Source organism: Podarcis filfolensis (assembly GCF_964270895.1).
Source record: "Podarcis filfolensis genome assembly, chromosome: 16".
Taxonomy (NCBI): Eukaryota; Metazoa; Chordata; class Lepidosauria; order Squamata; family Lacertidae; genus Podarcis; species Podarcis filfolensis.
Window position 1 is genome coordinate 32,579,785 of NC_139620.1, and position 72,089 is coordinate 32,651,873.

Genomic DNA, 72,089 nt, shown 5'->3' on the forward strand with positions numbered 1-72,089 from the left:
TTTGCCCTTCTGTAAACAAAAATGCAGCTATCTTGCATTTCACACTCAGATACTCCTCTCTGTCCTCCGTCCAGGCAAGCAAGAGGCATTATTGGAGTTCCAGCCATGCAAAAACATTCGAGGAGGGTGCAAAGCATCGCTGGGGAGGGGTGTGGCTTGGGTAGGGTCAGGGAAGCAGACCTGGAGGGCTGCATTTGGCCCCCAGACTAGAGGCATCCCCTGCTATAAATCTCAATTAACCCACCCAAAGCCCTTTCCACACCTCTGCTTCATTGAGCCTCAGATCATTAAAATCTACTATATATATATATATTGCTTTGTGTTTAAGGCATTCATGACAATTTGCCAATGTTTTCAATCTGAGTCAAGGAATGATGGCCTCTGTCGACATCATGTGGTAGGCAGGGCAACAAAGCCTCTTTCTTGGTTAGTTCCAACCTGGCACCCCATAAATTACTGCACAATCCAAAAACCCACAACAGCACACCATGATTAGCGTCTCATTCCCTTGCATGTTGAAGAGCCATCGTAGCTGGAAACTGAAGTAGGGGAAGGAAAGAACGACGCCACCTGCCAGGAACAATTAGTTTGTGATTTGTGATTTTTGAACTTGCAAAGGATCATGCTTTGCAGCCTGCCTCATAAAATAGAAGTGCAGGCTTCTGTGCTTCAGAACTTCACCTCCTACTTGGCAGATCAGGAGCCTGAAGCACACTGTGCATCAGTCCCTTTGATCCTTATGAAAGGCACCTCTGCTGATGCTACACACATTTACCTTTGCCTCCAAGACTCTTCTACCCACATCCCTCAACACCTAGATGTCTACACTCTCCACGGATGCCACACCTATCACAGTCATACCATCCCTTTCTTCCCCAGGACATCCAGATGGATAGGGAACCTGGGAGGGTAGAAGGTGGGGAGCCCAACATTAGGTGGTGACAGAGTCAATGACAGGCAGAGCCAAGTAATTCTAATGTCCTGATCCTTCTGCCTGCTAAGTTCTACAAGGGGCAACCCTGAGGTTAAGAAGTAGGATGCTGACAGCCAGGGCCACTCCTGAACTGGGGGATGTGGGTGGCATTGTGTCTAAACCACCGAGCCTTTTGGGCTTGCAGATCCTAAGGTCAACAGCTCGAATCTGCATGACGGGGTGAGCTCCCGTTGCTCTGTCCCAGCTCCTGCCAACCTAGCAGTTTGAAAGCATACCAGTGTAAGTAAATGAAGAGGTACCACTGCGGCAGGAAGGAAAATGGTGTTTCTGTGCACTCTGGTACTCATCACGGTCCTCTGTGTGCCAGAAGCAGTTTAGTCATGCTGGCCACATGACCCAGAAAAGCTGTTTGCGGACAAACGCTGGCTCCCTTGGCCTGAAAGTGGAGATGAGCACTGCACCCCATAGTCGAATTTGACTGGACTTAATTGTCCAGGGGTCCTTTACCTTTACCTTTTGCCTTTAATTGTGAAGTGTTTGTAAGTAAGAAGGTAGGCACATGGAGATTGGCTGAGGTTGGTGGTGCAGTGCCCTGTTCACCCTAGTGGACCAGCCCCTCACTGTTTACTACAAGGCTCATATGTGCATTGTCTGGGCCCTTGTGAGAAAACCAACAAAGAGATGTCTTCCTGCAACAAAAGGGCATCCAACCCACATTTACTGCAAACCACCAGGTTTGCAGAATGTCCTAGTTTGGATCTGAATAATTTACACATCACACACAAAGCTCCTAAATAAAATATTTTCTATTTCAGGACTCTGGCAAACCTGCAAAGGAGGGAGCGAAAGAGGATCAATCCTGCCACGGAAATCATTTAAGAAAAGTTGGCATTATCATTTTGCCAGGCGTGGGCTGTTCCCCTTTTGGTGGGGGGTTACCCCTCCTAGCTTTCATGCTTATTCATCTTTGTCAATAAAGAAGCCCATTGCAGAGGTGGACTGAGATTGCTACAATGAATAATCTTCCTCCTCAGTCCCACTCCTGTTTGGATGCAATGAATATCTCCTAGAGTGGGGCTGAGCAAAAACAATGTTTCCTCTTCTGTTTAATTGCTCTCCTGTGAGCTTTGGAAGGGCTGCAGACCTAAAGATGAACTAAAATGAGCAAGGCAAAGGCAAACAGTAACAGAACAGTTACGGGTAGGTAGCCGTGTTGGTCTGCCATAGTCGAAACAAAATTTAAAAATTCCTTCCAGTAGCACCTTAGAGACCAACTAAATTTGTTATTGGTATGAGCTTCCGTGTGCATGCACACTTCTTCAGATACCAGAATAACAGATAACAGAACAAGCACTATGCAGCTGAGCAATCCAAGATCAATATCAAACAATATCAAAACTCCACATGGGTAAGTGACAGAGGAAACACATGGATTAACTTTCATTTGCTCTAGGGACGGTGATTGTGGAAATCTCTTTTGCATCTGACCTCTGGCACATGGCCACCAAATGGTTGCCCAGAAAGTAACGTGGCCCAGGGGCTGGAAAAATAGTTCCCCATCCAGGAAAAATGAGAGACTGGGATAAACCAAAATGGACAGATTTCTCCACACCACCAGGCCTCTCTTATAAGATCGGAGGAACCCAGATTGACAGCAGTGCATGTGAAAATGAACTTGGGGTCTTAGTAGACCACAAGTCAAGAGTGTGAAGCAGCAGTAAGAGAAGCTAATGCAATTTTAGTCTGCATCAACAGAAGGATAGCATTCAGATAAAGAGAAATTGTAGCACGATTCTATTCTGCCTTGGTCAGACCCCACCTGGAGTACTCGTCACCACTGTTTAAGGATACTGAAAAGCTGGAATGTGTGCAGAGGTGGGCGACCAAGATGATATAGGGTCTGGAAACCAAGGCTTATGAGGAACGGTTGATGGGACTGAGTATGTATGTATGTATGTGTGCCTGGAAAGAGAAGACTGAGAGGGGATATGATAGACACCCTCAAATATCTGTCACTTAGGACATGGGGCAAGCTTCTTTTCTCCTGCTCCAGAGGGTAGGACTCAAACCAAGTTTCAAAATACAAGAAAGGAGATTCTGACTAAATATTAGGAGGAGCTTTATGATGGGAATAGCTGCTCAAGAGTGGAATGGACTTCCTCAGAAAATGGTAGACTGGAGATTTTTAAATCAGAGTTCCGATGGCCATCTGTCAGGGATTATTCAGCTGTGATCCCTGCATTGCAGAATTTTGGACTGGATTACCCTTAGGGACCCTTCCAGCTCTACGATTTTATGACTTGTTTCTTCTGAGAGTTTGTGTGCCACAAACAAAATGTGGGGAACCAGAGCTGTGCTTAGCTAGAAGATGAGACATGCCCTTACCCTCTGAAAGGACAAGGATGCTGGCATTTGCGATAGCTACTCCTGTGTTGAGCCTCACTGAACCTGCAGATTGAAGGAAGCCAGCTCATACTCAATGTGTGCTGAGTTTTGTGCTATGTTGAATGGGATTCCCGTTCATGGAAAGAATAGCAAAAATGAGTCAAAGTCCGAGAGATGTTTCTTGGATGGATTTTGCCCTTGCCATTGCATTCTGTTTGCCTAATGTCTGCATGCAGTTGGGAATAATGTGATAGAACAGCCCAAGGGCCACATTCCTTCTGAGGGTGACATGCCAGTGGTGATCAGAGGCACAAGTGGCTGGAGTAATGGATGTAAATTATACCTTTGTAGAGTAGGCTGATTTCCACACACTCACTTCCATACCACTTTCCCCCTGCCATCCTAGTAAGTTAAAGGCATTATCAGAATTCAAGTATGAATTCCAGCCACATCATCATCATCATCATCATCATCATCATCATCATCATCATCATACAGTGGTACCTTCTGGAGCCCCGTTTGCATCCTGAAGTGAATGAAACCTGCGTCTGCGTGGGTCACGATTTGCCGCTTCCACACATGCATGTGACGTCATTTTGAGCATCTGTGCATGCGCGAGCAGCGAAACCCAGAAGTATCGTGCTCTGTTACTTCCAGGTCGCCGCGGAGCACAACCCGAAAATGCTTAACCTGAAGCTACTTCAACCTGAGGTATGATTGTAATAGTAATAATAATACCACACCACCCATCTGGCTGGGTTTCCTCAGCCACTCTGGGCAGCTTCCAGTAAAATACAGAAACATAATAAAACATCAAACATTAAGAACTTCTCGATACAGGGCTGCCTTCAGATGTTTTCTAAAAGTTGTGTAGTTCTTGACATCTGATGGGAGGGCATTCCACTGGGAGGGCATCACTGCAGAGAAGTCCCTCTGCCTGGTTCCCTGTAACTTCACTTCTCTCAGTGAGCGAACTGCCAGAAGACCCTCAGAGGTGGACTTCAGCGCCTGGTCTGAACAATGTGGGTGGAGATGCTCCTTCAGGTATACAGGGTTGAGTACCAACACTTTGAATTGTGCTCGGAAACATACTGGGAGCCAGTGAAGATCCTCTAGGACCGGTGTTATATGGTCCTGGCGGCTGCTCCCAGTCATCCTTCTAGCTCCACATTCTGGATTAAATATTCAAGGGGGGTAAGAAGTATTGCTGGTGAGGGGTGTAGCCTAGAGAGAGTATCGAGAGCCAGAAAGAGAGGGCAAGAGGGCCACATTGGGCCCACAGGCATGAAGTTTTGTCCTATCACTGGTATGACAAATGGGATGTCATCACTTTCTGCTCATTAAAACTTTGTGTTTTTTAAAAAAAATAATGCTGCTCCTTGTTAGCTCCAACTGCATTTTTTTTTATAAAAATACCTTAGATCAGTAGAGAATCTTCTTGCTTCTTAATGTGATAGTTCTTGACTCCTATTGAGCTTTCGTTTTAATTATTAGTGTCAGCCAACTGCAATTGCAAAACAGATTGCTGCAAGCAATCTACAAGAAGGCAACTAATGCATGGGATCGTATAAAATTATAAAGGTAACTCAGTGGTCATTTAACCCAATCCTCCTCAGAGGAGGAGCTGCAATGCAGGTGCAGATGGCTGTCTAGAGATGCTGTAGTTGGAGAGTTCCTGTGTTGATGGGGAGGGGTCAGACTACATAATAATATAATAATAATTTATTATTTATACCCCGCCCATCTGCCTGGATTTCCCCAGCCACCCTGGGCGATTTCCAACTGAATATTAAAAACACAACACAGCATCAAACATTATAAACTTCCCTAAACAGGGCTGCCTTCAGATGTCTTCTAAAAGTAAGATAGTTGTTTATTTTCTGGACATCTGATGGTTCCCTGTAACTTGGTGCCCTGTAACCTCTCTTCTCGCAGTGAGGGAACCACCAGAAGGCCCTCAGTGCTGGACCTCAGTGTCCGGGCTGAACGATGGGGGTTGAGATGTTCCTTCGGGGGGGGGGGGCACTAGGTGGCGCATTGGAAGATGGCTGACAATAACATCTCTCCGACCCACACAAGGTAATTTGGAGGCTATGATGGGGGTAATTAGCCTCCTTAACCCCCCAGGATTGTGGGGGGACGGCCCTTGCCTGCTGTGCCCTATACCACCCCCGAATTTGTGGGGGTGGGGGCACTAGGCACAAAGCCCTCCTGTGGGATTCTGGCACTCCTGGACGCCGTCCCTGATTCGCGCCGCTAGTTGCAAGCATCTTCAAAAGAAACAATTTGGACGAGATAAATTGCACATGCTTCAAGGAAAAGGGGGAGTAAAGACTGCTGACAGAAGAGATCTCTGATAACAAGACAAGAATAAAATATGAGAAAATACGTCAAGATACGGTACTACAAATGACTGAGGGGGGAGGGGGCAAAAAACCTGCCTTCCTTTTTCTTATGTGATTTAACAAGAATCCCCTCCCCTAATGAGTCAGAAACTAAGGACTTAAGCTGTGGATTTAAGGCTGTGTGGAGATAAACTTTCGAACCAAAGCAATGTTTCAAGATGAAGCTGGAAAGCTAAGAGTTTTGGAATGACGCAGTTAAAAATGCCGTCGCCATTTTGGGAGGCATTGTTGGAGCTCTTGGGTCTGGGAGGAGAAAGAGAGAAATAGAGTTGTTTACATATCGTGGATCAACTTCTCGGTGGGACTTAAGAGCGACAAATGCCAAATTTATGATGGAAAGAGTGATGCTATCTACGAAGGAGATATATGGAAACCATCTGGACTTAGTGGAGGAACGGGAAATCCACACAGGATTATTATTTTGCTTATCGGCTTAAGGAGACTAACAGAAGAGATCGTAAAGGAAAAATAGAAATTATATGAACAAGATATGATGTGGAAACACCAAGATAAGACTGGATAGAATTATGAATTTTGTTTGGACTGATTGGGACTGATTTGGACATTAACGCAGTAATAAGAAGATGATCTGAATCCCCCTTTGGATCTTGAAGTATGGGTTCCCCCAACAAAATTTAAAAATTTGGCTTTGTAATTTGGAATTTATGTGATGTGATTTAATTTGATGTGATTGGCCAGTTTATAAAAATTATTTTTTTTTTTAAAAAAAAGAGATGTTCCTTCAGGGCACTCCTACATGACCCTTCCAACACTAAGACCCCATTTGCCCTTTAAAGCAGTACCAAGCCACTTTAGTTGTGGCTTCCTGAAAAGAATCCTGGAGAAAACTGTAGTTTGATAAGTGTGCCGAGAGTTGTCAGGAGATCCTTATTCCTCACGTAAAGCTCCAATTCTCAGAGCGGTTGAACAATCAATCCCTCTTGCCAGGCAACTCTGGAAATTGTAGCTCTGTGTGGGGAATAGGGGCCTCCTAACAATTCTCAGCACCCTTAACAAGCTACAATTCCCAAGATTCTTTCACCTTTGGTGGACGTGCCCAAGAATCAAGGCTTTCTGGGAGATGATCTATAATGAAATGAAAAAGGTATTTAAATATACCTTCCTGAAGAAACCAGAGGCCTTTCTTCTGGGCATCGTTGGCCAATTGGTGCCAAAGAAGGACAGAACTTTTTTTATGTAGGCTACAACAGCAGCAAGAATACTTATTGCAAAGTATTGGAAGACACAAGATTTACCCACTTTGGAAGAATGGCAGATGAAGGTGATGGACTATATGGGATTGGCAGAAATGACTGGCGGAATCCGAGACCAGGGAGAAGAGACGGTGGAAGAAGATTGGAAGAAATTTAAAGATTATCTACAGATATATTGTAAAATTAATGAATGTTAGAATGATGTTGGATAGAAATTAAGTGGTTTCCAGCTGTAATGCTTTAAGAGAATATGAAAAAAGGGTTATAAATAGGTAAAAACATAATGGTAAGGATTTGCTGAACCAACAATTTGAGGTGGAATACAAAAAAGGGAGGTATGAGGAGGTCTGGTAAACAGGCTAAAGGAAAATAAGCAATGGAAAATTTGTGTGTTTTTAATTATTTTTATTTTGTATTTTTGTTATTGTTATTTTTTTTCATTTTATTGTAATACTTTAAAAAATCTTAATAAATATCTTATAAAAAAAATACAATTCCCAAGATTCTTTGCAGAAGCCACAACTATTTAAATTGGTATGATACTGTTTTCAGTGTGTAGTGCAGATGGGAGCCTGAGGCTGAAATCCTATACCTGCTTATCTGGGAGTCTGTCCCATTGGAATGAGTGGGACTTAGTTCAGAGCAGGCTCGTATTCTAGGATTGCATTGCTATGATTCTATATGTGAATAAAATTGAAACGTATCTCATGGGGGAAGGAGCAATTGCACATTCATTAAATGCAGAAACACTGGAATGAGCTATCAGGAAAGGCTAATAAAGATGCACACAGCTGTATACTTAAATCACACTGTGTTACCTAAGGGCATGAATTGTTCGCCTCAATTTAATTGGCCATTCTCTCCCCCCTTTCACAAGGCTTCCATTGATCCTGTTATATTTTATTACTGTGTGAAAGGGAACCTTGAAAATGTGGTGTCACAAAATATTGGCCAGTTTTCTTTGGCCTTGCTACAGTTCAGTGGAAAATCTTTACCTGTTCCCCCTGGGGACAGCATACTTGTATCTCCAGATTATTACCTTTCTCTTTCTCTCTCTCTCTCTCTCTCTCTCTCTCTCTCTCTCTCTCTGACACACACACACACCTGCACCCCTGCTCACTAGCCCCCTGCCATTCCCTTCATATTAACCCCTTAAGAGCTTCCCCTCCCACTTCATGCAACTACTTAGCTTGGTACAACTCCATTTTTGAGGCCACTTCTCTTTTCTATTCTACATTTCTGCTTTGCACCCCTTTTTTCACCGTCACCCCCATGTCCATGTCTCTCCCCACTCCTATTCTGCAACCTATTTCCATACAAACCGACCTTACACATACCCTCCAACATTTCTTCGAAGAAAATGTTGTTGTTGTTGTTTAGTCGTTTAGTCGTGTCCAACTCTTCGTGACCCCATGGACCAGAGCACGCCAGGCACTCCTGTCTTCCACTGCCTCTTGCAGTTTGGTCAAACTCATGCTGGTAGTTTCAATAACACTGTCCAACCATCTTATCCTCTGTCGTCCCCTTCTTCTTGTGCACTCAATCTTTCCCAACATCAGGGTCTTTTCCAGGGAGTCTTCTCTTCTCATGAAGTGGCCAAAGTATTGGAGCCTCAGCTTCAGGATCTGTCCTTCCAGTGAGCACTCAGGGCTGATTTCCTTAAGAATGGATCGGTTTGACCTTCTTGCAATCCATGGGACTCTTAAGAGTCTCCTTCAGTACCATAATTCAAAAGCATCAATTCTTTGGCGATCAGCCTTCTTTATGGTCCAGCTCTCACTTCCATACATCACTACTGGGAAAACCATAGCTTTAACTATACGGACCTTTGTTGGCAAGGTGATGTCTCTGTCCTATTCCATCATCATCATAATTTTATTATTTATACCCTAACCATCTGGTTATCAAAGCCATGGGTGGTTTCCAGCATATCTAAAAACAAAATAAAACATTAAACTTTTTTTTTTAAAAAAAAAACAGCCTTTGCTATACACGGCTGCCTTCAGATGTATAAAGAATGTATAGTTACTTATCTCCTTGGCTCTGGGGTCACATAACTCCATACACTCCAATATTTCTTCAGTGAAAATACGGATGGTGCTGTGGGTTAAACTACAAAGCCTAAGGTCAGCGGTTCGAATCCCTGCGACAGACTGAGCTCCCATTGCTCGGTCCCTGTTCCTACCCACCTAGCAGTTCGAAAGCACGTCAAAGTGCAAGTAGATAAATAGGTACCGCTCTGGCTGGAAGGTAAACAGCGTTTCCGTGCACTGCTCTGGTTCACCAGAGCGACTTAGTCATGCTGGCCACATGACCCGGAAGCTGTACGCCGGCTCCCTCAGCCAGTAAAGCGAGATGAGCGCCACAACCCCAGAGTCGTCCGCAACTGGACCTAATGGTCAGGGGTCCATTTACCCTTTACCTTTAAGGCAGGCATAGGCAAACTTGGCCCACCAGATGTTTCGGGACTATAACTCCCATAATCCCTAGCTAACATGACCAGTGGTCAGGGATGATGGGAGTTGTAGTCCCAAAACATCTGGAGGGCCGAGTTTGCTTATGCCTGTCCTAAGGAAAAGCAGGACATTCCAGGATAAAATCAGAAACCAGGACAGCTTCTATAAATATGGGACTGTCCCTGGAAAAAAGAGACACTTGAAGGGTCTGCCTTACATTTTATGTCGATAATCTATCTATCTATCTATATCTATCTATCATCTATCTATATCTATATCTATCTATCTATCCATCTATCTATCTATCTATCTATCTATCTATCTATCTATATCTATCTATCTATCTATCTATATCTATCTATCTATCTATCTATCTATCTATCTATCTATCTATCTATCTATCTATCATCTATCTATCTATCTATCTATCTATCATCTATCTATCTATCTATCTTCTATCTATCTATCATCTATCTATCATCTCTCTCTCTCTCTGTGTGTATTGTATGCTGTTTTTGTCTGGTGTACATACAGATAGCCATCTTCGAAGGAAAGGTTTGTGTTTGAGTGCAATGACCATCTGAGCATAAAATAAGCAGCAATGGATTAGAATATTAGGGAGAAAGATTAAAACACGACATATGAGGATTAAAGTGTTACTACAGCTGCAGCTAATCAGGGAGCCGGTTATCAAAGTAAATTGCATGCAACCCACTGTCAGAAATATTGAAAAAGAGAGAAAGGAACGAAACGGCTCAAGGTGACAAACCATTACAGAAATATTTGACCTCTGTTTTATACCCATTGGCCATTTCTAGGGTTAAGTGGATTTCCCTATGTTCCAGCTTTGGATTTAGGGGGGCGTGGGTGGTCCCACCCCCACAGGGCACTAAGCCGAAGGAGTGTAAAACTGAAAAAAACACAAAAAACCATTATTGAGAAGATCTATTTGGGGGTGCCATTTTTTGGGGTGTTTGTAAGCTTGTCAATGGGTTTCGATTATAGACTTTTAGAAGACATCTGAAGGCAGCTCTGTTTAGAGAAGCTTTTAATGTTTGATGTATTACGGTATTTTAATATTTTGTTGGAAGCTGCCCAGAGTGGCTGGGAAAGCCCAGCCAGATGGGTGGGGTATAAATAATAAATTATTATTATTATTATTATTATTATTATTATTATTATTATTATTATACGTGATTTCACTGATGCACATGGCACCTTAGAACATAACCCTCACATAAATGTGGCAGTGCCTGTACTCCAATCAGCTAAGTCCACTGAACTGTGCTACATTTTCTATTCTAAGCTAATGTGGTATAGTAGAGATGCAGAAACTTTTTTTCTCTGTTGAGCATCACATTCCAGCCCTCCTCCCCTGGGGGCACATACAATCAGTGGCTTGTGCAAGAGACCCAATTATCTCTCTCATCCTGCCACCTTTCTCCGCCCCCCCTCTTTCTCTTTATGCAACACCTTCTCTTTTGACCGTACCCTTTCATCTCATTCTGTTACCCCCTCCTCTCATTTCACCTCTCCTTGCCACCTTCTTGAAATTAGGCTAAGGGCTGCATGTGACCTTCAAGCTGCAGGTTGACTACCCTTTATGCCTAGGAAGGGTCAAACTCCAGAAGGAGATAAGTGACTAATCTACACTGGTTGGTTATAATGTTAAAAATGCATTATAAAAATGTGACGCTGTAGAGCAGCTATGTGTCACCAATGGAATGGGAAATTGCATTGAGAGCTATATGGCCTTTTTTAAAAAAGCATTTTTGCAGACCAGTGTAGATCCAGAGCTGGTCTCAGACCATGCCTTTACTATAAACCAGGAGTGGCCAATTCTCAAAAGACTGCAATCTACTTTCAAGAATTAAAAACTAGCAGTGATCTACCCCTGGGTTTTTTTGGGGGGGGGTCAGCTCAAATGCCCTGTTTTTTGCGGGGAGTTACACTTTTGGGGGGCTAAAGGCAAGGGACAAAGGGGTAAAGTCACTCACAAAATGATTGCTATGGATCAAAACAGCAGCACAGAGATCATACAACAATGGAGGGTGGAGCAAGAGGGTGTGGCAGGAGTCAGTTTTAGCAACGCAAAGGAAAGGGGGCCAGAGATCGACCACAATCTACCAAAACCTCACAAGTATCTACCAGTAGATCGCGATCGACCTGTTGGACATCCCTGCAATAGACCACATGAAGGAGTGCTTTCTTTTGTGTAAGAAAGACCCTGATAGGTCAAGTCAATGGCCTATCTAGCCTAGCATCCTGCTCTCACAGTGGCTAAACAGAGGCCCATGGGAAACCCACGAGAATGGCCTTTGTATAACAGCACACTTTCCCCTTCTGACTCCCAGCAACTGACATTCGGGGCAGTGAAGGTAGTACATAGGCATGGCTGCTAGTAGTCATTGATGTCTCTCCTAAGTTTTCCAACATTGACTGGCCCCCAGTTCAAGTACTATGGCAGGGGGCACTTTTCTCCATCCATTTCCTCCACAAAACTCTTAGAAGAGCTCCAAAGTTTTTGTCAAGATTTACTTCAAGAGCTGTGATTGTTAGACACTGAAATTGAATGAGTTTGGAAGAATCATTTCCCCTGCCCTCCTGCCGTTTAGATACCACCGAGGTCCCCCATTGTATGTCCTCCCAGTGGCCTTCTTCTATTTATTACCAAATAAATGAATTCCCACCAGGGAGCTCCTTTGTCACTTGGCATCAGTAACGGAGACCATAATTGAAAAAGAAGATGAAAATGACGGGAACATAGAAACCTCCATTAGTTGCCCACTCGTTTACACACAGCGGATAATTTTTTTCTCCAGTAGTTGACCTTTGTACATAATAGGGAGGAGAGAGAAAATCTCTTTTGTTTTTGAGTCCTATCCCCTGGTGGGTTTATCTTCAAGATGAAGAAAAAACAAGTTCATTACTGGAGGGAAACCAAGTAGAGGTTGCCCGTGATAAGGTGAGGAAATGGGATTTTGTTGCATTCGGCCCTTTTATGTTGCCACTTTCATCCATGCAGCTGCTAAAGAGAACTCACCGGGAGCAAACACATCACAATGGCTTTCTCTGTTACTGGTCTGTTTTCTAGTTATGCTTGCCTATTTAACCGTTATCTGTTTTAGCCCATGTGGAGCTGTGACTATGCAGTTTCTCCCTTCCTTTCATCTCTCTCTCTCTCTCTCTCTCTCTCTCTCTCTCGTAACCAGAAATAAAATAAAACAACACAAATCATTTTTGTAAAAAAATAAATAAATCACATGATGCAGCTTGGCTGGTTCATTCCAGCTTTGTCTCTGATGTTTTGAAAGCCTTCTTAGCACCACGAGCCTTAATTTTTCATGTGACATGCGCTTGCCAGAAATTAGGGTTATTCAGCTAAGTGAATGTGCTGCTTGGAGGGTTACATTTCACTCCAGGCATACTGGAGCAGAAATCACAAGTTCAAGGCTCTGTGATTGCTTTTGATGAAGGCATAATTAAAGTGTGTGTGTGTCTGGAAGACAAGAGATTCCTTTAGAAACATGTCACACATAAAGGCTCCTAGCCTAGCTGGGTGCCTCGAATTAAACTTTGCATCGTGACAATTACATTTATTGGCAATCCTAGCATTTGAAATGCTGTTAAAGCCGACCCAGCAGGCTTTCTTCCCTCCTCCGTTTGCTAATTATTGAAGCTTATCTAGATTTCTTTCTTTCTTTCTTTCTTTCTTTCTTTCTTTCTTTCTTTCTTTCTTTCTCTTTTGCATTACTAAGGATATTTGAATGTATTTTGATGGGACAATAAAATTTAACAATTATAATCAAACCTCAGTACACTTAGCCTAAACAGGAGCCCAAGCATCTGGAGGAAAGGGTGCCTAGATTATAATCACGCCATGTCCCTGGTTTTAACAGTCAGGTGATTATTGGCAGCTGGATCTTATCCCTTCCTCCTGAGTTGGCCCTTCCTCCCAAAAAGACACCCATGGTGACAGAGGGGCAGGCCCACACTATACATTTAAAGCATATTCAACACACATAGAATCATAGAATCATAGAGTTGGAAGAGACCACAAGGGCCATCGAGTCCAACCCCCTGCCAAGCAGGAAACACCATCAGAGCACTCCTGACATATGGTTGTCAAGCCTCTGCTTAAAGACCTCCAAAGAAGGAGACTCCACCACACTCCTTGGCAGCAAATTCCACTGTCGAACAGCTCTTACTGTCAGGAAGTTCTTCCTAATGTTTAGGTGGAATCTTCTTTCTTGTAGTTTGGAACCATTGCTCTGTGTCCGCTTCTCTGGAGAAGCAGAAAACAACCTTTCTCCCTCCTCTATGTGACATCCTTTTATATATTTGAACATGGCCCAAAGAATCCTGGGAATGGTAGTTTTCCCTTCACAGAGCTACTGTTACCAGCAACTTTAATAAGTGATAGTTCCCAGGATTCTCTGGGAGAAGTTATGTGCTTTAAATGGGTGTTTAATATTCTTTAAATGTACAGTGGTACCTCGGGTTAAGAACTTAATTCGTTCTGGAGGTCCGTTCTTAACCTGAAACTGTTCTTAACCTGAGGTACCACTTTAGCTAATGGGGCCTCCCGCTACTGCCGCCGCGTGATTTCTGTTCTCATCCTGAAGCAAAGTTCTTAACCCGAGGTACTATTTATGGGTTAGCGGAGTCTGTAACCTGAAGCATCTGTAACATGAAGCGTCTGTAACCTGAGGTACCACTGTATAGTATAGATCTGCCCAGAGCCTACTGGAAGCCAAATGGGTTCTCCTTCCCCAGCTGTGGGTTGTCTTTGCTCTTGGGATGCAGAAGAAGAATCAGAGATCAAAGAGGGGCTTAGGATATGGTTGGAGAGGTTATGGGGAGGGGAGGGGAGGCATCAATGAGACAAGGCAGTTCAGGCTGTCTTGGGACTATTGGCCAGCCCAGTATGGCATAGTGGTTAGAATGTTGGACTAGGACCTGGGAGACCAGAGTTCAAATGCCCACTTGGCCATGAAGCTCTCTGGGTGACCTTGGGCCAGCCACCAACTTTCAAGCAAACGTATCTCACAGGGTTTCTGTAAAGATAAAATTGAGAGAGGAAAAACCATTTATGGCACCTTGAGCTCTTTGGAGGTAAGGTGAGCTATAAATATAATATCAGTCCTCACCTGTACAGGATTTTCCATGCCTCTTCCCCAGAGGGGGTCTGGGTGTGGTGGGATCTTAGCATTTCTTCTGGATGCAACCTTATGTGCTTTTTGTTTCTTTGTTTGGTGTGGATCAACAAGTCCTCCACAGGTTTTACTTAAAGTTAAAGGGACCCCTGACCATTAGGTCCAGTCGTGACCGACTCTGGGGTTGTGGCGCTCATCTCACTTTATAGGCCGAGGGAGCCGGCGTACAGCTTCCGGGTCATGTGGCCAGCATGACTAAGCCATTTCTGGCAAACCAGAGCAGCGCACAGAAACGCCGTTTACCTTCCCACCGGAGTGGTACCTATTTATCTACTTGCACTTTGACGTGCTTTTGAACTGCTAGGTTGGCAGGAGCAGAGACCGAGCAATGGGAGTTCATCCCATCGCGGGGATTCAAATCGCCGACCTTCTGATCGGCAAGTCCTAGGCTCTGTGGTTTAACCCACAGCGCCACCCTCTAATATGTTGTTCTGATGCTGAATGTTGTTCTACTGGGTTTGTAGCCCAAGCAAACATCTTGCTAAACTGGGATTTGGGAGGAGTGGAAGTCCAGGGACTTGTGAACCACCGCATTGGGATTCATACTTATTGCAGAATCAAAACTAACATAGAAGTTGAGGTCTGACTCACCCATTGCACCCACATTACTTCAAAGTCACTGATTTCTGTTCTCCTAAATGGGCCTGGAGGCAGTACAAAACACACTGAAAATGCAAATTCATGCATCATCATCGCCATCATCGTTATTAAGATATGCTCAACAAGTGTTTTGTGCTTCAATTATATTCCTAGGAAAATTCTAACGTAGAGCTCTGAAGGCAATTAACAATAATGAGTTTACCACTTACATTGCACTTGACCAACACAAAGCAATGATGTATTTGTCCTTGAGTCACTCTCTTGAGGTGACAGTGCGATTAATCATGGCAAGTCCCCATTTTGAAGGGTTAGTCATGGAGCCTCCCATAAATTCAGCTTGAGAAACTCCCCAGGAGGAGCAAAACCACAGCCACGTCTTTGCTTATTTTTCAAGCCAGATTCTTTTTGTGTGCATTTAAATTAATAGTGACAACAACTAAATGATCTTCTCATTCCCTATACACCCAACTGATTATTGTGTTCTGCGGCAGAGGACACCCTGCAGATACCATCCTATCCAGAAGACTGTTCCATGCAAAGTCAGAATCCGGTCTTTCGTGTGGTGGCCCTAACCCTTTGCATCTTCCTCTTATCAGACAAGTGCCATCTCTGTTACCATTTGTCACTTCTCAAAGACTTCCTCCTTTCAACAGACCTTCAAAGTAGAGATTGTTATGCCAGTAGGGATCTGTGGTGGATTTAAAACTAATTTTATACATGACATTGTTATTGTCTTTTAGCTGTTTATTATTTTTAAATTCCTTTTCTATGCAATTGTTGGGAGTAACCCAGAGTGGCTGGGCAACCCAGTCAGATGGGTGGCATATTAATAATAATAATAATAATAATAATAATAATAATAATAAAAGATGTAATTGTTTTAAATATGTTTTATTGTACTGTAAATCACTTTGAGGTGCCTCATGGTAAGTGATTAAGTAATAATAATAATAATAATAATAATAATAATAATAATAATAATATCATCTGTCCTGCCTTGGCCCAAAGCAGCAGCCAGTCATGGCCCCCTAGTCTCTCTCCCAGCCAGTGTGCATGAAGTTCTGCCCAATATTCTCCTCCTTGTTCCCAGAACACGTTGTCAATAAAACCCCTCTGTGTAAAAGGACATTTTTTTCTGTGTGATATCACACTCATGTTGCCCTGGCAAGCTCCCCCTCAGTTACCGGTAGGGTCTTTGTCTCGTTGGTGGCTTTTGTGATGGGTTAATGCCAGAACCATCATCTCCCTCTGCCCTTCTGTCTGGCAGAAAAAAACAAGCTCAGCCTGTCAGCTCTGATCAAACCTCAGCAGCCAAGAATCTAGAGGGGGGAATCTGTCACCCAGGCATCTGGGGGACCCCTGTTCCCCCGCTAACCCATAACACTAGCTGTAAAGCACATAGTTAAGTACATCCTTACTTTACGTCATGCCAGCCAACTTCTTGGTATGGATCCTGAGTTCTGGTATTACCAAAGTCGGACAAACATTTCTGCAAAGAAATCAGCATCCCTCTGCTGTACGGCTGATGCGTGAGAATAGCATTTCTCACTGATAGTGTCTCTGTTCATTTCTTTACATTTCTGGGTCACTTCCAGAGTCAAATACAGTTTATGGCGCAATGCTACAAAGTCATTGCAGCTCAGCGAGTGGAGAACAGTCTACTGAAAGAGTTCAGAGGGGTGTACCCTCTGCATGGCAGCATGCTGTGCTATGGGTTAGATCCCCTGTCATTTCTAATGGGCCTCCCATCCATCTTGTTCTGAAATACCACTTTGATCTCAGCTAGTATTAAACCAAAAAGCTCAGAGATGAAAGGCATCACAACTTCAGGTACTCAGAAAGCTTCACAACTTTTCTGTGTAGTGCATTTAGTTACACACCATGTCAAATTTCCACATGCTGATGCCAATGACCACCTTGTGTTTTTTCCCCTCCTCCTCCTCCCCCTTTGGGCAGGTTCCACACCATTCCCTTTCAAATCAATATACGAAAATGGAGAGAGGAACAAGGCAGTCCTTTTAACAGCAAACATGGGCAATGAGTGCTGGAAAAAATGGCTCCGCTGAGAAACAAGTAAGGATGGATGAATCTGTCAAATTTTTTGTTTCTTATTTTTCCAATCTTAAATTCATTTCTCTGTATTTCCACAGAAGTCTGTGGGTCGTTGTTCTCCCCCCACATAAAATTCACATGAAAACTCAAGAGCATTTTAGTGCAAAATTTTCCTAATGCACACACTTTTGTATGCAATTTTGACGAATGTGCACATTTCTGAATACAATTTCTCCTAATTTAATATAATCTGACATCAGGAATCACAAGACAGAGAAACCAGTAGGAGAACACTTCAGTCTCCCAGTTCATTCTATACAAGATCTCAGAGTAGCTGTCTTCTTACAAAAGAATTTCAGAAATAGACTGGAAAGAGAAGTTGCTGAATTGCAACTTATTACCAAACTTATTACCAAACTTAAAACCATGGAGGGACCTGGTCTGAATAGGGACATTGGATTCTTATCTCATTATACACGATAAAGCTATTTTTAGCCATCTCACCCCTTGCTTTTTCCTGTAAGACCAATTGAAATCATTAACAGTTGTCAGCAGGTTTACCACACCTATCAGCCAATCACCCATTCCCACCACCCTTCTGAGTAATACCCCTCCCCACCCTCTCACTGTATATAAGGGTCTGGTGACTTCTGTTTCTGAAGAAATGTGCATGCACATGAAACTCATACCAGTAACAAACTTAGTTGGTCTCTAAGGTGCTACTGGAAGGAATTTTTTAATCCTAATTTAATGGATGTGATATAATGATATATTATGGCAGTCCTTATTATGGCAAACCTGGAGATTCATTTTGGAAGAGTTAAGACAAAAAGTAAGTCAAGAGGAAATGGAAGCAAAATTGGGTAATAGAGAAGAGCAAATCTGTCAGTTTGGGTTTCTCATTTCTTCCAGTCATAAATTCACATTTCCACATCCGCTGATTTATTTATTTTAAGTCCCTGTGAAAATTCATCAGCATTTCAGTGTAGATTTCTCTTCATATACACTTTTGAATGCTCTTTCTGTTTGTCTGGAAAACCATTTCCCCTAATAAAATTTTGTATGTTGTACGTTTCATATATGATCTTTTTTTTTACTTTTTATTCTCTTTTTGTTCCCTTTTTCTTTATTCTGATATCTTACATTTCATTTCACTGTGTTATCATGAATGGCATTTTATAGAGCTATAAATAACTATAAATATGAAAAGAGACAAAATATTCTCTAATTCCTTTTCCTTGGATAGATGTATTTGTTTTTCTCTTTTGTGTTTTCTTTTGTTGTGATTATGTATGTATTTTTAACTTGTATTGAATAAAAATTTATTAAAAATAAATAAATAAAAAATTTGTATGTTGCTTTCACTAATACATGCATGTTTATGTACCCCTGAACTTCAGCATGTGCATTTTTGGACACATTACTTGGCTGGAGAACTGCATTGCCTAACTGAGATGCAGGAAAGATAAAAGAAAGTACTTCTTAACACAGAACATTGTTTTACTGCGGAATTCACTGGCACAGGAGACAGTGAGGGCCACCAACTCCAGTGGCTGCAAAAGAGGATTAGAGAAGCTCATGGAGGAAAAGGCTATCAAGGGCTACTAGTCATGATGGCTATGCTCTGCCTTCCTGGTCAGAGGAAGTATTGCTTCTGAACACCAGTTGCCGGAAACCTCCAGAGGAGAGAATGCTCTTGCGCTCAGATTTTGCTTGTTGGTTTCCCGCAACAGGCACCTGGTTTGTTACAGTGAGAACAGGATGCTGGGCAAAATGGCTGTTGAACATAGGCTTTTCCTATGTTCCTATGTTCACAGTGACTTTCCAAGGTACACAGAGGAGTATTTTCTTCCTCTGCTACTTGGCCATTTAACCTCCATTAGCAAAGTCCCATCGTTAGACACCAAATCTAAATAAAGGCAACAGCATTCTACCAATCTCTATTTTAAAACTGTTGCAAGTTGCTCTGGAACATTAGGGTGAAGAAGCAAGCAATAAATTAATATCACCACCATTGTAGACACACCATCTCTCCCCCTTTGTTCTTTGGCTATATGTAATTTTTGTGTCCGGGCCCATCAGCTCCTGGCAAATAGAAGGGGAAGAAATGGAGGCAGTGAGAGATTTTACTTTCTTGAGCTCCATGATCACTGCAGATGGTGACAGCAGTCACGAAATTAAAAGACGCCTGCTTCTTGGGAGAAAAGCAATGACAAATCTAGACAGTATCATAAAAAGCAGAGACATCACCTTGCTGACAAAGGTCCGTATAGTTAAAGCTATGGTTTTCCCAGTAGTGATGTATGGAAGTGAGAGCTGGACCATAAAGAAGGTTGATTGCCAAAGAATTGATGCTTCTGAATTATGGTGCTGGAGGAGACTCTTGAGAGTCCCATGGACTGCAAGAAGATCAAACCTATCCATTCTTAAGAAATCAGCCCTGAGCGCTCACTGGAAGGACAGATCCTGAAGCTGAGGCTCCCATACTTTGGCCACCTCATGAGAAGAGAAGATGGAGGGCACAAGGAGAAGGGGACGACAGAGGACGAGATGGTTGGACAGTACTCTCGAAGCTACTAACATGAGTTTGACCAAACTGCGGGAGGCAGTGGAAGACAGGAGTGCCTGGCGTGCTCTGGTCCATGGGGTCACGAAGAGTCAGTCACGACTAAACGACTAAACAACAACAATTTTTTTGTGTAAGATTTTTTTCCTCCTATTTCAGTGACGGCAGTTTCCCAAACTTTGCTACTCCACATGGAAAAATAAATTACTTTAAGAACCTTCCAGAAGACGGCTGCATGACTGCTAGCAGCTCATTGAGTGTTTCTGCCTGGCTGGGATGTGTCCTTCTCCTCTGAAAATGACTCTTGTTTGCCTGTATAGAAAGGGTCTGTGTGAAAAGGTAAATGAATTGCTCTGTCCATTTTTGCCTCTGGCCCTACTTGTCAGTGGGACGTGACCCTTAGGTTGACAAAGTCTCCCCACCCTTGGATTAAATCAATGGACATGAAAACACCTCCTAGCAGATTTGCAAACATTGCTTTCTCAAATGTGAAAAACCATTCATTTAGATGTCCCCTTCACTCAAACTCCAGGATTCATTTATCATAACAATGCCTGGGCATCCATCGGACCATAAGAATGGTACTAATAAAATGAGCAGGAACTGAAACTGTATTCAGAGCACAACAATCGAAACAACTGGAATTTGGGTATCCTTCCATCTAGGACGGCTATTGTGATATACTTTTTTCAGAAGCAACTCAGTGGCAAAACATTGAGGCTGATAAACCCTCTACAAGCATATAGTACTGGTTTGTAGGCTGTCTGTATTATTAAGAAAACAATAATTTTAAAAAAATCTGTAGGCAAGTTTTTATTGCAACAACCCGATTCTGAGTTACCATAATAGGTTTTGACAACGTGTCATGAGATTGATGACATCTTGCAACAATTTCAATGTTTATCAAGATCTTTCTTGTTTGCTTCATAGTGAATCCTCTGGGTACACGCAGAAATAATGTTTTATCCTTCATACAAACAAATGTGTTTGTGTGTGTGTGGAGAAAGGGGGGGGGCATCAAACAACACTTCAGACAAGTTTGTTCTGGATCCCAGAAGGATAAAGCTAATGACTAAAGCCATATATTTATTACAGTGACTAACAAAGCAGACATTATAGATTCTCATGGTAAAATGTTTCAATTTCTGCCTTCGTCAGTTGCTCTGATAAGAATGATGCTGTTTCTAAGGCGCCAGCTATAGAACTCTGAAGACAGAATGCACAGAAGAATCTTCCTTGCTTTAACCCCTCACAGCTACTTTCTTCCCAGTGTTTGCTGCCTCCTAATGTCCTAGGGACGCTGGTGGTGCTGTGGTCTAAACCACTGAGCCTTGGGCTTGCTGATCCAAAGATCGGCAGTTCAAATCCCCACGATGGGATGAGCTTCTATTGCTCGGTCCCTGCTCCTGCCAACCTAGCAGTTTGAAAGCACCCAAAAAAAGTGCAAGTAGATTAATAGGTACCGCTCCGGCGGGAAGGTAAACTCCATTTCCGCGCGCTGTTCTGGTGTTGGTGTTCCATTGCGCCAGAAGTGGCTTAGTCATGCTGGCCACATGGCCTGGAAAAACTGTCTGCGGAGCGGACAAGCGCTGGCTCCCTCGGCCTGTAAAGCGAGATGAGCGCCATAACCCCAGAGTCGTTCGTGACTGGACTTAACTGTCAGGGGTCCCTTTACCTTTACCTTTAATGTCCTACTGTCTCCTTCCGAAGCTGGCTTCTTCCTACATCATAAGAACATAAGAAGACTTCTGCTGGAACAGGTCAATGGTCCAGCTATTTGAGCTACCTGTTCTCATAGTGGCCAACTGGGTGCTTCTGCAAGTCCACAAGCAGGACCTGAGTGCACCCGAATTATCCTGTAATTCCCAGCAGCTGGTTTTCAGAGGCTCCAAGGGTGGAAGAAGAAGATAGCCAGACACCCTAAATCTCCTGACATCAGAGCCTGCCAGGCTTACAAGGGAGCCAAGGAGAATGGAGCAAAGTTATCTCGCAGATGTACGTCTCCATGTGAAGTTAGAGGCAAAATGGTGGCAGTGCTGAACAGATGTCATGCTTGCCCCATTACCATCGCTGTCATTCCACAGCAAGCGTGGCACACAAACACAGCCTGTTTAGTCTTCCCCTTGCATTTACTGGTGCGGCACTAAGTCTGGCACTGATATTTATAGGTTGATTCTTCTAAGTGAAAATAATTTGATCTCATGTGTGCTGACATCAGCAGCTATGCTGCTTCAGAGACTGCAGAGTGCATATGGTGATCAACACAACTTTGCTATGTGCTGGATTCACTCATACAGCTGCTTGTATGCCCTCATTTAACATCAACCATTCCTCCTACTTGTCCTGATTATGGGAGAAACATATGCTAGGAGGGTGCAACTGTCACATTTTTTTGTGTGCTTTAGAAAATACAATTTTCTTAAGACTACAGAACTAAAACAGCTTGAATTATTATATGGCTGCTCCATAACGCTTTCTGGGAAATGAAGACCATTGGAAAGCTTCTTTTCACTTTATTTTGCTTAAAATGAGAGTTTGTAGGGGGAGAGCTCATAGACCTTGTGGTGGTAGTAGATAGCTCAATGAAGATGTCAGCCCAGTGTGAAGAAAGGCAAACTCCATGCTAGAGATTATTAGGAAAGGAGTTGAAAATAAAATTGCCAATATCATTACGAAAGGGTATTGTATAGTTGGAAGAGGTTCGGGAAAGGACAGCCAAAATGAACAAGTGGATGGAGAAACTCCCCCGAGAGGAAAGGTTGCTGCACTGGGAACTTTTTAGTTTGGAGAAAAGGCGAGCAAGGGGTGACCTGTTGCAAGTTTATAAAATAATGTATGGCATAGATAAAGCAGGTAGAGAAAATTTCCCCTTTCGCCTCCATAACACTAGAACCTGGGGACATGCAATGAACTGGAATGTTGGAAGATTCAGGACAAACTAAAAAGGATAATTTCTTTACACAGCACATTATTAAACAATAGGATTCTCAAGAGGCAGTGATGGCCACCAACTTAGATGGCTTAAAAAGAGGATGAGATAAATTCATGGAGGATAAAGCTTTCAACGCTTACTAGCCATGATGGGTATGTCCTGGCCCCGTGATTGGAGACAGTAATGTTTCTGAATACCAGTTGCTGGAAACTAGGGCTCCCATATTTCAGAAAGTAAAAACCAGGACACCATGAAAAGTTGTTGAGCTTTTAGGAAAGTAATGCCCAGGACATATGGCAACCCTACTGGAAACTGCAGGCAGGGAGAGTGCTCATCTGCTTGGGTCCTGCTTCCTTCTGGTTGGCCACTGTGAGAACACATGGGCCATTGGCCTTATCCTGCATCCTCTTCTTATGTTATTATGTCCTTACAAGCATGTGAGATGAATTCAACATTTGTGAGTTTTCTTTCCCAAGGCAATCATTTTCATCCTGTCCACTTCAACTAGGGGTGGGGAGGCCAACATGAACCATAGTCAACATCAGGCTGCATGGCCTGATCCAACAGTCTCTTCTTATATTCTTGTATGTTCTTATGAAAGTGTTTGTTCCCTGGAAACCATGTTTCTTAAGAGAAGCTGGTGACAACTTCAGCACATATTAGCAAAGGCTCACACAAAGTACCTCATCATCCAAGAAATCAATAACTGCTAGAAACATGTGTTCAGACAATGCCAGAATGAATCTGAAGATATGCTCTGCCTTAGCAATGCAGCAGAACCATTACAGAATAATTCTTTCCCCCCAATCTACATGCTTTCTGCCTGGAAGGTCAGGAGAAGAAGTCCTGTTTCAAGTAAGTGGCCATTCTGGGATTTGCAAGGCTTTTCATGTATAATGAAGTCATTCCCGAATACTAAGTGGAAAATATTATTCTGTTGAAATGGAATGTAAACAGAAGCTATAAATTTATCAGCAAGGTTATATGTCAAATTATGACAGAAGAAGAGTTTGGATTTGATACCTCGCTTTATCACTACCTGAAGGAGTCTCAAAGCGGCTAACATTCTCCTTTCCCTTCCTCCCCTACAACAAACACTCTGTGAGGTGAGTGAGGCTGAGAGACTTCAGAGAAGTGTGACCAGCCCAAGGACACCCAGCAGCTGCATGTGGAGGAGCGGGGAAGCGAACCCAGTTCACCAGATTACGAGTCCACCGCTCTTAACCACTACACCACACTGGCTCTGTTGTAGTTGTTGTTGTGCTTTAAATTCCCTAACGGGGCACACCCAGCCGGTGCTGATTGGCCAACCAAGCCCACTCCCATAGGGCAGCCTTGCCCAGAGCCACTGGCGAGGCCAAGTGCCAGCAAGCAGGCAGCCAATCTCTGGCCCCCAGCTAGATAACTGCAGGGCCCGTGGTGTGGCTGCAAAGCTGCCCACCAACGAAGGTAAGCAGACTTGTAGAACATACCAGGGAGGGGGACAGGGACAAAACAAGCATTGGTTGGCTCTGCATGTCATTGTTTCTGGCCCCACCTACTGTAGGGCTCCCTGCTTCCCCACCCATTCTCACTGAGCACCAGCTACTGTGGCATTTAGGCTGTGGGCGACTGGCCCAAGGTCATCCTGTTACCACATTTGCTCATCACACATGTTTCTCATGAAAACTCTAAGGTTCAGGGAAGCCCTGAAATGCAGGAATCACAGCTAAAGAATCCTTGACAAATGGGCAGCCAACCTCTGTTTACAAACTTCCATTAAAGGTGACTCCCCCACCTTCCCTGGGAACCTATTCCAGAACATGCCCTTACCCTTGGAAAGTTGTTGCTAATGTTTAGTCAGAAACTCCTTTCTTGTAATTTGAATCCATTGGTTGGAGTCCTACCTTCTGGAGCAGCAGAAAACAAGCTTGCTCCATCTTCCATGATGTGTGTCATCTTCCATGAGACAGCCCTTTAGATATCTGAAGATGCCTATCATATTGCCTCATGGTCTTCTCTTCAGTGGGTGTAAGTCCCATTGAATTCAATTAGGCTTGTCTCCAAATAGACCTGAATTGGAGCATGCTGTCAGTCACCTTTCTTCTAACCTGAAAAGTCCCTGATTTGCGATGTTGTTAGACACCTCATGCCATGAATAGACAGGTTCAACATCTTTTAAAGATACAATTGCTCAGCTAAAAGACCCGCTTTAATCATTCTGCAGACCTAGAGTGTGCTTAACACTGAGTATGGCAGCTAACAGCTGATGAACACATTTCTCCGAAGATGAAAGGTAAAGATGATGTTGATCTTAGTGCGGACAGCTCATCAGGGTTTAAGGAACGAAAATGCCATGCTATGCGAGTTTTCTTACAAATTACAACCCGTTTTTCAGAGATGTGGGCCATTCATTTTCCATTAGCCTGGCTGTCTCCTCCCCACGTCACCCCATCATTCGGTGATTGAGGTCTCCAAGGCCAATATAACATCTGTGCAGTGTAGAGACACATTTCTGACACAGGCTGCATATTATTAGAGATGATGTGGTGAATCTGAAGCATACTAAACCTGCTGGATGGCTTCATATCACGCTAGAAGGGTATTTATTTCTGCAACAGGTGGCAGCAGGTCAAAGAAAAGGAGGAAATGTTTAATTTAATTCTGATACCCAACAGCACACCTCTCCCTCCCTCCCTCCCTCCCTCTCTCTCTCTCTCTCTCTCTCTCTCTCTCTCTGGAAGATGGAAACACCTATATTTGACTGTGATCAAAATGAAAGTGACAGAAGCTGTGCAAATTACATGTTTCATCTTCTTCAGGTTAGCACTTTCATGCCATGCTAAAAACAAAACAGCAATGCTCGGTAAGCATTAGGTGTGATTAGGGGCGGTTGAATCTGTCGATTTTGTTTTCTCTCATTTCCCCCCATCTTAAGTTCAGTTCTGCACATTTCCACGTCAGTTGTAGCTGTCTGATGCGAACAGGAATCTCCTAACCTCTGCAGCTTGCTTAGGCTGTGTGTAAAACTGGCGCTACCTAGAGGTGGCCCCAGTCTCCCTCCAGTACTTCCCAAGTGAAGACCATTTAAAACAGTGATGGGAAACTGGGACTGGATCTACACTGGTCTGCAAAACGCTATAAAAAAGTAATGTAGCTCTCAATGCAATTTTCCATTGATGACAGATCGCTGCTCTACAGCACCCTCTGGTGTCACATTTTAACAACACATTTTAGTGTTATAACTGACTAGTGGAGATTAGTCCTGGGGCACATGTTTCGGGTGGTGCTGTGGTCCCGTTGCTCTGTCCCAGCTCCTGTCAACCTAGCAGTTCGAAAGCATACCAGTGCAAGTAGATAAATAGGTACAGCTGCGGCTGGAAGGTAAACAGCATTTCCGTGCACTCTGGCACTTGTCACAGTGTTTCGTTTTGCCAGAAGTGGTTTAGTCAATGCTGACCAAATGAAGCTGTCTGTGGACAAATGCAGGCTCCCTCGGCCTGAAGCAAGATGAGCACCACACCCCAAAGTCACCTTCGGCTGGACCTAACCATCCAGATGTCCTTTACCTTTTACCTTTTTAGTCCCAAGCCTCCAAATGTTATGCAAATATTCATCCTCTGAGTTGGGTAGTGGGCCTAATCCACTTGCAATGGGAAAGGTGGTAGAACATCTCTTTTGCATGCAAAAGGTCCCAGGGTCAAGCCCTGGCATCTCCAGGTAGGGCTGGTGGATACCTGTGCCTGAAACCCTGTAGATCTACTGTCAGTCAGTGTAAACAATAGTGAGCTAGATGGACCAATGGTCTGATTCAGTGTAAAGCATCATACTATGCTCTGTGATTTTGTGAACTGTGTCTGCTCCTGCTGGCACCTCTACGTGCTGTCTTGATGCTCACGGCAGAAGTGTAATATGGAAAAGGGGGCCACCTTTGGGGATGCATTTGAGCGAAACAGCTTTATTTAAAATGCGGCTTCCTTTAATACAGAGTAATATTGATTTAGCCTAACCACTTTGTTTCATTTGCAATTGCCGCTGGTGATGCTCAGGCTAGATTACTAGCTCAATTTGCATCGGAGGGTTTCTGCTGCTATCCTGTGAACATCTGTTATATTTTGCAACTGAAAGTCCCTGAATTAGCAATCTTTTCTTTCTTTCTTTCTTTCTTTCTTTCTTTTGTTTGAGTGTGTGTGTGTGTGTGTGTGTGTGTGTGAAGGGGAACCTGCTGTTGCCTCAAGCTCCTTTTGTTCCACTCCACACACCCTCTGTGCTAATCAGAAGCACTCTGGGCATGGAGAGAAATAAATATATATATATCTGCTTTGAGGGAATAGAGAACGAGAATGTCTTTGATGCACACACAGAACAAAATCAAACATAACTGAAATTTTATTTTGTGCAGAGTGCAATTCTACATTTTTCAAATGGTAAAATGCAAAGAGTGATAGCAATCAATCCATAATGAACAACAACAACAACAACAAAACTAGAAGGCAGATTAATTGAAACAGGACTGGAGATGTCTGGGGCATTGTTTGCCTGGCAATTGTGATGAGCATAATGGAAGGGTTGCCATTTTGAAACCTGGAGACCTGCTCTCTTTGCAGGGAGATAATGGGATGATGCACAGGTGAGGTGGATATAATTTATTCAAAACACTATCAAACCCTTTGTCACTAAATGCAAAACTGAACAACATACACAACGTGACAGGCTGTATGTAATTATATGAATTCTTTTTTTAAAAAAAATTATTTAATTCTTTTTTAAATACAATTCAACATGTCATATCAAAATATAAACCATATAAACCAAACGTATTATAAGAAATTAGAGTCCAGCAGATTGACCAGGAAATACAATCTATTCAGTACTTATGTTAGCAATATCCACGATGTGAAATTCTTATATCAATCTTGTAGTGTTCCACATGGAGATGCTCTTAATTTATTAGCAGCTCAGTGGCAAAGCATCAGCTTTGTTCTTCGAAGATCTTAGGTTCAATCCTCAGCATCTCGAGATAGGACTGGGGGAGACCCCTGTCCGGAATCCTGCAGAGCTGCTACCAGTCATTGCAGACATTACTGAACTAGATGGACCCATGGCTTGACTCAGTATACAGCAGCTTCTTATGCTCCCTGATCTGCAGAGGTGACAGTCTATGTGTGAAGCTGTATGTGTATAGGCTACTGTTTACTTGGGCAAGCCTGCCTCTAGCCAGAGACTATGGTAGTATTTGATATACCCCTTTCCTTGATTTCTGGTACTTGAAGTGAGTAGAGAGGACTTCCTGATTCACCCACTCTCAGGGTGATACAGGTTAGCTCCAAAGCCCCAGGCCAACAGCTGAGAATGCAAGTGTTGAATATCCCATTTCACTCTCAAAGTACCCAAGGGTGTTTAGCTAGCCTTAACCCTCCCAGTTGAATCTCCATGCGCACCTGCCCAGGTGTGCCTGAAACAACCTGTTTGCAAGCCTAAGGAGTTATTGCTACCCAACAGAACACAGGCAAAACATTCATGCTCAGCTCCTGAAGATGACCATAAGGACATAGCTGCTGAATGAGACCAAAGGACCATCATAGTTTATTCAGCATCCTGCTCTCTTAGCGGCCAGCCAAATGCCCACGAAAGGTCCACATTGCAGCATCTAATTTCAACCAGCTAATCCTGCACTGAACTGATGGAGGGTGGATGGGTGCCATAGGCTGAAGAGCCTGGAGAGAGGGTAGGAAGGGTTTAAAGCACCATGGATTCCACCCCTCCACCCAGAATTGATGTAGCATGAGGCTGAATGCATGCCACCGTTGCCATGGCAGCACGTTCTGCTTGTCCTGCCCTTCTCTTTCTCAGTTTGAAGTTCTTACATTTAAGAAAAACTGTTGGCTTCTCATCGACAATTCCTAAAGATGACTTTCAGTGAAAAATATCAAATGTATGTAAATTGAACCAGTTAAAATACAAGATGCTTAATTGGCTAAATGATCTTTAATTGGCTAAATGATCTTTAATTGGTTGCAGGCTGTATGTTTCTTAAACTTTATGATAAAGACATCCCCGCTCTGAGAGTTATTAGATCTTATTTGAGGTTCCACACCCATTGACTTCAGTGGGGCTTATTCCCAGGTAAATGGGTATAGTAATGGTGTGGCCCCAAGCCTTTCTCTCTGGCATTTGAGACTCACTGTGGATCACACTCGCTCCCCAGACACACCCCATTGCCCTTGCTCCATATGCTCCCCAACTCTGTTTGTCTGGCTGGAATAGTCCTTGAACTGTGACATTGCCTCTTGGTTGCCTGGATGGGGGGATAGAGAGGGGCTTATAGAAACTTCCCTACTTCTTAGGCTCCCATCCTCAAAACACCATGACTGTGGCTCTTGCTTAAGAGTGAAGAATATATTTTTCTTCAGGCTAATAATGTTACAGGCCCAGCAGCAAGCACAAGGTCAAAAAGTCAAGATTCCAAGGCACATGGGCAAAGCAAGAGGTCCATAACTAGATAGAAGCAATGAAGATGTCCCAACAGTTGACATGCTCCTCCCACCAAGCTCTTAAAAATAAGGATGGGTGAACTCACTCACAGGACTCTCTTGCCCTGTAAGTTTGCTGTGTATGCACATTTGGGCAGGTGCATCTGATTCAATCTACGAAGGCAGTTTCTGGTTGTCAGGGTCAAGACTGTTTACTGTCCCTGGACCTCCAGATCCACCTCCTTCTGTACAGCTGCTGAGGTTTTGTGCTCTGCTAGAGGGGCAGAGGAAAGTGCCAGCAGATCTGCTTCTTCCTCTCTGACTTCTAGAGTCACAAATAAGGGGTTCCCTTCCCCCTCACTGATCTTGGGCAGCCAAGCCATGGCAGATCCTGACGAAGCTGAGGAGCCCATGGCACGACTGTATAGAGGTAAAATATACATTCATTGCTCTGCTCACTTTTGCCTCTGGCCCTGCCCACTACTGGCATGTGGCCCCAGGAAGGCTGACCAGTAGGGAATGTGGACCTCAGGATAAAAAAGCAGACCACCCGAGTATCCCTATTTTCCAGGGACATTCCCAGGTTTAAGGAAGCCTGATTTCTGATCTGATCCTGGAATGTCCCACTTTTCCTTAGGACGTCCCTATTTTCATTGGAGAAATGTTGGAGGGTATGAAGTTATGTGAATCCCCCCCCCAAAAAACCAAGGAGATAAGTAACTATTAGAATTCATCTGAAGGTTGGGGGAGTATAGGGAAGCTTTTAAAACGTGTTTTCTTATGTTTTTATATTTGTTGGGAGCCGCCCAGAGTGGTTGGAGCAACTCCGTTAGACAGGCAGGGCATAAATAATATAATAATTATTATTATGGAATTATTGTAATGTATTGTAATGTATGATGTTGGTCCTTTGTTTTTGTTTTGCTTTGGTTCTTGTCTGTTGTTTGTAAGTTTTGGCGGTTTTAAATTTGGAGGTTTAAGTACATTATGTTGGTATGGGAAACTGTCGTGTGATGGGCCAATGGCCGTAATAAAGATCAATACAATACAATTATTATGGAATAGGATGTCCCTAATTTCATTGGAGAAATGTTGGAGCATATGAAAAATGTTCCTTGCACTCATTAAACAGGGTTGCAACCATCCTCTCTTTCCAGAGATTGTGGGAATATGACAGGAACCACACCTTTGGGACCAAACTAATGGCTGGAAATTGGAGTGGGGAGGGAAGGGAAATTTCAAAGTCATGTTTCTGTCACTGAGTGGGTGCGTTCAAAGGAAAGCTAAGCCACAGTTCTTCTTTTGCATCCTCGGCTGTTCAGCCGCAGATAAGAGACCTCGACTGGTTTGTGTGAACACCAAAGGATCAGCCTACAGCAAAGCAACTGGTGGGGGCGAGAGAAGAACTTATTTATTCACACTGGAGGCCCTATCTTTTAATGGGCATCATTTGTTCTCTTTTTCCATCTCACTGTGCCCCCGCTGCTATGATCATGGATTCTTGAAGACAACTTCACTGCCTGGTTTACACAGCCAAGAAACCGAGAGAGACTCCGAGTTCCAAAGCGGAGCCGGGGGGGGGGCATTAAATTAAAAGGAAAAATACAATGCATTTGATGTGAAGGGATCACACATTTCAGGGGAGTCATGTGATCTTCTGGCTAATCCTGTAACCTTTTGAAGACGGCCATCTGATCTCTTGTCCAAATTTTATTGTGGTGCCATGTAAACAGCAAGAGAGCTCATTTGTGAAGCTGCATTTCAGTTTTTAAAAGCACGCACATGAGAAGTCTCTCACGCAATCAGCATTGTAGGGCACCCAGCAAGGCCCACACCCTGGCAGCAGACCCTCAACTAGGGCCAGGGCCTTTTCAGTACTGGCCCCAACTTGGTGGAATGCTGTGTCACAAGAGACTAGGGCCCTGCAGGACTTGATATCTTTCTGCAGGGCTTGCAAGACAGAGCTGTTCCGCCTGGCCTTTGGTTTGGACTCAGTCTGACCCTTATGTTTCCCTCCCCTTATGGTTTTGACTTTTAAAATGAGGCTGCATTTTAAATTGCATTTTAACCTGTATTTTAAATTTCTTTTTCTTTTTTTTTCTTATTATGTTTTTACTGAAATTTTATTGGTGTTAGCCGCCCTGAGCCGAACTCTGGGTATAAATAAAATTTATTATTATTATTAGGGATGTACAAATATGTTGATTTCAATTTATTTTTTATTGATCTATTGATCCATCATCTATTGCATTTATCTCTTACTTTTCCTTCCAAAGAGCTCAAAGTGGCATACATGGTTCCCTTCCTCCCCATTTTGCCCTCACAACAACTCTGTGATGTGTAGGTTAGGCTGAGAGACTGACTGACCCAATGTCCCCCAGTGAGCTTCAAAGCTGAGCAGGGATTTGAACCCTGGTCTTCCAGGTCCTAGTCTGACACTCTTTCTACTGCACCACACTGGTTTCTCTCGGTTTCTCACTTTTCTAGTCTTATGTTCTGTTCTCCGCATTTCCACATCAGTTTGTGATTTTCTTTTTAAGTCCTCATGAAAACTCTTCAGCATTTCAGTGTGAATTTCTTTTAATACACATATTTTGTATGAAATTTTCCCCAGTATATCCATTTTTAGGCACACTTTACCCTTGTATATATACTGTTGTACACACACTGTTTGGCAGGGGAACTGCACTGAAAATTTGGGGATGTGTGAATTTCAAAGCATCACTCTGCCTTTGTTTGCAAGATGCTTTGAAATCAGGTAATTTTACCTTTCAGGGCAAGCTGAACTGAATTTCTTACCCACCACAGACATTCTCTTGGCTGGTGGAGGCTGGTCCATTAGGGAAAGTGGGGTACAGTGGTACCTTGGGTTACAGACGCATCAAGTTACAGACTCTGCTAACCCAGAAATACTACCTCGGGTTAAAAACTTTGCTTCAGGATGAGAACAGAAATTGCACAGTGGTGGCATGGCGGTGGCAGCAAGAGGCCCCATTAGCTAAAGTGGTACCTCAGGTTAAGAACAGTTTCAAGTTAAGAACGGGCCTCCAGAATGAATTAAGTTCTTAACCCGAGGTACCACTGTATTACCCTACCATTCTCAGACTGTTCTTAGCCACCTGCCCACCTTACTTTCAGCCAGTCCAAGGGGACCCCCTGGCTTTCAGCTTCCTCTTCTTGGTCTCAGGGTTGCTCCTTACAACACTCAGGAGGATGGGGATAAAGCTGGGAGCCGTTGTCTCCACCTGTCCCTGTCCCTGGCTCTGCCTACTGTTGGACTCCCTGCTTCCCACCCTATTCGTATTCATTTTATTGTTGTTATTATTCTTATTAATAATACACTGGCATAGTCATGTCCACAGAATGGAAGATGGCGTGATCCCCAAGGACATTCTCCACAAGGGGCTGGCTTCAGGCAAATATGTCTGCAAATGAGACATGAAGGCAGGCAACATCAACCATGTGGGAATCCCTTGCAGGCAACCACAGTGCCTGGAGACAGACAGTCAAGTTGTGTATCCACAATAGTGATCAGAGGAGGAATGACCACTAGAAGAAGTACTGAAAGAAGAAATGCCATGGTACATTGGCAGGAGTACAACCAGATGCCTTCATCTGCCCCAGCTGCAGCAAAACATGTCTCCCCCATATCGGTCTCTGCAGCCACAGCAGGCACTATAACTCTTTGACAGTTTGACTTTGCCCCCCAAAGGAGCACTCCTCCATTGTTTCCCCACACAGACAGATGCCAACAATTATTATTCAATACATTTATATCATCCTGCCTTTCTCTCAAGCTGGGATCCAAGGCAGCTTACAACATTTCAAAGGCGGAATTGACATCTGGGGGGAATTTCCAAAAGGTGGCACTTTGTCCTGGTTCTTAGGCAAGTTAATCAAAAAATCATGCTTTATTTGGCTCAACAACTTTTTGGGGTTTTACTTTTGAAATATGGCAACGGAGAAAAGCAATGACAAACCTAGACAGCATCTTAAAAAGCAGAGACATCACATTGCCAACAAAGGTCCGTATAGTTAAAGCTATGGTCTTCCCAGTAGTGATGTATGGAAGTGAGAGCTGGACCATAAAGAAGGCTGATCGCCGAAGAATTGATGCTTTTGAATTATGGTGCTGGAGGAGACTCTTGAGAGTCCCATGGACTGCAAGAAGATCAAAACTATTCATTCTTAAGGAAATCATCCCTGAGTGCTCACTGGAAGGACAGATCCTGAAGCTGAGGCTCCAATACTTTGGCCACCTCATGAGAAGAGAAGACTCCCTGGAAAAGACCCTGATGTTGGGAAAGATTGAGGGCACAAGAAGAAGGGGACGACAAAGGACGAGATGGTTGGACAGTGTTCTCAAAGCTACAAACATGAGTCTGACCAAACTGCGGGAGGCAGTGGAAGACAGGAGTGCCTGGCGTGCTCTGGTCCACGGGGTCACGAAGAGTCAGACACAACTAAACGACTAAACAACAACAACAAACCCTACTATATCCATTCTCACATCCTTTCCCAAGGGATAATTTGAAAGCATTCGATGAGCATCATCACTGGTAGCAAAGAAGGGTGATCTGCACCCCTCTGGCCAGTATTATTTTATGTGACTATCCAATGCCTCCTGAAGTTGTCCGGTTCTTCTATCTCATCAGAATTCATTTAGTCCTTTCTGTTTCCTCCTTGTTATTCTTGTTAATGGGTTTCCCTCCTCAGCCTTTAGTCCAGAGTAGTTAATCCAGAACCATGACGAACTCTGGCTCCACCCTTGATCAGCCATGCATTCTCCTACTGCCAGCCAGTGGACACTGGTCCCTTTGGCTGAATGAGGTGCTGCAACCTCAAGTCTGCTCTCAGAGATAGGAATGCGGCCATAAGGCTTATTTCCCCCCCCACCCCTGAACTAAAAAAATGAAAGGAATCCTTTGCTGCAGTGTAGCGACTGAAGAAAAACCGTCAAGTATTTTAGCAAGCACTGAAAACCCAGGTGTTTCATGACTTAAGCCAATTAAGTATTAAGGGTTCAGGAGTAACTTTCCCTCTGTGGAGAGTTTATGCTGCAAATACTGATTGCTGTCTTTCTTCCCCACCTTCTCCATGAAGCAGCTGCTGGAAAACTGGCCTTCTGGACTGGACTTTGAGTCCCGCATGGCGATTTCTAAGCTCATAAAAGCAATCACCACCAGTGGGTTAGTTGATCAACTGCGTTCTGTTTTTGAACTGAGTTTTCATGATGTTCAATTTTTGATAGAAATTAAAATATATCCAGGGGGGAGAATCATATGCCAAACAGGACTCAAAATGCTAGAATATCCATTCTTTGGCCCTTGTTCACTGTTGCTGGGCCAGAGCTTGAGAAACTTTGAAGGCAGCAACAGCATAAAGAGGAGTGCCCATTGAGACAGCCTTGGAACATTTTTGGGCATTTCAGCTAGTCTGAATGCTGCACCCCATGTCTTCCAGGTCCTAGTCCAGCACTCTAACCAATACACCACACTGGGTCTTCAGGTGCACCAGATGCCCTTGAGGCAAAAAACAACACAAAACGCCAGCCACTTTGGATTACATGTTGCCCACTGTCCTTCTGGCATCAGAGCTAGCCTCACAATCAGGAGAGTTGCACACTAGGTTGTTGCAGCTGCCTCTGCCCTGACTTGGTCAGGCCCTGATAGGTAGGAGCCCTTATATACAAAAGTATTATAAACGTTGCAGAGACCCATGAGTGCTGTTGGACTATAACTCCCATCGTCCCCCAGCCAGCTTAGCCTATTTCAAGGAGGGTGGCCAAGGAGGGTAGATCATTCAACCATGTCTGGAAATCCAAGGTTGAAGTGTGCCACTTTCGAATTCCTTTGTCCAGAGTGTGCTGCCTTGCAATCTCCACCTCTCTGATGCTGTGCCAAGTTGGCTGACTCTGTGTTTATATTATTATTATTTATTCTCAGGATGTTATTGCCCTTTAAGGAAACAGCTTGTTTATAACTTAGCTGGGCATGTTGCCCTAATGAATTGTTCCAGAAAAACCTGCTTAGGGCCTCCATAATTAATCCCTTCAACTTGTTACCTAATTCCATTAAGACTCGGTTGTTTATTATTAGGCCTGCCAATTTCCTTTATTAGGATCCCATCTGCCATGGAAAAGCTTGGGTCTTGGTGCTCAGTCTGCTGCAGGGAAGATCAAATCATGTGGGCTTGTGAGATAAGGACATAGGGAAAGCCTGCTGGATCAGGCCATTGTCCTATTGTAGTCCAGCATCCTGTATCGTCTCAAGGTGGACAACCAGATGTCTATGGGAAGCTCACAAGCAGGACCCAAGCACTGCAGTTGTTCCTCTCCTGTAATATCCAGCAATTGCTAGTCATAGGTGTACAGTGCTACCTCGGGTTACATACGCTTCAGGTTACATACGCTTCAGGTTACAGACTCCACTAATCCAGAAATAGTGCTTCAGGTTAAGAACTTTGTTTCAGGATGAGAACAGAAATTGTGCTTCGGCGGCGCAGCGGCAGCAGGAGGCCCCATTAGCTAAAGTGGTGCTTCAGGTAAAGAACAGTTTCAGGTTAAGATCGGACCTCCGTAACGAATTAAGTACTTAACCCGAGGTACCACTGTACTGCCTCCAACATTGAAGGTAGAACATAGCCTTCTCCACCATGAATTTATTTAATTATCTTTCAAAGCCAGCAATGCTGGCGACCATCTCCGCCTCCGGTGAGAGCTAGTTCCACAGTTTAACTATCAGCTTCAGTGTCCCTTCAGCTTAAATAATCCTTAACGTGCTTTGATTCCTGTAATCTTTGCCCAACCCTGAACTGATCTTTTTCAGGCTAAGGGCAGTCTGCTGAATAAGCCAGGGAATCCCCGCTCCTGCTGCCCCCTCCCCCCGGTCAACCAGAATATTAAGAGGAATGAAGAGGGCAGAGCAAAGAGGGAGAAAAGACCACAGAGCCTTAGGCTGTTTGGGAAGGAACCGGAGGAGGAGGAGACAGAGAGCGGTGGGAAGTAGGAAGGTAGGGATCTCCAGTCCTCGCAACTGCCTCATTAGAGCAAGACCTACTGGGAAGAGATGCTGTGATCACTAGGCTTGCACTGTTTTGGTTTCTTTGAATAGAGAGTTAGCTGACCTGACTTTGGTTCCTGATATGTATGCATTTTCCGTAAACATCACTTGGCAGGAGAACTGCATTGAAAAATTCAGAGAATTTCAAAGGATGGCTGTGTTACGGTTCACATATCCTTTTGGAAAGTGCCAATATGGCAGGTTTCCTTTCACATGCAAATTGAATTGCATCCCCACTTCCAGTTCCTCGTTCCAGCTTGTGATGCGCAGTAAGTCTCTCAATACCAATGTTTTAAAGTGTCTATTAATGTGCCATTCAATAACCAGCATTGATTAGCCATTTATACTTTTACTTAGCTTTCAGCTGTGATCAAGCTTGCACATTAGGCTCAACTCTCAAGCCAAGCTTCTGAAGGAGCTCCAGATACACAAAAGGCGCTGTCTGCTTTCTAACCCTCCAGAAGAGTGGTATTTCTTCCCCACAACTGGGAACTCTTGCCTGAGAGTGTTTTTCTACGCTTTGTTTTTCTTCAGATCTTGCTCAAGGTTTGGTTCCTTAGTGTGAGCATGCTATTGCAACCAAGCAGTCTGCAAATTCAGGCTTTCTTGCCCACCCTTTAAGCCAGCGGTTCTCAAACTGTGGGTCTCCAGATGTTGTTGGACTACAACTCCCATCATCCCTAACCACTGATCATGCTGGCTAGGAATGATGGGAGTTGTAGTCCAACAACATCTGGGGACCCACAGGTTGAGAAACACTGCTAAGCCAATGCCTGTTTCTCCAAGGGAAAAGAAATTGGTAAGGAACAATTGGGCAACTACTGAAACTCAGCAACTTACACTAGTCACTATTACTTAGTTTACCCAACTGAAAAAATTATTTATAATTGATTTTTGTTTCTGCTCATTTAGGCCCAGGTGGGAAACATGTGCTCCTTCAGGTATTACTGGACTACAACGCCAATCTTCCTTGATGGTGTTGCCTGATGGGAGTCAGAGTCCAACAACATCTGGAGGGCCAAAGGTTCTCCATACCTAAAGGTAAAGGGACCCCTGACCATTAGGTCCAGTCGTGGACGGTTCTGGGGTTGCGGTGCTCATCTTGCTTTATTGGCCAAGGGAGCCCACATACATGTGGCCAGGTCATGTGGCCAGCATGACTAAGCCGCTTCTGGCGAACCAGAGCAGCGCATGGAAACACTGTTTACCTTCCCGCTGGAGTGGTACCTATTTATCTACTTGCACTTTGACGTACTTTTGAACTGCTAGGTTGGTAGGAGCTGGGCCAGAGCAATGGGAGCTCACCCCGTCGCGGGGATTTGAACCACCGACCTTCTGATCGGCAAGCCCTAGGCTCTGTGGTTTAACCCACAGTGCCACCTGCATCCATCTCCATACCTAGGTTAAACCAATTTCCACCAACTTGATGCACTTCGTATCTCCCATCAGTCCTAGCCAGCATGGCCAACGGTCAAGAATGATGAGTGTTATAATCCAGTAATCTCTTGGAAGAGAGGAGCAAGCTGGGAAATGCTGCTTTAGGCTCTAGTTGAAGCAAGTGTTTTTGTTTTTCAATCAAGTTGCAAAGAGGACATTTTGAGGTGTTTTAGAGGTGATCCCTTGCAGAGGGTGAGTTGCCTAATTGAGGTAGACACTGTAAAGTGGGGGGAGAGGGAGGCCTTGACAGATGGTCGGAGAGGGGATTGAGCACAATCTGGTATTCTCAGCCCTCGGAGTGGAATGATTCTGCAATGCTGATGTAAGCAGCGTGTCTTCTATGCAAGCAATGCTCCAGAGCCATACACAGAACATATGGCATTTCCTTCCCAAGGGTAAAATGCCCCCCATATGTCTATATAATGATGGGAAATTTGCTTCCTCCCTCCCATAGCTTTTCAGAAAACTCACCTCCCCATTCCCTCTTCCAGTGTGGAGGAATGTTCTGGATAGTCCCATTTTCTTATTGTTATCAACCAGGTTGCTTCCAGCAGCAGCTGCCTTGAATAGAGAATGGCCTAAAAGCTCTGATGGGGTGTGGGGCTGAACACAAGCCTCCTCAAAGGCAATTAGGACAACTGCAGAATGAAGCCAGGAGATTGCAGACGGCAAGCCACATATCTTGAATTCGGATCACATGGACAGATTTATCTCATTATATTCTTTTATATCTCCCCCTACATCCAAGCAATGGGATTTTCTTGGGTAGAGAGAATGTGCTGGAGACTTAGGCTGCAATCCTAAAAGGGTGGGGGGGCTGAGGGGGTGGGGAGGCAGTTGAACCAGCACCTCTAACTAGGGAGGAGTATTTTTTTTCTTATTCAGTTTGCATTTAAAGACAAACTTACCTTCTTTGCCCTTCCTGAGAAACAAAACACAGCCATCCTTCAAAAAGCACATCTTTCTAAGTATTTCAGCCGCCAAACACTGTGTGTGTGTGTGTGTGTGTGTGTTTGTAGTGGGCTAAAGTGTGCGTGAAAGTGCATTATTGTGTAAACAACATACAGAAGGCAATACATTAAGGAAAATTGGTTAGCAAATATATCCACATTAGGCAAAATTACATCTAATGTATCTGTTAGCATTTTAGTGCAAATTTCTCCTGACGAATTTCCATTGAGGAGTTATATATATTGACGGAGTTTATTTTTGGTATATATTTATAGGAATAAACAGTGAATGAGCCTTAACATCTGATTGTAAAGAAGAAAACAAAGAAAAAAACAGGTGCGCAACCTAAATCATAAGCAAGTTAAAGCTACTTCCCAATGAATTCATAATTTACGGGGACTATACTAAGATGGGGGATGGTTATTCAGAAATGTCATTAAGTTCCACCAAATGCCCACATGTGATTCTCAGGCTCCACAGTTCCCCACAGCACATGCAAATGATGAGCGAGTTTTTCCATAACTGTGATATGTTCAGTCCCTTTGAGCAGATTATCAGTCATGGAATTTGAACCCTCTTTCCACTCCTGGGCTATAACAAGTGGGCTTCAACCATCAGATAGAGGACAAGTGGTTTTGATGTAACTGAGTGAGAGTGAGTGTGTGTGTGTGTGTGTGTGTGTGTGTGTGTGTGTGTCTCACAGACTGATGCGGAAATGTAGAGAACTGATTTTAAATTGTGGGATGGGGGTCGAAACTGAAGTCTTGTCCACGCTTCTGCTTGTCCCATGCCCAGAAAGCATGAGTCTGAGTGGTTTTGCCTTTGACCCATGCTTTCCCCTGAAAAACTGACTCTTTAGCACTAAATCAGAGCAAACGTCAATCTGGAGAAAACCCAATTGATGTTTGCTACAGTTCAGCGGTAAACAGTAGGTTTCCCCATGGAAAAGTGTCAGGGCAAGTGGAAGCATGGCCGAGCCCTGAGAGAAGTCAAAATTGGCATCTTCACTCATCTCTACCTCCAACGTCCTAGTGGGCTTATGTCATCAATGCAAAAGTAGGAGACGAGCAGCTTTCTTGAGCTCCTCCATCCTTGCTACTTCATGAAGGCGGTGGTGTCAGCTGTTGCTTATGAAAGCTCCAGTTGTGTGGCAAGGTCCCAAACCCTCCTGGGAAGTGAAATAAAGACACATGAAACAGTATTTTAGGTTACTGGGCGAAAAAGGCCACAACTTTATTTCTGACAGAATGTGAGTGGTATTGGCTTGGGCATTGGAAACCACACAACTATATCTGACTCATGCCCGTCTGCAGGAGTCTTGGAAGGGTTAACCTTACAAAGTTGTGACAATTTGCTACGAGGTAGGCGAAAAACCAAATGGCCAGTGCCAATTTGCCAAGTGGAAAAAAATCCTACCAGGCCCCTTCAACAGGTGACCAACCGAGGTCCATAGCAAGGTCAGGAGATAAAGAGCCTAACCTAAGGGAGGAGGGTGGGAGAACTGACTGAGCAGGGAGAAAAAGGGGCGAGTCCTCAGCCACGGGCAGTTTAAATAGCCTGTGCCACACCCCTGAACCGTCCGGATTGAATGGCCTAGGGATGACATGGCCGAGGATCAGCCAATGGCGCAGGGGCTATCCTGCCCCATGCGCGTGGGAACGGCTTGCTCCCAGCCCGCAATGTGATTTCCCAGGGAACAGGAAATGGCTTTGCAATAAAATAATTCTGCATGCCACAGGACTCTGAGACCGTTGCAGAAACAAAACCAGTAACAGATGGATCACCCATGTTCCTTGTTACTTTGCACTTGCTCAGTCATAGGACCATTCTGTTCATTGGAGGAAAAAAGCACAGCTTTTTAGAATTTAAATTCTACACATCTTATATGCATTCTTCCCATGGAACACTTTTTTTTGAATGCTTCCTAACGAATCTCCCGAAAACACAACTTTGCATGCATTTTCCTGCACAAAATGTTTATTCTTTGTACATATATTGATGGATTAACGTTTTAAGGTAATTTTGTCATTATTCTTTTAGAAGTTCCCTTCAATGTATTTTAGATTGTAGTCGTCTTTGACACTATGTGTATGCATATATTCATAATAAACAAAATATGCACTTTGGTGTGCATTGTTTTTGAACCAGAACTGCATTGCCAGAGAGAGAGAGAGAGAGAGAGAGAGAGAGAGAGATAGAGAGAGAGAGAGAGAAATGTTTCATTCTGATCTGCATAGAAGTCCTGGTTCTGTAAATTAGATTGGCTTGCTTTAAAAAACAACAGCAACCAACTGGATTTCTCCTCCATTCCTACAATAGACAGAGATGGCTAATCCACTGGCAGGCATCTGTTTCGGCATTCCATCTGGAAGGTGGAACATGCCATCATTTTACTCTTTCCTCTTCTAGTGGCACACTGCTAGCTGCACTGCAGATGCCAGTGTTGGAAGGATAGATGCCAACCTTGAAAGGATGTGTGTTGGGACTGGCAAAGACTGAATGATTGACATTAATCGTACTCTAATTAGATGTCCTTGTTGAAGCTCCGATATGTCTTTGGGCGTCAGATTTACCCAGCTGCCAGTTCCTTGTCAGCCGCTCTGAGATTATTTTTGTTTTCTTTCGTGTGAGAATAGAGGGTGTGAAATTATGGAAATATTCTCTCTTACTCTCTCTAGCCCCAGCCTTAGCTGAGCTATTTATGCAAAGCAAAAATACTCTGATCTGATAGAGGCTTAACCCCTCTGCCCCTTGGATTCATTCTGGCTCACAGTCATGGCAGCGATGGAACAGAATTTTGTTCAGACCACATTTTTAAAAAAAAAACAAGCAAACAATTAAACCGACCTAATCCATGCCTCTTGGTGTGAATAAATGAAATAGAATATAACCATCCTTCGAATTTCACACTCTGAATTTTGTGATACAGTTCTTAGCACAATATGTGTAAAAATGTGTATCTTAGGATAAAATATGCATATACATGTGTACATTATGATAAAATACTGTTTAAATATATCCATGTTGTGGTAAATATGTTTTAAAATATAGTCTTCAGTATACAGAGACACAGGAAAATCCCTTAAACTGATTCAGACTATTGGTCTATCAAGCTCAGTACTAGCTACACATGGTATCTTTAATGTTTTCAGACCCATGCATTTCAGGACCCATTTCTTAATCTTTCACTATATACAGTATTTGCACTGTCGTAGTTGTAATGCTTGTTCAGATAACTACCCTGGGTGGGGGCTGAGGAGATTTCACCCCTCCCATATCCAAGAATCTGCTGATGTTCTCTGCTGATTCTCCAGAGAGGAGGGAGCGGTTTCTGCTCTCTACTTATTTCGCTCCAGCCTCACATCAAAGAGAGAGAGAGAGAGAGAGACTGAGTGTTTGAGAGAGATTGTGTGTATAGATAAGGTTGCTGCTAATAGCAGCTGCAGACACTCAGTGCAGTTCAGCATTTTTTTGTTTAGACCTCATTTAGCTCTGTACATAGTTGTGTATTATAGTTGTAGATAGAATAAAGAAGATATTCTACAGAGCTGCTCTACGAGTCGTTTATGCTCCTCTATACTCTGCTGTACTCTGGTGTGCGATGACTGTCTTCTTGTTGGAGTGAATCCGGTGCTCACAACTCTAAGCTGTGAGTCCACAGCACTTTGACCAGTTCCTGTGCAGAAGGTGGTCTCTGGAAGTGCTACCCAGCTCGCCTGGCCCAGTCGGGGCTGAAGTGTGTAAGTCCAGTTGGTGGCACTGGCTCAAGGCGATGCTGACAGGGGCAGCTAGTAGGCAAGGGAAAAGAGATTATTTGGATCTCAGTGGATGGAGGACTGGCAGACCATTGGATGAATGAAGATCTTTATTAATTGGCAAACGTTAGCAAAGAGACAGATTAACAGTATAATAATAATAATATATTATTCATACCCCAGCCATCTGGCTGGGTTTCCTCTATTCTACAGAATAGAGTCCAATAACTAACAAACTATGAAGCCAGTTATATCTAACGTAAAGTATAAAGCCAATAGTATAGGCAATAAGCAAAGTTTTTAGACAAAAGAATAACCAAGATACAGTCAAAGAATAGGTTCAGGTGCATGTCCTCTCCAGCCGCTGGAGATCTCTGGAGCTTCAGGCTGCCAGATGATTCTTCACTTAGGCTCACAGCCCATCTTCACGTTCCAGAATGCTTCATGTCAAGATCTCCATGTCTTCTCAAGCTGCTGCCTCTTACATAGTTCATAGCAGGGGTCCTGTGCCAAGCCGGTTAGCCTTTGATGTAGGTGGTATATGTTGTCATCCTTTTCCCTATCCACTTCTGAGCTCACCTCCTTTGAGTTCACACTTTGAAGTTGGCGCGTGAGTTGGCTCAGGGCAAGGACACCTTCCGCTTGTACTCTTCCTCTCTCTCTGCTGCTGGTTCAGAGCAAGGTCACTCCCTCTCTTCCCATAAACAGAGCTACAGCTACATTGAATATGGAGCAACATCTACTGGCTGTTTCCTGGGCAATACAATAGTGTTCCTTTTGTGACCCACTTTGGATCAGGTCAGATTCTCACTGACCAGTTGAAGACCAGTGGCCTATACTGACTAGCAGTGGTTCTCCAAGGTTTCATGCAGGGGATATTCCCAGCCCTACCTGAAGTTACCTGGAGCATTTGGCATGCACAACAGGTACTCTGCCCCAACCTATAGTTCTTCCCCAGTGACCCATCTTATTTTAGTGGAGAACACAGGAAGCTGCCTTATATCATCGGACCATTAAGTCAGTCTTGTTGTTGTTGTTTATTCATTTTGTCATGTCCGACTCTTTGTGACCCCATGGACCAGAGCATGCCAGGCACTCCTGTCTTCCACTGCCTCCGCAGTTTGGTCAAACTCATGCTGGTAGCTTCGAGAACGCTGTCCAACCATCTCATCCTCTGTCGTCCCCTTCTGCTTGTGCCCTCCATCTTTCCCAACATCAGGGTCTTTTCCAGGGAGTCTTCTCTTCTCATGAGGTGGCCAAAGTATTGGAGCCTCAGTTTCAGGATCTGTCCTTCCAGTGAGCACTCAGGGATGATTTCCTTAAGAATGGATAGTTTTGATCTTCTTGCAGTCCATGGGACTCTCAAGAGTCTCCTCCAGCACCATAATTCAAAAGCATCAATTATTTGGCAATCAGCCTTCTTTATGGTCTAGCTCTCACTTCCATACATCACTGCTGGGAAAGCCATAGCTTCAGTACTATCTACACTGACTGGAAGCAGGTCTCCAGTGTTTCAGGCAGGGAACATTTCCAGTCCTACTTGGAGATGCCAGGAATGGCAGATCAGATCTGCATGCAAAACAGATGCTCTATCACTGAGCTACAGCCCTTCCTCAATTAACCTTTGGAGCATTTTCTTTTTCTTTTCTTCTTCTTAAAAATCACAGATAAATGAGAAAATGGGATAGAACAAACTTTGAACGAACACATTCAAAACTGACATGGATCAGAAATAGAGTGCTATGTCCATTTTTAAGTCAAGGCTGATGACATCTGCCCCCAAGACATAGTTGTCCCTTAAAGATATAGATAGATAGATAGATAGATAGATAGATAGATAGATAGATAGATAGATGATAGATAGATGATAGATAGATAGATAGATAGATAGATAGATAGATAGATATAGATAGATAGATAGATGATAGATAGATGATGATAGATAGATGATAGATAGATAGATAGATAGATAGATGATAGATGATAGATAGATAGATAGATAGAGAGATGATAGATACATATAGATATATATAGATATATATATAGATATATAGATATAGATAGATATACACATACACATGCACACAGTATATTACACACACACACACACACACACACACACACACAGTATCTATCTATCTATCTATCATCTATCTATCTATCTATCTATCATCTATCTATCCTTATAAATTTGAAATGCATTTTGGCCAGTCAGTCAGTCAGTCAGTCAGTTGATTTTATTGTTTATAGCTAATGGTCATCACAATACATTTTAGTCAGCTCTAGTCGGTATATTATCACTGATTTTTAAAACTGCCATTTAGCAAGAAAGGAGGGGGGGAGGAAAAAAATAAGATAGGAAAATGAGAGACAGATAAAAAGTTAAGGAAAAAACCCCATCAGCTCACATTAAGAATGCATTAACCATTTATACATCCATCTTTATTTAAATACACACATTGATATAAGACCTTCAAATGTCCAGATAGGGGTTCACACAAAATTGAAGTTTATTAGAAATATGTTGAAAAGTAGCAAGGGCAGTTAGGTCTTCAGACCTTTGCATAACAGATGGTGGGTGTTTATTATTCCAGGTTCAAAGTCTCTTGGTGGCCATAAGGGATTGCAAAACCCACTTCTGTTGTCCTGCCATTAATCCTCAAACTACAGGAATATGGTTTAAAAGCATAGGAACGTCTGCAGATATCTAGGATTTGTACTACAAAACTGATACGGCCAACAACTTCAAACCAAAAAGACGATCACAGGACATGCCCACATCTTATGCCTCAGTGAGGCATTTCCAGCATTGCACCTCCAGTATCTATCTGTATTGGACAATGCCTTCTTGTAAGAAGACTGTGTGCCCAGTCTTAGTCACAGGTAAGAGTTCATAAGTTATCTTTGCTGAAAGAAAATAAGGGATGGTTGAGTGAAGTCTGAGCATTAGTCAAACGGCAATAATCCAGGGAGAGAGCTGCACAGGGGAGATTTGGGAATTGGTAGCGGAATTCTAGGTGGGGATATTAGTGCACACCGTAACAAATAGCCAGCTGTTCTTCCATATGTTCATCTCTGCTTTAAGATCAGTGGGTGTGCCCTTGGACTGTGTCCTTCAGTGGAGTGAAGTAAGACTTCTTGGGGCACCAAGGAAGCCCAGAGCTGGTAATTTATAGCTAAGTGTTGTAGTCACTATACATCAGGAACTCCTCGCTTTGAATCATCTCCCTGGCATGAAATTCACTAGGTAGCCTTAGATAAGTCATCATTCCTTCTCCAAGATTGGCACCAACACCTGGCATTCTTAGCCACATGCTGGCATCACAGTGCCAAGCAAGATCAATGGCTGATGCCTTCCCTGGACTATCATTTTCTCAGTTTGTATCCCTGCACTTATGTCACCATGTCAAGGAGAGAGAGAGAGAGACCTTTTCAACACAGAAAACAAAAAAGTAATCATTTGCAGTAAAAGACAATTACAGGCAACTGAAAGTAGCATGGAGCAACATAGAATTGACAACCCAGACAAGCTAAATATAAAGGTTTGCTTTTAAAAAAAGGCAAGTTCTGAATTGCACAAACTTTTAGCTATGAGATTAAAAACAAGCAAAGCTAATACAGTGGTACCTCAGGTTATATACGCTTCAGGTTACAGACTCCGCTAACCCAGAAATATTACCTCATGTTAAGTACTTTGCTTCAGGATGAGAACAGAAATCGTGCGGTGGCGGTGCGGTGGCAGCGGGAGGCCCCATTAGCTAAAGTGGTGCTTCAGGTTAAGAACAGTTTCAGGTTAAGTACGGACCTCCAGAATGAATTAAGTACTTCACCTGAGGTACCACTATATCTAAATTCTAAATACATACAGAGAGCCAGGGTTGCAAGACAGAGTAAAATACCATCTTGGAACCCCCAACCAGATTCAAGCATGTCTGGAAGTATGGTGTAGTGTGCTGGCAGTTTAAACTAACAGGGTATTTATACCAAACTATAAAAGTCTGGCAGCCAGCCAACCCAGTCACAAGCTTACTCACAAGAACCTGATTAACAACACCTGGCTTTGCTGTTTAATCAAATCAGCACAAGGGAAATTGCACCTGGGCAAGATAAATTCTTGACATGGTCTGCCTAAGCTGGAATCCAACATGGTAGGAACAGCTTTCCCACAACTCACCTGTTGTGGCCTTGAGACCCATTTCTGAGGGACCCACTTTCAGAGCACCTGCCTGGTAAACCAGGCAGAGGTCATGGGGGTCAACCATTATAGATGAGGTGGCATCAGAGGTCACTATGCCAAGGGCACTCTCAAGCCAAGAGACAGCCATGCTGAAATATATGCTTCTGAAACATGGACCACTTATAAACGCCATCTCCAACTCCTCAAAAGATTCCATCAATGGTGTCTCTGAAAAATTTTACACATCACTTGGGAAGACAGGGGAACTAATATCAGTGTACTGGAAGAAGCAAAGATCACCAGTGTTGAAGCAATGGTTCTTCAATATCAACTTCATTGGACTGGTCATGTTGTGCGGATGCCTGATGATCGTCTTCCAAAGCAACTACTCTATTCCGAACTTAAAAATGGAAAGTGTAATGCTGGTGGTCAACAAAAGAGCTTTAAAGACTGTCTCAAGGCAAATCTAAAAAAAATGCAGTATAAGCACTGACAACTGGGAAACACTGGCCTGCGAGCGCTCGAGTTGGAGAACAGCCTTTATCAAAGGTGTCATGGGCTATGAAGACACTCGAACTCAGGACGCAAGGGAGAAAAGTGCTAGGAGGAAGGCACGCTTGGCAAATCCACACCGTGATCAACTCCCACCCGGAAACCAATGTCCTCACTGTGGAAGGACATGTGGATCGAGAATTGGCCTCCACAGTCACTTACGGACTCATTGTTAAAACTGTGTTTATGGAAGACAATCTCACTCAGCTATGAGTGATCGCCAAAGAAGAAGAAGAAGAATATATTGTGAACCACCCTGAGATCTATGGATGAAGGGTGGCATACACGTTTAATAAATAATAGTTAATAATAATAACTAATAATAATAATAATAGCCAACTTTTCAAAAGAATCACTGCAGGATAATATATGTGAAGACCCGTATCCAACCACCTTTGCCATTCATTAATAAGCTTCCACTTAACCTAGGTGGGGAAGATTTGGCCTGCCAGATGTTGCTGAACTACAACACTCATCCGCCTCAGCAAGCATGGTCAACAGCCAGGGATGATGAGAGCTAAAGTTCATCAACATATAGAGGGCCAAACCTTCACCACGTCTGACTTAGTCCAACGTTGTACTTCCAGAGAGGACAAAGGCAACCCAATGCCAATGATCTAGTGTCCTAATGCATTATTGGCAGTTTGATCTGCCATTTTATGGCCAACAATTCCCACATGGTCTGGATTCTAGCAAGGTATGGATGTAACCTACATCTTTCAGACATAGATCCTTGCTACTGGCTTTTCTTCTTCCTGGTTACCTGATGGGTCAACAAGTGGATCATAGCCCTCTCCTTGAGTAGAAACTTCCTCCTGAGTTGAACCTTGACAATAGAGTCTTCTGGCAACCAAACTGATGTTCCTACATTGTCTCTGGGCTTTCCTCTGGGATCTGGAATCTGTCTTGAGGCCTGAGGAGCAAATTGGGCTTGGGCTGTGGCCATAAGGGTTATTAGCAAGGGCAGGTGGGACAGCCAGTCTGCCTTGGAACTATTGCAGGTTCTTTTAGATCCTCAGCTGTACTCGGGTTCTTTGTGGAGTCCCACACTTCTTCCTCAGAAGAGGTCTTTGTAGGATCTGGGTCAGAGAGGTTCCTGACAAATACAGGCAGAGATTTGCCAGGACCAAAAAATAAAAAAACCACCAGGGTCAGATTGTGCCTAAGCGTTAGAATGCCACAGACATGAAAATATTAGTCTTATGAATGGGAAAGGAAATAGTATACCACGATGTTGTTGAGAGGGAGTTGTAACTTCAGTTCAGAACCAGTTGTTTCCTGGCTTTCCCTGCCTCAAAGTTATTTTTCTGGCACTGGGAATCGACACCTTTTGTCATTTCATGCTTCAGTCAAGCAGCTAATTACTGTTATTATTCCATGGTGAAGAGATCAGATGTACAGGCTCCTCCTTCCTATGCGCAGAAAACATTATGTGAACTTGGAAATCTGTACACAGGTCTAGACAGTCTAGCAAACCTGCTTGGTTTATGCTGTTTTCTTTCTTTTAAGTGAAGAGAAAGAGTTGTGTAAGCCTGGTCCTTAAATGCAGTGGCCTGACCCAACCAATGCTTAACTTGTAACAGGCTTCACAGCATTTCTAAGAACAGTAATTATCTTTCTCCATGAGCCTGTCAAACTGGCAAAGTCACAGTACATACAAAGTGCTCTCTCCCCACTAACATAAAATCATGAAAATGTTACTCCTCATTTCTCCCCCACATCACAGATGAGTGGAAGGGCAGTGACAGGAAATGAGGCTGGGAAGGGGATAATTGATGAGTATGATGATTGACCTTCTGCCCATGAGCAGGCCAAGGGTGTGCTCAGGTGTTCTGTAAAACATCAGGATACACACTTTAGGCAGCTCAGCACCTACCCACCACGTCTCGGTAAGCAGCGTCAAATTAGCCAGTTGCTTTGGGGAAAGATGAGATCTGGTATGGTAATAACTGATTTGAATACTTTCTTTGTGTGGGTATGAGAGGTTGTTAGAGTGTTGTGTCATTGGGGGAGGCAAAACTTAGAATAAATTGTAAAACTGATTTTATGATGGAATTAATAGCATCCTGTTATTTCTTTGTCTGATTTGTGATGGGTTTGAACAACTAACACTTTCCCTTTTTGTTAACTCTTTAAAATTGAAGACATCTTTGAAATGGTTTGGATGAGTAAGGGGCAATCTCTCCACAACCTGAACTGAAAGAAATATTTCTCACACAGAGAAAATAGCTTGTTTTATGTTCTGGGGGAAATCTGACTTCAGAAATCACCCACCCCTTCCCTCTCAATTCCTATCTCTTTCCATTAAAATCAAAACAAAAAAAAAAATTCCTTCCAGTAGCACCTTAAAGACCAACTAAGTTAGTTCTTGGTATGAGCTTTCGTGTGCATGCACACTTCTTCAGATACACTGAAACAGAAGTTGCCAGATCCTTCTATATAGTGAGAAGGTGGGGAGGGGTATTACTCAGAAGGGTGGTGGGAATGGGTGATTGGCAGATAGCTGTGATGAGCCTGTTGACGACTCTTAACGACTGCAATAGTGAGAGAAGGGATAAGAGATAATGAGATAAGAATCCAATGTCTTTGTTCAGACCAGGTCTGGTCTGAACAAAGACATTGGATTCTTATCTCATTATACATGACAAAGCCATTTTTCACCTTCTCACCCCTTGCTTTTTCCTGTAAGACCTATTGCAGTCGTTAAGAGTCGTCAACAGGCTCATCACAGCTATCTGCCAATCACCCATTCCCACCGCCCTTCTGAGTAATACCCCTCCCCACCTTCTCACTATATAGAAGGATCTGGCAACTTCTGTTTCAGTGTATCTGAAGAAGTGTGCATGCACACGAAAGCTCATACCAAGAACTAACTTAGTTGGTCTTTAAGGTGCTACTGGAAGGATTTTTTTTTTTGTTTTGACTATGGCAGACCAACACGGCTACCTATCTGTCATTAAAATCAAGGCTGAGGAACCTGTGGCCCTCCAGATGCAGTTGGACTTCAACTCCCACCAGCCCCTCCTAGCATTCTCATTGGTGAGAGTTGATGGGAGCTGGAGTCCAGCAACATTTGCAGGGCCACAGGCTCCCTGCCCCTGGTTTTAATCATACTTATCAAGGGATGTGGTGAGAGCAGGAACAATGGGAGTGCTTCATCTACTTGCATACCAGAAGGTCAAGCTCCAATGTCCCTTCAGCACTATAGTTTTTTCTAAGGCCTATTTAGAAGAACAAACACCTTGTTTCAATGAACTGACTTTTGTACAACTTCAGAAAGTTTTAACAAAGTTATGATTAGATACAATAAACTCTGCTTATAGAGATGGGAGACACAGAGGCATGCCAACAAATGAACATGCTTGCATTAGGGGACGTCCTGAAGTAGAGGACCTTATGCATTATATCTTGTGCTGCCCCTTATATCATGAAGCAAGAGAACGATTTTTAGCACCTATAATGACAAGGTCCCCTGGCCAGAACCCCTCTGACATGACTTTATATCTCCTTGCAGACATAGATAAGTATGTGACCTGGCGTGTAGCACTCTTTGCAACTGCCACTAGAAAAATTAGAGCAAATTATATAGCCAAGATAGCCACCAACTGTATAGGAGATGAATTTATTTGACCCTACCTACATCAAGCTATATTTTATCTTTATCACCAGCATGATTGTATATTGTATTAATTAACATTATTTTTAATATATTAGTGGCCATGTGGTATTTTAGCCTATAAATTTTATTGTTTAAAGTCTTAACCTGTATATTAAGGTATTTCTATAGTTCTGTTTAGAGTAGGTAATGTTTTGATAATATAAATGTTTTAAGTTTTTTGTATTAATCCAGCATATTTCCTTTTAACTGTTGAACGATTCTGTGTACATTGTGGCAGCCTTTGGCTATGTGCAGTAAAACTGACTGACTGACTATTTCAAATTATCTGAGCACCAGGCAGCACCAAGTGAGCCTAGCAGTGCTGATGATACTGCTAGAATGCACAAACTGCTTTTTTAAAATTTCCAACTGTACAGCATGTGCCCTCCTGCCTGAATCTGAACAAGAAGTGGAGGGTGCAATGCACAGTATGCAGTTGATGCTAAACCACCCAGTGCCTCATGCAGGATGCAATCATCTGAAATTCCTTCTAGAAGGAAGCCCAGAAATCCTATTAGCTCTCACAGAGGATGCTGAGATGAATAAATGGGAGTGCAAAGGGAGAGAGGGAGGGAAAGAGAGAGAGAGTGGGGGGCATTGTTAGCTCTCAGGGTACAGAAGCAAATCCATACTTTCTGTACCACCAGAGCCAAATACTAGACAGATGTCTGTATCTAAGATGAAAACAATCACATTCTGGAGGATTCTTTTCTATGTTGTTTTATTATAATTTTTTTTATTAAAAAAACACCCTTCTAGCCAAATGTCTGTTATTCTGATGGGCTTATAAAGTGGACTCATAAATTTGGAGGGGTGTGTAGATCAACTCTTGCCAAGTGCAGGAAATACAGAACTGGAGCACACACTTCCCTCCCCCTCTCTGTTGGTGTTGACCTTTAAAACCCTAAATGGCCTCGGCCCAGTATACCTGAAGGAGCGTCTCCACCTCCATCGTTCTGCCCGGACACTGAGGTCCTGCTTTGAGGGCCTTCTGGCGGTTTCCTCACTGTGAGAAGCAAAGCTACAGGGAACCAGGCAGAGGGCCTTCTCGGTAGTGGCACCCACCCTGTGGAATGCCCTCCCATCAGATGTCAAAGAGATAAACAACTACCTGACATTTAGAAGACATCCGAAGGCAGCCCTCTTTAGGGAAGTTTTTAATGTGTGACATTTTAATGTATTTTTAATCTTTGTTGGAAGCCACCCAGAGTGGCTGGGGAAATCCAGCCAGATGGGCAGGATACAAATAATAAATTATTATTATTACAGTGGTACCTCGGGTTACAGACACTTCAGGTTACAGACTCCGATAAACCAGAAATAGTACCTCTGGTTAAGAACTTTGCTTCAGGATGAGAACAGAAATCACACGGGGGCAGCGCAGTGGCAGTGGGAGTCCCTATTAGCAAAAGTGGTACCTCAGGTTAAGAACAGTTTTAGGTTAAGAACGGACCTCCAGAATGAATTAAGTTCTTACCCAGAGGTACCACTGTATTATTCTTATTCTTATTCTTATTCTTATTCTTCTTCTTCTTCTTATTATTATTATTATTATACCAGCAACTCTGAGGCATCTCCATACCTTTCATAAAATTCCTAATAGTAACTAAATAATTAAATTCATAGACTTGGACAGGGTCTTGTAGGCTACCTGGTTCACACCCACACACCTTCCTTGATAGACAAATCCCAATACTAGAGCATCCCCAACAGTTGTCTATCCAACCTCTGTTAGAAGACCTTCAGTAGGAGGGAGTCCATCATCTCAAGCATCTTCAGTGGATAGTTCTTGAGCTGTTGGTTAAAACTGAACTCTGCAAAATGAACCACATTTGCACATCTCTAATAAACATAAACTTGCTTTGCTCTGGAATTTGCATTTTACAACCAATTACAAATGGATAAAGTTTATCTCCCTCTCTCATAATACTGAAACTCAGGGATATCCAAGGAAGTTGAATATTGGAAGATTCAGGACAGACCAAAGGAAGAATTTCTTCACACAGCACACAGTTAATCTATGGAATTTGTTCCCACGAGTGGCAGGGATGGCCACCAACTTGGATGGTTTCAAAAAGAGATTGGACAAATTCATGGATGATAAGGCTACTAGTCACAATGTCTATGTTCTTCCTCCACTGTTGGAGGCAGTAAGCCTCTGAATGCCAACTGCTGGGAATCACAAGTGGGGACACAAATGTTGCTCTCAGGTCCTGCTTGGGGAGTTCTTAAAAGCATCTCATTGGCCACTGTAAAAACCGAATGTTGGACTAGATGGCTGATTGGCTTGTTCCAGCAGGGCTCTTTTTATGTCCTTAATTTCATTTCTAGAGCCCTAAATTGCCTACTCTGAATGGTGAAAGCACTAGCATCCTTGGTGACATGTGGTCTTCCAAATGTTGCTGGACTCCAACTCCCATCAAGCTGCGTGACAGTGGTCAGGAATGGTGGAAGCTGGACTCAACAACATCTGGAAGGCCACAGTTTCCATGTCCTTGGTGTAAAAGGTGCAATTTGGGTTTTCTTTGTAGTTTCTAGCAGTAGGCAAGGTTAGTTGGGTACCATCTGGGTTTTTTTTTAAGCATTTATTTGCTCCGGTTGTGTTCATTAGGAGTGGAGTTAGCAACTTAATTATCTTTTTCTTTTTTGGCTTGGAGGGAAGATCAATAATTAGGGCAATAAAATCTCAAGGATAATTGCAAACCGTTTTATTGATACAGTTCATAAACATCTAATGGAGTTTCATTCTCTTCCTTTGATGCAAAGAGTGTAAGAGAGAGAGTCTCCCCAGGCCTTGTCATATGAAACTTAGCGAGAAGTTGATGAAACGCACATGCAATTGTGACAGGCGTAGAGGGGAGTAAGAGACCATAATCAATTAGTCACTCAGGACATAGTCTGCTCAGGACAGTGGCCTTCAGAAAGCTAGGATCAGTGCTGGGCCACAGGCAGCCAGAAACCAAGCTCTGTGAAGACTGCATTGTTGCCCAGGCAAAGCTTCAGTCCAACCTGGAAGATTTTATAGTCCTTTTAGGTCAAGGGAAGCCAAAAGCCAGCATGGGTGGGCAGAGACACTACAGAGTCTAGGAACACTTCACCACCCAGGGAGCTTTGCAACATGTAACCTGTGTGGCTCTCAGCAAATAGCAGTAGCACACAAGCGTATGGACCCCCAGTTCTAACCCTAGACATTCCTGATAACTAACACTTATACCTGGGGTGGAGAACTGGTTCTCCAAATGTCCCAGAACTACAACTCCCACCAGCCTTGACCATTGGCCAGCTGGAGCTGGAGTCCAGCAACATGTGGATGGCCACAGATTCCCCACCCCTGACCTTTACCTTCTGTAGACCTGGAACTGTCACCATTTCATATAACTTTTTTATGTAATATTGCAATGCGTTTCCTGCCCACATTGTTTCCTTTTCACTATCCGTCTCTGAGTCCCTTTAAATGCCATCTCCAATTCCCAGAATTTAGGGGGTAGTAATGGGTTGAACCTCCCAGTCTCCTTTGCAGATGACCCAGAGGAAATAGACTAACTTCCAGAGCATCCTATTTGTGTCCAGGAAGTTAATCTGTTGTTTGGATGAGGTCCAGATGGATATCATCACCACCATATGCTGAGGACCAGAGACAGAGGCCATGGGGAGGTCTTCAGGTTACAAATGGAGCCCTCTCCCTCTGACATCCTGGTAAATAATACTGAGGGAGGGGAAATGGTGTGACTGAATAATAGATCCATCTTAGATCCACTGGGGAGGTTGGTATGTGTGTGCAGGTTGGATGGCATATTCATCAATGTGGAACAACTGTGCCTCCTTGCTCCCCAAATTTGTCATGTGAAAGGCTCTTATGGAGGCCTTTTCAAATTGTAATTGATCCAGCTGCCTTATCAATGCTCTGGTCCAAAACCACCAGCACTCTGGGCTCCAAGCCAATATACAGGTCAAGACACAGCATCATTTCCACTAGAGAACGCATTGTCTTAGGGCACCTTAAAGAAAAACAAAAGCATTGCAACATAACTGCTTGTTGCATTTGTCAAAATAGATTAAGACCACCCTGAGGGATATTTTCAGAAGGTTCAAGTTTTGCCTCTAACAGTACCTCATCCTCCTGTGTGGGACTGTTTTCCTTTTATGTATTCTTATAGAATAATAGCATTGGGAGGGGTCCCAAGAGTCATCTAGTCTAGCCCCCTGCAATGTTCAACTGAATCTGTCCCTAGAATGAGGTATATCTGTGATGGATGGATTTCCATAAGGAGTGACCCTCAACTGTCAGCTTATCACTTTTTGGAATAAGCAAGAGGTCGCCACCAATGTTTTAGGGGCAGTGGATACTTTTGGAGTTTTCAGCAGGTGCCATGGGCACCTGTCACAAAATGACTGCTGTGAGATTGTGGCATAGCGCAAAATGGCTACTGCAGGGTGTGTGGCATAACACAACATGGCTGCATGGTTGCTACATCTTTAAAAAAAAACCAGAAAAAGGGCAAACCAATGGCTTCAAGTTACAAGAAAGGAAATTCTGACTAAACATCAAGAAGAACTTTCTGCTGGTAAGAGTTGTTTGACAGTGGAACTGACCTCCTCAGAAGGTGCTGAACTCTCCTTCATTGCAGACTTTTAAGCAGAGCTTGCAGGACCGTTTGTCATTGGTACTTTAGTTGAGCTTCCTGCATTTCAGGGAGTTGGACTAGATGACTATTGCGGTCCCTTCCAACTCTACAATTCTATGATTCTATGTATTTGTAAGGAGATATTTAGTGAACCCTTTCATGGATGCTATGGGAGGCACTGGCGGGAATCTTGGTGCTCAATGTGATTGTGTTGGTGACCCATGTTTAGGACCTTTCACGAGCTCCCTCAATGAGTAGAGTTTTGAGTGTGTGTAGAACCGGGAAACTTTCCTATGGTTGAAATGAAGCTTAATGTCCAAAGTTCAGAGTCACATCCATTATCCTGCTGACTTTCTCCTCTGACCCCATCTAGGACTAGAATATGGCTCCCAGGAGGTTGTCCACATGGGTATGTGGTTGCGTGGCAAGTCCCCTCCCCCATGTGAAATGAAGACACAGGACACATTATTTAAGGTTAATGGGCATAAAAAGGCCACAACTTTATTGATTACAGGAATAGGAAGGTATTGGCCTTAGGCATTGGCTCCTATTGACTACCCGGCATGGAGACCGGGAAGGGTTATCCACAAGCCGTGGGGGTCCTGTTAAAGTACGCCAACTAGGATCCCACGGGTGTCACCGCTCGGGGGCGTGCCGGAGGCCCTTACCTCCCTAGGTTTCAGACAAGGCAACGCCCCCCGGAGTCCTCTACCAGACTACCCTTTTCATTGGGGGAAGGTGATGGCGCTTCCTTCCCCCCTTCATTTGCATAACAATTACCCCTGCCAATGCCTAACCGCCAATACCGAGGAAGTTGTGACGTTTGCTACGAGGTAGGCGAAAAAACCAAAAGGCTGGAAGTGCGCCAAGTTGGAAAAATTCCTACCAGGCCCCTTGCGGCGACCAACCGAAGTCATAGCTAGCTAAGCCTAAAGGGTGGGTGGGATGGGAAAAGCGGTCAGCTGGAATGGGGCAAATAGGGCGGTCCCCGGTCGTGCCTGGCCTTAAATGGGCCAGGCCACGCCTCCCTAGCCCGCCAATTGGCGGGCAGGGTTGCAGCCACGCCCGGGGATTCCCTTGTTCTCGCGGGGGCAAAAAGGCCAGCCCCCGCGTGTGTGGGAGGGGGTAGCCCGCAACCCCCTCTCCTCTCCAGTTCGGAAATGGCTCTCTCAGACTGAAAAGTGTTCTCTACCCCTGTCCTAGAAGCTCCTCCTTTCTTTCTGCTGAGGAGGGGATAAAAATGCAAGTACCCAATACCTTTCCCTCTGCAAGGTGAAAAGCTACTGGGAACAGATGCTGATGCATAAACAGTAAGAAGGGAAAGGGCTAAGCATCTCCTCTTTTCATTTTTCTTCTGCTCTGTCTTTCAGCCTCTTGTAGACACTTTTCATTTCAAATACTTGGAGGAAGGATAGCTGAACTGCCTATTGCATATGGTATAGTTTGGCCCTGAGAAACTTTTCTATTTCTCTTCCCTTTTTTTCTTATTCATTTTTTTTAAAAAAGCACACTTGTGTCTATAATGAGCTGGAGTGGATGTGCTTACATCTAATTGCCTTTGCAAGTGAGTCTGATGCTGAAAGTATGCCCTCCTGGGGCAAGCAGTTTCTGAAGATCTGCTGCTTTGGTGTGTCACTAAGGAGAGCTTGGGATGCGGTGAACAATCTTCATAGCCTTTGCCAACAGAGGCCACTTTAAACTGAAGTTTGGATGCTCAGCAGAGAGTGCTGTAGGAACTAAACAATTTAGATTCCTCCCCCCGTCTCCTGTAATTCTTAACTGTGTGCTGAGGCAGGCTAATGCAAAAGGACTGAAGAGTGACTTGAAAAGTCGAGCCATCATAGAGTTGCAGAGTGGGAAGGGACCTCAGAAGCCACCTAGTCCAACCCCTGACTCATTGCAGGATCTGCAATGTAGGATGCACCTACAACATTCCTGGCAGATGGCCATCCAGCCTCCATGTTGCTGCCTCATGTTGAGTGAGACCATTGGTCTATTTAGCTATGTATTGTCTACAATGAATGGCAGTGACTCTCCAGGGTTCAGACAGGATTCTCTCCCAGTCCTACTGGAGATGGTGGAGATTGAAACTGAGACCTTCTGCATGCAAAGCAGATACTCTTCCATGAAGCTATGACCCTTTTCCTGAGAGCCCACCAAGGCAGACTGTTCACTTTTTCACTGTTCAGCTTAGGAAATGGCTCCTAATTTTAAGTCAAAAATCTGCTTCCTTGCACTTTCCTGCCCATTGGTTCTAGTCCTGCCTTCATATTTGAAAGTCATCAAAATCACCAGGGGTAGTGATCTTTGGGCTAGGGGGGAGAAGAGGAGGAATGAGACCCTCCAGTCCTCACCATCTGGCCCTCAGAAGTCTCTGTAGGCTGCATCCCCTGTCCACAAACAACACCTCCCACTGGCACTGCTTCACCCCCTCCTAAGTACCTTTGCCTGGCTGGAATGGATCCTTGAAGTCCGATAGCGCCTCTTGCTTACCTGTCCAGAGGACAGAGTGTGAGTGACTGTCCATAGAAACTAGCTTCCTGTACAAAAAAAAAAAATCTGAATTTGTTGCCCTGCTCACTTTTGCCTCTGGCTTGTGACTCTCAGAAGCTGTAATGTCTGGTGCCCATTGGGACTGGTAGGGCAGAGGTCAGGGATGTCAAGGGAGGACACCACCAGAGACAATGGCAAACAAAGAAACCCCTGTGTTGCAAAATATGAGTCAGCAATATCAAAAACAACACGATGGCCAGAATCAATTACAATGTGAAAAACTTTATGGACTAATTCAAAACATCAAAACTAACAAATTGAAGTCTCTGAAAGTCCTTAAATGAATCACGGTGCCAGACTTTACCCAGCGGAGAGCAAGCTGTGAATAATCAGCAAATGTCCGATTCTGATGTCCAACTCTGAACTCTATTGAACAGTGTTTCTGGATAACAACTACTGTTTCGTTGAATTCTTCATCAGCCAATTAGTTCAACACTTGTGAGTAGAAAGATATGTAATTTCTTAATTAACCAATCTTTTTTTGAATAGATATAATATACAGGAGAATGAAAAATACTCTGGAACAGTGCTCATGTGATTATGTAGTTACTGTTCAACAGAATTCAACGAAACAGTAGTTGTTATCCGGAAACACTGTTCAGCAGAGTTCAGAGTTGGACATCAGAATCTGACACTTGCTGATCATACAAAGCTTCACAGCTTGCTCTCCGCTGGGTAAAGTCTGGCACCATGATTCATTTAAGGACTTTCAGAGACTTTCGGAAACTTCAGTTTGTTAGTTTTGATGTTTTGAATTAGTCCATAAAGTTTTTCACATTGTAATTGTTTCTGGCCATTGTGTTGCTTTTGATATTGCAGACACAATGGCAGGCAGACACAATTAATTATCGCTTTGTCCGCACCCTCCTCCCTGCTGAAGACTGAAAGGCTGAAAGGGCCCCTCCCCTGGACCTCTCTATTCAGCTCCTCAGGACTCTCCTTAGGTCATGTCCCCTCTTCTCAGGCCAAACCCACCATTGTCCCTGCTCTGCTCCCTCCTTGAGTGCTTTTGCCTGGCGTGACTGTGTCCTTGCACTGTGATATTGCCTCTTCCTTGCTTGGATGGGTGGAGAGGATGTGTGCAACTTCTGGATGAAATATAGCCTACTTTTCCAATGGAAGAGTCACATCCCTCTTTCCCTGCCCACCACTGATCATACCTTCTCACCAGGCCACAAACCTCACCAACCCTACTTCACATACTCCTTGCATGTTTTTGAACTCTGGTAATGCCTCTTGTCTGCCTGTAGGGGAGGGTAGGAAGGGATGCCTATGTGAGCATCTAAATTAGCCTCTGGCCTCTGGTATGTCCCCCAGAAGGGAATGCAACCCTTGGGGCCCAAAAGGTTCCCATCTCTACAATGAAGAAACAGAATCGGAGGGTCTTCTCATTACCCCACCCTTTCGCCTCCACCTCTAGCCTTAACTGCTCCATCCTCTTGCCTGGTTTCTGCTGCTGCTGCGAGTCTCTTTGGTTTACTTCCAGAGGTTAATGGAAGGAGGAGATTTAGGAAATGTGATGGGTGTGGGATGTACTTGACTCTGAATGTGGAGGTGGTGGGGAGTTATACAACTGCAGTTAAGTGACAGAGAGAGACGGAAGGGGATAATATTGCTGGAGAGATTTTCGAAAGAGATTGCAACGGAGGAAGAACACAACTCCTCTTCCCTCCTTCCCACTGCGCTTTCCCTCTGAGAATTAGATGAGGATTTGTGACTCGGCAAGCGGGGGAATCGATAGTTATTTGTGAAAAGCCGGCGCTAAAGTGGGACAAGTCGAGATTAGCTAGGTGATCTGCTTGGCGTCCATCAGTATGGATTGCTTGTTCTTAGACAGGCGATGTTTATCTTTTTGTCCTTTCTCTTGAGTCTAGGCAAAGATCTGGAAGGCGCAACACAGAGTTAGTGGGGGATTTAAACACTGTGACTGAGCACCATGCAAAAGAGAGAAAGGGAGGGAGAGAGGAGACGGGGAGAGAATGTGAACCAGAGGCTGTCTTGGGGAACTGCTAATCAGTCCTTGAAGTCATCAAATACTCAAGTGTGTTTAAACTGATGTATGTCAACCAAGGAACATCCTCAGCATGCTATATCTTTTTTTTTTGGGGGGGGGGTTAGCAGAACAATGCATTTTGGGTAACGACTGTGTTTGTGTATTTTCCTCTCTACATCCTGCTTTCTCTCCCCCCCCCCCCCGCCGTGCATCAGCATGCTCAAGGTGAGAAACCAAATTGAAACACATAAAGTGATTACACGAAATCAATGCAAGATGAAACAAAGAGAAGACTCTTATGGCTGCATGGTGTAAGAACTGGTGATAAAACTGAGAGCGGGGCGCTGTCCTTTCTACTGACAATTGGCGCTGACTTGTCTGCTGTAAGGATGGAAAATGGAGGGCAGTTCTTGGGATGTTTCTTGAAGTCAGCTGTCTGAGAGAAGAACTGTGTGGCAAGAACTGCCCCTGTTCTTTCTGGCCTGGGTGTTCTTGCCAGCTGTGTTCCTGGATCTGATCTGTGGGGAGCAGGAGTGCTTCTGCAGAGGGCAAGACAGCCAGAATCACCACTGATGTCAGCAAGGGAGGAGGACAAGCTCCATCACGTCCTCCCCTGTGAGGGTTCTAACTGCCTTCCAGACTCAGACCGTTGCCCTGCCCTGCTGGCCTGGACACTGTTGCCTGCTCTGTTCCTGGATCTGATTTGATGTGAGAGAGAGCACTTCCAATTTGGAGCTGCCCTTTATAATGGCAAAGGCAGCCAGAACCACCACTGCTATTAGCTGTAACTTGAAGAGCAGTCACTTTTTTGTCAAGTGTCCTGACTTTTTAGATTGTGAGCCTGAGCTGCTTCTGTAATCTCTCTGAGAGATTTTTTGGCTAAAGCGTGGTGCAAAAATGTTGTAGGTAGGTAGGTAGGTAGGTAGGTAGGTAGGTAGGTAGATGATAAATAGATAGATAGATAGATAGATGATAGATAGATAGATAGATAGATAGATAGAAAGATAGATAGATAGAAATTACCCAAAGTAGTTACTGATGCTTAGCCCAGCTGAAAACTTTCATCAGAGTGGGATCTTACAGTCAAATATGAGTTGGTCAGGATTTTATTTTTTAAAAAAACATTTTTATGTTAAAAAGGAAAGGGATGGGGAAGCCAAAGCAATACCTGCAACCTTTCCCACCTCCGATAAAGAAGGCAAAAGACCTCACCCATCATGTATTTAAAGGTAAGACACCTGTTTCAAAAAAAGTAGGATTTCATGCCTTCCCTACAAAAATAATAATAATAAAATCCAAATATCAGGCCAGCCTCTTACAGCAGAAATGAACAATATCTGGAAGTCACCAGGTTAAGGTGGGCTGTTGTAGACTCTGGACTTTAAGTTGATAATGTTCATTACTATACTTACTTCAAAAACTGGCCAGATGGTCCTATTGCATTTGGGGTCCCTCCTACTTATTCTTCTGGGTGGGGTCCTGTACTTAGGAACCTAAGAAGCTGCCTTATTGTGAGTCAGACCATTGGTCCATATGGCTCTGTATTGTCTTTACTAACTGGCAGTTGCTATTCAGCATTTCCAACAGGGTTTTCTCCCAGCCTTAACCAGAGATGCTCGGAATTGAACCTGGGACCTTCTCATGCAAAGCAGGTGCTCTACCACTGAGCCATGGTTCTCCCCTTAAAGGGAGCTGCCTTATACTGTTAGACCCTTGGTCCATCACACTGTCTATACACAACGTATTATCCACACGGACAGCTTGTGACTCTCCAACATTTCAAACATCGTGTCTTTCCCAGAGATGCTACCTGGAGATGCTGTGGACCTTCCACTTGCAAAGCAAGAACTCCATTGTTGAGCAATAGCTTCTCTGCTCCACATTCCTGCCCTGTGTACTTTGAACAGATCATGGGAACCAGGCAGTAGTATGGCCCGGGGAACTCCTTATTGCTCACTATTGATCACCAGTCTGTACAAATGAGCAGCAAGTAACTACGGTTGCTCTAGAAATGAATGAAATTCACTGAGGGAGGGGGCAGGAACCATGAGTTCTAAAAGCAAAACTGACGTACATTAAGAAAAACAAAACATAAAACGAAGTTTTGATAGTGGAATCTAACTAGCTGTCATAATGAATTCCATCACTTATTTATCTATTTATCCAACAGGGGCGTTTTCTGGACATCTTACAAACAATAATATATTAACATGCAATGATAATCATAGAACAAAATCAATAAATAAACAAAACCAGCATACAAATTCCAGTGTGCAGAAAATCATCTCAGAGGAATACACAGCATGACTACAAAGAAACAGGCAATCTAAAATTCAGTGGATTGAAAAGTCCACAATTTAAAATCTCAAGAGAACCATCTTAAAAATGAACTCTTAACAAGCCCCCACCCCCATCAGTGGAATACTACCAATCCCCCTTGTGGCAAAGACCAAGTCCAGGGGATATCAGACCATATGTGTCAGTCAGTAATGTATTGAAGAGAGCTGCATTCTTGTCATGGAGACATTGAAGTCTCAGGCTGGCCTGTCTGGGGCAGCTTGGCTGGATGCTGAAGTCCCCTGACGCCACCATGAAAGGGTTCTCCTCCACCACATCCAGGACTTATCTAGCACTGTTATGTCCCTCTGACTCAACACCAAAAGCAACCTCTCAAACATTGTGGATCAGTCTCCTGGTAAGGCAGATGGAATTTTTATGGATGATGGTGAACCCCTTCTCTGCTTCTCTGACTTGGAATGGTGATGCACTAAGAACCCAGGTGGACACAGCTGGTTGAGCATAAGGCAGCCAAGCTCATCCAAATCTTGGTTACCCACACCAAGTTGACCTCCTCACCCACGATCAAATCATGGTTGAAATAAGTTTTATGTTGTTAAGACCTGGCACTTAGCAACAACAGCACCAGGCACCCTCCCTTCTGTATACTTCCACTCTCACCCATGACCCCACCTACCATCACAGGAATTTCAGCCCCACATCCTTCCTCCTCCTGCCCCCAACCCAGATGCAAAATTTCCCTAGCCCTTGTCTAATCACAATAATAGAACACAGAGAATAAAATGGAAGATCCATCAACCTAGCTCTCATCTGGGGCATTGATAAATACTGTCCTCCTGTCTCTCCCCCAGGAAGATTCTCTTCCATCAACACCCCCACAACATTCTCTCAGGATGAGCAGGTCATTGCCACCTGATTTCCAACAGCAACAACAACAAACCCCAAAGGGGTGGTGCCCTCGGGTCAAAGCCAAAAGGTTGGCCTACCACTGCTCCAAAACAGCACAGTGTTATCTAGCCACCAAAGAACACTAAATGAAGCCAGCTGCTACAGGCTTGCCTCTAGAGTGGCTGCTGTTTTGTGGCCCAAATTTCGCTGCAGGTGGAAGGTCAAAGCCTCAGTCAGTGAGCCAGCAGATAGCAACCTGATCGGTGTTACAGTAATGGTGTTACAGCCTTGGCTGATCCCACCCCCACACACATTGGATCTCTCTACCCCAGGAATGTGCCCCAATGCTTATGCCCTGATTCACCCACTTTTTAAAGTAGCCCTGCTGCAACCTTGAATATAATAAATCTCCACACTTGAAATCCAGTTGTGATGAGGCCACTACTCAGAAATGTATCTTAAAAGCATTTCAGTTAGGAAATACTTTATGTTGCCAGCCCCAACACATCTTATACGATACTCTATTGCTCAGAAAAGGATAAGTAAATTAGTTCTGGATGGTCCGGTTTGCAGTGTCTCCTTATGTATAGACTTGTCAAAGAAGCTCATATTTTCTGGACCATATATGAGGCTAAGAACACTGGGCTGGCAGGAAAGGTTAGCATTATCCAGTGTTAGCATTATACAGAATAGACCCATTGACCTTTTCCCCCCATCTTGTGGGCTGCAGATCCCTTCTTGTATTATTTGTTCCATGATCACTGCTTTCCTTTTGAGCAAAGATAGAGGTGTTAAGCAGTTCCGCCTTCTCTCTATCACCCCATAGCTGTTCTCCATCTTCTCAGAAGACCTTCTACTTATTTGTTCTTCCTTTGGCTTCAAACATAGCAAAAGAGAAACCTTTTTTTTTTTTTTTACATCTCACATCTTTAAGTATAGAGCAGGGGCTGCCAAACCTCTAGGGCCAGTGGGCACATTTGGAATTTTGAGAAAGTGCTATGGGCACCAGTCGTAAAATAGCTGCCACATCTAAAAGAGCACAGAATGACGCCGGCATGCCCATCTCCAATAAGCCACCCCCAATGGGGAGCAAGTAAGCAGTTCCATCAGCCACCTCCATGCTCACTCACTGAGAAAATCTCTTTGCATCTCTCCTCTATTCAGAATGGAAAAGTGGACTGGTGTCCAATCCTGGCATCCAATGAGATGTGAGCATGTTAAAGAGTGTGTGTGTTCATTGCAGAAGAGATTGAGCCAGTGCAAACATGAACTCGGCAGGAAGAGTGAACAATCTCCTTTGCATTTGTAGGATATTTTCTGATATCTTTTTTGGGTGCCATAGATCATGGGTCGGCAAACCAAGGCCCACGGCCCAGATCAGGCCCAATTGCCTTCTTGATCCAGCCCGCGAACGGCCCGGGAATCACCGCGTGGATTGCCAGCACGTGGATCACCAGCGCGTACATTCTTTCCCTCTCCCTTCCTCTCCCTCACCCAGCGGCACTTTTCTCCTCAGGGACAGAGCAATCTTGTCCCATGCCGGGTGCCGTTGACGGCAGGAGTGGGCTCGCCCGACTGCCTGCCTCAGCAGGGCAGCGCTGTGAAGGGGGCATGTGACACTGGCAGTGTTTTCCTCCTGCTCTCCTCCCTCTCCTTCAGTCCGCCCTTCCTTCCTTCTCCGCGCCCCTTTTCCGCACCACTTCCTCATGCGCTTTCTTCGCTGTCACCTGCCTGCCCTCCTTCATTCCTCCCATGGTGTTCAGGTGGGTTGTTGTGGTGGCCACGGCTGCTGCTTATGGGTTGGCGGGCGGCTCTGTCTTTTACTCCATGGTGCCTCTCAGGAAGCAGCAGCAGCAGCAGGTGGTGGGTAAAAGCTCCGGCGACACCCCGGTTCCCCTACCTCCATCCATGGCTCCTCCACTGGGGCTGCTGCTTCTGTCTTCACCAGCCAATGCAGCCTCCTGCCCCGCCATGACGCCTGGCTGGCTGGAGAAGCCCAACTGTGGCTATTGGGATGACAAAAGAGGCCAGGCCTCTTTGCGGGCAGGCGAAAATCGTTCACCCCCCCTTCAAAATATAGTCTGGCCCCCCACAAGGTCTGAGGGACAGTGGACTGGCCCCCTGCTGGAAATGTTTGCTGACCCCTGCCATAGATGGTACTAGTGAGCCTTCTGGTGCACCATAATTTAGCAGGAGAAGCTTTTTCCTGGCATGGAGATGTGAGAAAAGATACCGGCTTGGGATGGGGGTGGGGTGGGAGGAAGAGACATATGTACTGATCCAAATAAAAATATCTCAAAAACACATCAGATTGTAGCGCCATATGGGAAATGTCAGGCATTCTTTTGCTGACATTGGAACCATGGAGAGAAACATCTTATATCCTCTAATTGCAGGTCCCTGTTTGATGGGGATTGAAAGAAGAGGGAGGGGGCTTTGCAAACTATACATTAATGGCTTGGATATTTCTAAATGGAACTGGAAGCCCCTCCATTATCATCTGCTGTACAGGACTGTAGTTCAGAAGGGGTTTGGGAGCAGGAAGCTTAGCAGAAAAAGTAATTTCAATGCCTCGGCTGCTTTTTTTGATTACAATTCAGGATTACTGTTTTAATCACCGCTTATCAAGTAATACCGCAAACCTCAGTGCATGACCATCTTTTTTGGGGGAAGCCAGATTTAAAAGCCAATTTTCTGCAATCCTTCCACTTTTCTCTCCTCCTTCTGCCTACCCCCACCCTATTCATCTTAACAAATATGAAGGGATAATAATCAGCGATATTGGCAGAAGCTTCAAAGTTAGACCTCAAATGCTGTCTTTCCCAAGATTGATTCTAGTTTAACATTGGCTAACCACAAGATCTCTCCTCCTGGAAGCATAAGAAGTGAGTGTCCTCGACATATTGCCTAGCAGACCTCAATCAGGTAATTTGGGGAGCTGTAGATCAGCTTTCCCCAAACTGGAAGTTTGCCCAGAAGCAAAGGAGCCCCTCTGGCAGAAAGAGGCTGTCCACACCTGGTCTTGGCATTGCAAGGAAGCCAGCCATATTCTGACCCAGGGAATTGCAAATTTCAGTGCCGCTGCTAAATCTGTATATTGAACTTTAACAGAAACATATTTCTTTTCAACAGGGCAACTTTTGTTCAAGGGCAATTGTACACACAGTTTAATTTGCCAATGGACATAACTGGAAATGCATGTCACTGCTGCTTGATTGACCATATTTAGTTCAAGGCAACTATCAGTGTGAAAGACTGCCAGAGCCAGAACATTTATAGACAATTTACTGCTTGTTTTATCCTGAAAGGTGCTTAGAGGGAGGTGATGGTCTGGGCTAATGAACTGATAAACAACCAAAAAGCTGAGCTGGGAAAGCATCATAGGTTTTAATACCTGGGTAAAGTTATGGCAAATGTGCAATTGTTGTGTGAAGAAGGGCTTTCTTTTGTCTGCCCTGAATCTTCCTACACTCAGCCTCATTGGATGACCCTGATTTCTAATGCTATGAGAGAGGGAGAAGAAACTTTTCTCTATCTACTTTCTCCACATCACGCATAATTTTATATACTAATATCACAACACTGCTTGCTTGCTTTTCTTCTAAACTAAAAGGTCCCAAATGTTGTAACCTTTCATCACAGAGGAGTATGTTGTATCCCAGTGTTGACCAAACTTGGCCCTCCAGCTGTTTTTGGACTACAATTCCCATCATCCCTGGTCCTGTTAGCTAGGGATGATGGGAGTTGTAGTCCCAAAACAGCTGGAGGGCCAAGTTTGGCCAACACTGTTGTATCCCATCAAGAACTGGAGGCCACTAGGTTGCAGGAGGCTGTCTCACAGTGGCAGAGTGCATGCTTCATGTGCAGAATGCCCTGGTTTCAATCCCTGATATCTGTAGTTGGAACAGGGAAAGAAGACTTCTGTCCAAAACTCTGGAAAGCAGCAGTTAATCATGCAGACCAGGTTAGCCAACATGGTGCCCTCCAGATGTTGCTGGATTTCAACTCACACCATCCCAGCCAGTACATCCAGGGGTTGGGGATGATGGAAATTGGAGTCCGGCAATGCCTCCACATTGGCCACCTCTGATGTAGACAACGCTAAGCTAGCTGGATAACAGTCTGACTTGGCATAAGGTCATTTAGTAATCAAAGATATACTGCTTCTTAACATGGAAAATCCATTCCTGCCCATTGAAACTTATCATCATTATCATTATCGATTTATCAACCACCTTCTAAACTACTGTCTCAAGGCAATTTACACGTAAGATAAAAACAGATAAAAACACAAAAATATCAAACACATTTAAAACAAAACTAAAACCTCAATAAATAGATACTCATGGTAAAGAACCATTTACGCAGCTGATAAACCCCATTGGAACAAAAAATGTATTCAGTTGTTTCTGGAAAGTGCAGGTATTGGGCACCTGTCATGTATCGACAGGAATACACAGAACAGGGGCAGCAGTTACAGTAAAGACCTTCCTCCGGGTTACTGCAGAACAGGCTTCTGAGATCTTTGAAACTTGCAGGAGAAACTCTCCACTAGACCACAGACTTGATGTCCATACATGTGTCTGATGCTCCCCACCAGTCAAAAAAGCTGTCTGTGCTTGCTACCAGTATGACCGAGACGGCTCTGGGACCGAGACGGCTCTGGTCGCCCTAACAGATGATCTCCGCAGGCAGCTGGATCGAGGCGGGTCAGGGCTGCTGATTCTTCTAGACCTGTCAGCAGCCTTCGACATGGTCGATCACGAACTCCTAGACCACCGCCTTGCCGACGTGGGGATCCAGGGCACAGTCCTCCAATGGCTGCGCTCGTTTCTCTCTGGCCGGGGACAGAGGGTGGCGCTTGGGGGGGAATTGTCATCGCGCCACTCCTTGGTGTGTGGAGTGCCTCAGGGTGCGATTCTCTCCCCGATGCTTTTTAACATCTTTATGCGCCCCCTCGCCCAGCTTGTTCAGAGTTTTGGGCTGGGTTGCCATCAGTATGCCGATGACACCCAACTCTATCTGTTGATGGATGGCCATCCTGACTCGGCCCCAGACACACTGACCAGATGTCTGGAGGCTGTGGCTGGATGGTTACGTGGGAGCCGGTTGAAGTTAAATCCTTCGAAGACAGAGGTCCTCTGGCTGGGACGGGACGATATGGGATTGAGGGGGCAACTCCCATCTCTTGCGGGGGTGCAGTTAGTGCCAGCACCGTCCGTTAAGAGTTTGGGTGTAATCTTCGATACCTCCCTCTCTATGGAGGCGCAGATTACAGCTATAACAAAGGCGGCATTTTTTCATCTCTGCCAAGCTAAGCAGTTGGCCCCTTATCTCTCTCGCCCTGACCTAGCCACTGTGATCCATGCGACGGTCACCTCCAGACTGGATTATTGTAACTCGCTCTACGTGGGGCTGCCCTTGAGACTGACCCGGAAACTCCAGCGGGTGCAGAATGCCACGGCGAGACTCCTTATGGGGTCTTCGCTGCGAGACCACATTCATCCGGTACTATACCAGCTGCACTGGCTCCCGGTGGAGTACAGGATCAGGTTTAAGGTGCTGGTTTTAACCTTTAAAGCCCTATATGGCCTAGGACCCTCGTACCTACGGGACCGCCTCTCCTGGTATGCCCCACAAATAAACCTACGGTCTGCAAATAAAAACATCCTGAAGGTCCCAGGCCTCAGAGAGGTTAGGCTGGCCTCAACTAGAGCCAGGGCCTTCTCGGCTGCGGCTCCAATCTGGTGGAACGCTCTGTCACAAGAAACTAGGGCCCTGCGGGACCTGACATCTTTCCGCAGGGCCTGCAAGACAGAGTTGTTCCACCAGGCCTTTGGTCAGGGCGCAGCCTGACTCCCTCCTCTGGCAACCTGCACAGAGTTTTGCTTAATCAACTTGATTTTAATTAATTTTTATAATGAAATATTTTTAGAATGTTGGTTTATTTGATTGTTTGATTATTTGATTGTTGTTAGCCGCCCTGAGCCCAGCTTCGGCTGGGGAGGGCGGGATATAAATAAAATTTATGATGATGATGATGATGATGATGATGATGACGACAACCTTTGCTAGTGCCATCACCCTTTGTCCAGAAGGATGATAATGTATTTTGCCTCTGATTGCCTGCCTCAAATTACCTACCAATCCATTTTATTGGATGACCACAAGATCTAGTATTTTGAAAGAGCCGCACACCCCCTGTGGATCTCCCTCTCTCCCTCTCTCTCTCTCTCTCTCTCTCTCTCTCTCTCCAAATTCATAATTTAGAACCATTTCCTCTGCCACCTCCTTGCCACCTGTCCACCCACACAATCAATCTTACTCATGTTCTACCTATCTCAAGCAAAGGCAGCAGCAGGCTTTATAAATGAAGTCAGATAGATCAATGCCAGTTGCCCAAGACCCCCTGAGCAACTACTGATAAACAAAGAAATGTGCATGGGTGATCAGGAGGTGTGGGGAGAGAAAATATGTACAACAAGATATTTCTTTTTAAGACAGTTGGGAAGCTAGATTGAAAACAACAGGAGCCAAAAGCATCAAGACTTGCATTAAAAAATGAAGGCGGTGGTACTTATCATGCTCTCTTATTGTGTTGCTCATGTCCTCTCCTTCACTTCCATTCTGCTTAAAAGAAAAAGAAAAAAGAAAACTGTAGGGCGGAAATACCTGTGACTCTTTGACATGTCTATTTTGGGCCTATGAGCTAGTGCTTTACTGTTCCACTCTTTACTGCTCTGCTTCATAGCGACATCTAGGGGCAGGTTATAGTATTGCACGCAATACAGCAGCTGCTTACAGACACAATCCAAACAGGAATGTAGGGACCAGGGGACAGTGCCGTTGCGGAGAGGAGGCTGTTTGAAAAGCAAGTCACACACAGCATTTGCGTAAATTCACTCTCAACTTCAGAGCCTAGCAGCTTATGATCATCCCTTATTTCTTCAATCTGAAAGCTGTTACAAAATAAAATGGAAGGAATCTGTCTGGAAGCAGGAGATGGGTGCAGAAGGCTGCTTAGTATGCAGAGCTTTTGGTGCATTATCAACGTTGTCTTTCTCCTTGGAACCAAATTATTTCTCTGAGAGTTTTATAGCAAACACAGCTTTCGATTTACAGCATGGATTGTCAGGACATATAATTTCAGAAGGGATGGAAAGCCAGGCTGTTAAAGGCTCTGGTTTTCTGAATTGTTGCTTTCCCCCCCCCTTTGCTGGTAGGGGGAAAGGGGATTAGGACAGGGTGGGGAAGTTTTTTCAGCCACATTTTCACCTGGGCAACCTTCTGGGGCAGTGGTGGGCGGTGCCAGAGGCAAAAAGGGCAGAGCAACAAATGTACATTTCAGTTTTGCACAGCACAGTAGGCTAGCTTCCACATACATTCACACACCCCTCTCTATCCTCCATCCAGACAAAAGCAGAGGGGTTACCAGAGTTCAAGTACACATTCCAGCCAGGCAAAAAAAAACTTGTGGGGCTAAGCATCCAGAACAGCTGCTCCACCACTGATCTATAGGCCTTCCCCACTAAATATTGAGGAATGTAAGAATATGCCTTATATTAAGCCAGATTGTTGGTATCATGACCAGGAGTGAACTTTGCCTGCTGAACAGCAGCCTGAAGGGGAAGAAGGCGGAGTGACTCCACCTGCAGCTGATCAGCCTTCAAGGACTTGGAGGAGAAGGCACTGATGAGGACTAGCTGGCTTCAGCCTTCTTAAACAGAGCTCTCAGCAGCAGTCAGATGCTGGAAACAGCACCTGTCGTTCCTGGTCCTACCATGTTGCTTCCCGCTCTTTGTCTGGACCCTTGGCTTTGTGATCATCAGATCTCCTGACTGTTGGACTGTCAATGTGGATTGCTGTTTGCCCAACCCTCAGAAGGGACTTGACTTCGTATGCTGATTCTGCCACGTGTATCTCTTTTTTTTTTGAATTATATTTTATTAGTTTTCCATACATTTATACCACATTAACAATTTGTATTAAACTTTTCAATTTTTTTGACTTCCTTCAGCTTCTCTGCCAATCATTCAAATTCTAATTTTTTTAATACACATTTCCAAATTTTAATATTGCCTTTATACCTACCCCCCTCTTATATTTTGCTTTTTTACAATATTTCTTGTTCTGTTACAGAGCTTCTTTAAATGCCACTAACGTTATTCCGTTATCACTTATACAATTCTGCCACGTGTATCTCAGAGACTCTTCTGTTTGTTTGGCCTTACACCACCAAGCTATGCACTCTGCTGCTTGGCAGTGGAACTTACCCAGCTGCTCTCTCTATCTCAGTGTTGTCTACACTGAAAGTCAGCAGCTCTCCAGGAATTCAATAGAGGTGTTTTCCACAGGTCAGCCTAGAGATGCTGAGGCTTTGACCTGGGACCATTTGTATGCAAAGTGTGTACTGTATGTGTGTACATGCAAACACATTCTGCTTGTTCCACACACCCTGCTAAAACCCTATGATTTGAAGAAGAACCTCTTCTTCGAATCCAACAGAGGATTCAGTAAAGTGAAGGGTCCTCAGCTCAGGTTGATTTTTCTCCTGACTGTACAAAACATCTGAAGTATTTGTAGTAGGAGACAATGAAGGCTACACAGTTGGGGGAATTGTTTCATTCCATAACAGTGTTGTTGAATTCCTCAACAAATGCACTTGACATTCAGATGAGTTGGAACTAGGGAGTTATGCCCCCCCTTTTCCTGTTGTTAAATTCCTGCTGTGTAAAGTGTTTCCTATTCAAATTGCTGCTTGTTTAGGACAATTCAGCTACAGAGTAAGCTGCCTAATTGGAACCCACGGGACTCTTTACACCCTGTTCGATTTAATCCACTTATGGAAAACTAATGAAATTCCTTCTCCCACCTCTCCACCCCCTGCACCCATTACTTGTCATTTTCAGAGCCTTTGTTCTTTCGTTCA